This window comes from Notolepis coatsorum (assembly GCF_963971535.1).
Source record: "Notolepis coatsorum genome assembly, chromosome: 16".
NCBI classification, from domain to species: Eukaryota; Metazoa; Chordata; class Actinopteri; order Aulopiformes; family Paralepididae; genus Notolepis; species Notolepis coatsorum.
The window spans coordinates 57,611,513-57,683,601 of record NC_140180.1 but is presented as its reverse complement, the minus strand read 5'-3'; the positions used below and the strand labels follow the sequence as shown (position 1 = coordinate 57,683,601).

General features: G+C 43.9%; 1 protein-coding gene across 1 annotated transcript; it reads left to right on the top strand.

The window, feature by feature from the left end:
• Positions 1-39,091: 39,091 nt before the first annotated feature.
• On the top strand, positions 39,092-63,278 carry LOC311243129 (neuronal acetylcholine receptor subunit non-alpha-2-like; the record flags this gene model as incomplete). The annotated part of the gene is made up of 5 exons (XM_084332238.1): positions 39,092-39,235; positions 50,959-51,003; positions 57,094-57,203; positions 60,825-61,740; positions 63,108-63,278. The coding sequence occupies exons 1-5, from the start codon at positions 39,113-39,115 to the stop codon at positions 63,276-63,278; spliced, it is 1,365 nt and encodes a 454-aa protein (XP_084188364.1). The 5' UTR covers positions 39,092-39,112.
• Between the last annotated feature and the right edge of the window lie 8,811 nt (positions 63,279-72,089).

The window sequence follows — 72,089 nt, the reverse complement described above, 5'->3', positions numbered from 1 at the left end:
GTCCCGCTCACAGCACCGAAACTGCACTGGTAAAGGTCATCAACGACCTCCTCATCTCCGCTGACTCCGGTGCCCTCAACATCCTGATCCTACTCGATCTCAGTGCAGCCTTTGACACAGTGTGTCACTCCATCCTCCTCCAAAGGCTGCACCAACTGGGTGTTGAGGGCACAGCACTTGACTGGTTCTCCTCCTACCTCACTGACAGACACCAATTCATCTCCCTCTCTGGCCACACCTCCTCCCCCTCCCCAGTCACACAGGGGGTCCCCCAAGGCTCAGTCCTTGGCCCCCTGCTCTTCATCTGCTACATTCTCCCCCTTGGTCACATCATCCGCAAATACCACCTCAACTTCCACTGTTACGCTGACGACACCCAAATATACATCAGTACACAATCCCCCCACAGCCCACCCCTCAGTCACATCGAATCATGCATCACCGAACTCCAAACTTGGATGACCCACAACTTCCTCAAACTGAACAGTGACAAGACTGAACTCCTCATCATTGGCACCAAAACCACCCTCACCAGATCCGGACCCATCACACTCACCATCAACGACTCCACCATCACCCCCTCCCCCCTAGTCCGCAACCTTGGTGTCCTCCTTGACCCCACCCTCTCATTTGACCCCCACGTCCGCTCCATCGTGAAAACATCCTACTTTCACCTCCGCAACATCGCAAAAATCCGTCACTGCCTCTCCCCCCCCGCTGCTGAATCCCTCATTCACGCCTTCATCTCCTCCCGCCTGGACTACTGCAACTCCCTCCTCACTGGTATCACCTCCCGCTCCCTCCATAAACTGCAAATGGTCCAAAATTCAGCCGCCCGCCTCCTCACTAACACCCGGTCCCGCGAACACATCACTCCTGTCCTCCACTCCCTCCACTGGCTCCCGATCAAACACCGCATTAACTTTAAAACACTACTCCTCACCTTCAAAGCCCTCCACAGCCTGGCCCCCCCCTACCTGACTGATCTCCTTCTCCCCTACCGCCCAACCCGTTCCCTCCGGTCCTCCTCCACTGCCTCCCTCACTGTCCCGACATCCAAGCTTAAAAACTTCGGAGATCGGGCCTTCTCTCGCACTGCACCCCGACTCTGGAACTCCCTCCCCCAGTCCATCAGAGACTCCCCTACACTCTCCACCTTCAAAGCTCGCCTCAAAACCCACCTGTTCTCCCTTGCCTTCAACCCCCCCCACCCCTAAACCCCCCCCTCCCCTCCAACCTGATTGATATGTCTCTAGTCTTTTTTGTGCCATCAGGCTGTCTCCCCCGTTCCCCCCATGGTCTCATGTTCCTTTGTTTTTGTTTCTTTGTTGTTTTGTTTTGTTTCTTTGCTTTTGTCTCTTTGTTTGTACCCCTGCTCCCGACTACTGTCAGCGACTTCGGGTTATTGAGAAGCGCCATATAAATTAAATGAATTATTATTATTATTATTATGATCTCCAGCACACCTCATTCTGTGAAAAAAAACACAAAAAGCTGAGTATTAGCTAAGCATAGACAGATAATAATAATAGTTCATTTATGGAGCATCTTTCATACATAAAATGCAGCTCAAAGTGGATTTTATTGACAACAAACATAACAACTTTGACAGATCAACATTTGTGTTTGCCTTGTCAGGGATAAAACGAAAAGTCCAGGACTTATTTACTGTTTACATCATTGTCCCTGTTGCATAACATTTCCACTGTTATGCACCTGGCTTGCGGTAACGTTGCTGACGTTATGATGCAGAAAGCTATACAGAAGGCTCACGTTATGATGCAGAAAGCTAACCTTATGATACAGAAGGCTCACGTTATGATGCAGAAATATCTGCGGTATCGTTACATGTTGGCAGCTAACGTTAGCTAGCTGCTAACGTTAGCTAACTGGGCTGGATATACGAGAGCTAGTTCGCAGTCAAAGTCAAACGTTAGCAAACTAATAGTTTGGTCTACGTTTCTAATACATGCCGTCAAATATTATGTATTTATGAATTGACCTTACCTTTGAGCAAACATAAGTGTCCTTGGTAATGGTCTTCACATTCACTTGTGTATGTTGTCGACGACACAACATAATCCATCGCTTGCATTTCTCTAGTTTTCGTTTGGGCTTCGGGAAAGGTATGAAATATACTCCTCCATCCAGAAGAGATAGAAAAAGTCCAGATCACGAAAAAAGAAGTTGAAGAGGCTGTGAAGTCACTGGCCACGGACAGATCGCCCGGCGAGGATGAGATCCCTGCTGAACTGATTAAGAACTCTGGTGACAGATGCATCGAGCTCCTTGTGAAACTGGTAAACAACATCTATAACTCAGGAAATATTCCAAATGATTTCCTAAAATCAATGTTCATTCCGATCCCAAAGACCGGAAGAGCCACAGAATGCAACAATTACAGGACTATCAGTTTGATATCTCATGCATCAAAAGTACTCCTGAAAATCATCAAGAACAGAATAGAACCCATAATTGAACATCAGCTCTCGGATAGCCAAATGGGTTTTCGCAAAGGAAAAGGAACAAGAGATGCAATCTGCCAACTCAGAATCATTGGTGAAAAATCGATAGACCAGCAGAAGAAGCTGTATATTTGCTTCATCGATTTCACGAAGGCCTTCGACAGAGTTGAACATACAACATTGATGAGAACAATGGAAGAATTCAAAATACCAGTTTCTGACCGAAGAATAATTGCCAACTTATACTGGAGGCAGAAGGCTAATGTTAGAATAGGAAAGGAGAAATCAAGAGACTTCCCGGTGGAGAAGGGTGTAAGACAAGGATGCATCTTGTCCCCTGTACTCTTTAATATGTACAGTGAATCACTGATGAAAAAAGGTCTGAGAGGAGGGAAAGGAGTAAAACTTGGCGAAGAGAACATCACCAATATAAGATACGCGGATGACACTGCTATATATAGTCTGTAACTGTCAAGAAGATCTACATGATGAATAAGCTGAATGTCGAATGCAAAAACTATGGAATGTCGCTAAACACAAAGAAAACTAAAGTAATGATCATTGAAAAAACACCAGGAACTGTTTGTAAAATACAGGTGGATGGAGAAAAACTTGAACAAGTGAAGGAGTACATGTACCTTGGAAGCTGGATCAGTGAAGGTGGAAGAGCTAACATGGACATTAAGAGAAGAACCGGAATTGCAAAGGGCACATTCTGGAACCATAAAGAATTATTGAGAAGAAACATAAGTTGGAAAACGAAGACCAGGATTTTGGAAACGTATGTTATGTCAGTCTTTTCATACGGAGCAGAAGCATGGACGCTGAATGAAGAGGCAAAGAGGATGATAGACTCTTTTGAAATGTGGACACTGAGGAAGATGCTGAAGATAACATGGAAGGATAAGATCAAGAATGAGGAGGTACTGAGAAGAGCGGATATGCAAGGAGGACAGCTGCTGGAGAGGTTGAAAAAGAGAAAGATGGAGTTGTGCGGGCATGTTCTGAGAGGATCCAGCGGGGAGATGTTCAAGAAGGTGGTGATGGGGAAGGTGGATGGAAAGAGAGGAAGTGGAAGACCAAGAAGAGGCTGGGTAGACGACGTCTGTGATTGGAGTGGAGTGAGAGGCAGAGTCACGGAGTTGGAGAGAAGAAGTGGGGACAGAATGGGTTGGAGAGTGATAGGCAACCTTCGGAACGAAGAAGCCACCTAATGATGATGATCCAGTCTTTCAGGGTACCTGGTGTCCCGAATTACAGGTACCCCACGCACAGCGTTTCACCATCGGATATTAGGTAGATAATAACATATAAACTGAACTCTTACACAGTGGTTTTGATCACAGTCGTCTGGTTTGATGCAGCCCACAAATGGCTTTTCTGGTGTTGACCGAGTTTTCTGCAGCAAAGTTTTTGCTGTGATATGATTGGACAAATTCTATTTTGGGGCGTGGTTTAGCGACAGGTCTATTGTGTAAAGTTGCCCAAACAGTGAAAGGAATAGCAATGCATGTCCCCTTTAACTAAACATCTTCATCCATAAGATCATCTTCCTTCTCTAGTACAGACTCAGCCACGCTGTCCCTCCCTGCTCATGTCCCTCCTCTCAGTGTCACCCTCCTGACTTTGGGCTTCATCTAGGCCTACCTGTTTGGGATTTGACCCAATTTCCAAACCAGCTTGTGAATTAAGTGCCCCCATTTTATTTCCCTCAGTCATGCTTGTGTTACAATGTCTATCCTCAGACACGGGTAGTGGAAACCCCCACCAAAGCAGGTGGCACTTTGCACACGGTCGAGGTTCACGGCGGCCCAGGCAGCTCTGTGCGCAGCGGGAGTGCACCACCCAGCACCTCGGTCTGCAAACTAGGCCCCACGCCCAGAAGGTGCCCTGGATAACCAATGAATCCCCTACTCTCAACCACCCCATTCACTTTCTCCACGTACCCGACAACCTTAACAGCCAGGCTACACACCTCCACACTACACTTAATCATTGCGTCCATTTTAATTGACGCCACCAAAACTACCAAAACCTCACCCAAACCGTGTGAAATAGACAGTACAAGCATTGGACTGTGACTCCACATAAACAAGAAGAAAGTTGGTCTGGTTGTCTCATCATCTAGTTCTGTCCCAACGTTAAGTTGTATAGACAAGTTGTTCATCTTGCCCTCTCTAGAGAGAGAGAGAGAGAGATCTTGCCCCTCCTACTGCAAGTCCATAAAACTGACTATAGAGGGTCGTGGCCAGAGATACCAATGTATCCCCACACCCACAACAGCTGTTAATCCCATAGTGTGGTCTTAAATATCCCCTCACTGTCTTGGTTCAAGTCATCCTCTGTTCTATAGCAACACAGATGGAACACTCTTTCTTTTATCCACAAGACTTGAGATGCCTTAACATAGGAATTTGTAGATGAAACTGAGTGATGTAGGTAATGCATACTGACACATGTCCCATATGAGATACAATGATGGTTTGAAGAACTATCTAGCTTCCAACTACCTGTACTAGGCATATAGGTTATTTTGCTAGGTTTGTCTAGCCTCCAGAAAGTTTACTGACATGATGTGTGTGCACAAGTGCAGAGTGTGCGGTTCAGAGAGGGGAGAGGGAGGGGGTATCAGATTTTCATATGTCAGTGGTTAAAGTAATGTCGTAATTTTCTAAATGAAAACATGAATAAAGCAACTAAAAGTGTACAACATGATAAAGACAAAATGCTGTTGGTAAACTGTAAGGCCGGGGTGACAGGGGCTCCAGGAGAAATGGTGGCCGTTAGCACCAGGCCTAAAGAGGGTAGAGACAGTTTGACTCCCCAGACCAGATGGCTGACCTTAAGATGATTACTGACCCCTCCAGGCTATCTTGAAGGAAGTCAGGAGAGAGGCTTGTTGATTATAGGTAAAACAGGACTGGGGGGATGGGAATACATTCTGTAGGATGATGAAAACCTAGCATTTGAAGGCTCATCGATTGTGGAGGTCAGAGGTCTTGTAGATAATAGCTGACCAGCCGTGTGACCCAGGAAAAGGACTGGAGGGTATTTCCATGCAACGGCAGCTGCGGCTGACTAGGGTACAGAGGTCAGAAAAGGTGACACCAACGGTGGGAATCTTCCTTTCACATCACAGAGAACTGCCACCAGTTGAAAACAGTGCAAATCAATGATATACTAATAGGTTTAGCAATTTCATAGGTTACATGTAGGCATAACTCTTAGAACTATTAGAATAACAGAAGTCACCATAAGGAATAAAAACTCTTAATGCTAAAAAGATAAACAACTATACAATATTGGTCATATGATTTAATCAGGAAATAAAGTGTTCTATTGATGGACGTATGCTATTATCTGTGAATCAAGAGCTTACAAGTTACACTGTGTAAACATTTTGTCACAAGAAAACATGAAGATATGGCACGCATTAAACTAATCAATGATTAAACAGCCCGGCAAGATTCTATGGTGAACGGTTGTGTCAGCAGAATAAGTGTAACATGTTGATGCAAGACCCAAGAGGATGTGTCACGACAGACAAATTCCGGCTACAAGGAATTTGTCCAAATAAGGAAGCCAGATTGTGGGAGTGACGTGACTAGGCAGGCAGGGAAGGTCTCTCTCTCTCTCTCTCTCTCTCTCTCTCGCTCTCTCATAAAAAGGGCTGATGGCGACGGACAGGGAGACAGACACACCCGGGGACAGACCCGGAGAGGATCCTGGGAGGCGAGCCACACAGAACTCGAGAGCCGAGGAGACGGAGAGGATCCCTGGAGAGCCGAGCCTGAGACAGCGAGAAGGATCCTGGAGCATGGAGACACAGAGCCATGGAGACAGACGATGACAGAGATCGCCTCGCAGCTGGAGCGCTGAAAACCTCCACCGACAGAGGGAGACTCGCCAAGCCGGCTACTGGAGAGCCGAACCGGTGACACAGAGAGCCATTGACACCAGATGACAGAGCCGAGGCTCATAGCAGACTCCGCCGAGACTAAATCAAGCGCTCCCTGCCTGACCGCCGAGGAAACGTCCAGCAAACCACTAAGAGAAGATTTGTGTTGCCATGGACAACCTGAGACAGAGAACAGCACCGGAGAAGAAAGCTCTGATCAGCCCTAGCTGATCGGAGCATGGACCAAACAGCCACATGAAAGAGACAATTAGATATACCAAAGAGACAATGTACTTGTTTTGATTCCTAAGCTGTGGTTTATTAATAAACACCGCAGCCTGTTGATTTGACCACTTCGTCAGCTTCTCTCCTTACTTGAACCGAACATCTGAAAATACCAAACAAATACAGGAGACGGGTAATAGAAAACTATACGATCACTGAACTTAGATATAGGTAAATGAAGATAGGAGTTACTTCAATTGGTGCAGTGACCCGTGCTGCATTCGACCAGAACCGGTTGGAGACGACGGAAAGCTACTTCTGGAAGATGGACCGAGGGTTTCTCGCCTTCATCGTATCATCGAAGCCCTCTGCGACCGAATAACTCTTCGCCGCTTCAGCCAAGGACAACGGGACTAGGTAAGTACTGATGCGTTTAAGATTGGTGGTGGTCGAAGCAGTCTCGCATTTTGGGGTTGCTATTACTTTGGTTAGAAATGAGATGTAAATGGACCAGGATAAAGTTGGTGTTGGAGGAGATCGGGGTCCAGGGTTCACAACCTGGCTCTGGTCTCAGCCACACGCCGGCGCTGCACTTAGGAAGCGTAGGGGATAGGGGATGTTCGGTTAGGATGCCTATGGTTGGTACAATGCCAAGTGAGGAGAGGATATAGATGTCTATATTTAGTTAGCTTAGGAGGATAGGTTAGGGATAGGTAAAATATTTGAAGGGACCGGCGTGGAAGCGGTAGGACGGGGATTAGTCACAGATATGCAGGACGAGGGACTGTGAGTGGCTAAGTGGTTCATTAAAGGGTAATGCGGAGTAGTCAGATCTTAAAGAGAAGATTATAGGGTAAGGTAAAGAGTTTAATGAGAGAACCGTGATTGTAGTACAGGAGATCCTGGTTCCACGGTGAGAACAGAGTACGGAGGACAGGGTGCAGGGAACGGAGTATAGAGTATACTGAGAACAGAGTACAGGGTACAGATAACATAGAAACAGAGAACAGAGTGAAAAGGATAGGATGGATGTTGAATATGGGGATTAATTGGTTGCTTTTTGCCAGACCGTCGAGGCTTCACTCTTAGAATCGGCGCGTATGACAGACGAGTTTAGAAAGACGTTTCATGCAGATCTGTTGTATCGTGGTCCGACATAATCTGCTAAGATTGAGAGGATGGGGAGTTAGAATGACGGGGGGAAGTAACCTTTGGAATAATGCATTTATGGGAGAAAAGCGTGGGGTAACTGCACATGAGATTAGAATTTAAGAGAATATTGTGTGAAATGGACGAGGTAGGAAATGCGTTTAGGATGAATGTGCGCAAATGAAAGGTATGCTTATGAATGGGACATTGTTTTGCTGAGTATATGTGTTTGAATGGGTGAATGTTAGGAGCTCTGAGTGAATGCCAATGTATTTTTTGTATTATTGTATAAACACTGGTGGCCAAGGCGGCAGCGGAGAAACCGCAACCCTGTCCGGAAGAAGAGGCGTTTATTTAGCTGCCGGCGTTAGCTGAGGGCAACGGGACTAACGTGTGGACGCTGTGTTGCGTTGTCGAGTGAATTGAATGAATGGCAGGTGTGATGGAACCTAGATGATGTGTAATGTTCGTTGAAATGTTTCAAAACGGTGGTGTTAATGGTCTAAAGATAATGTAGTAGCGATCAAAAGAAACGGAGATTTTGGAGCTGATGACGTCACTGGGAGCGTCTAAGCTTGGGGAGCGTTGGATGTAAAATACTGTGTATTTCGGTCAGGCGGGGCCAAACGGGCGAGCGTACTAGGATAAAGATAATGATATATGTTCTGTGAACGGGGGCTAAATAGGATTAAAGTTATGTTGCGGGGTATAGCAGGGGTTGTGTAAACGTCGCGATGTGTTGTGCCGCTCGGATCAACAGGATAATGGGCCGTTTAGGAGAAGTGATGTTGGATGCTAAGCTAAGCTAATAGGAGCTAGCAGTACTGAGCTAACGAAGCTAAGATGCTAAGCTATCTGTGCTAACAATGTAGCATGATTGAACTCTCGGGGAATATCGCGTGTTGCTACTCTTGGTGGCTGAGGCGGGACCTTAGAGAGGCGGAGGACAGGGAACTTCCGGTGTAGGGGGTTCTGGGAATTGTGGTTTTGTGGTTGAGGTGGAACGTCAAGTTGACGTCTTGGTGTGGTGTTACGTGATGACGCACTTGCGGGGGAGGGCGTGGGCGCCTCCTGCAGGACGTTGTGAGTACTGTAGTGCGTTGGTGGTGATGGACAAACGTTCCAGCGGAGGGCAGTGTTGCCTCTTTGATTGTTGCACCACTCCACGCATGTGAACGGGGAACAATAGAGAACGGTTTGTGGTTATCATGGGTTTTAAAGCGCGACCATCTGTGGGGATTTGTAAATTCTTTATATTCGGTTTTTTCAGTTGTTGATGATGACTGTGTATACTTGTTTGATTATCAATCTGTATTTGTTGTGGGGCCAGGTGGGATGGCGCTAGTGGGATAGGAGTGAGATGGGTGTGTGAGTTTGTTTGTGACTTTGGTTAGAGTAGTTTATTCGAATTATAGGCTGCTGATGTGAAATGAGTGTTGGGACATGTGGACGGTATGTGTCTGTCTGCGCATGCGCGCCACGGTCGGTCGGCGCTAGGAGGTTGGACTATGGGCTTTTGATGAGGCAGTGGACAGTGAAGGGCTATGGGGGGCGATGTTGGTCAGGAATGGTTGAAGTGAGAGCAGCGGCGTTGTGTGATGGGATTTGCGTGAACCCCCCCCCCCCTTTTTTCCTCTGTCTCTTCCTCCCTCGTTCACACTCTCCCCTTCCTCCTTCCCTCCCTCCCTCCCTGTCTCTCTCTCTCCCTCCTTCCCTCCCTCTCTCTCTCTCTCCCTCCTTCCCTCCCTCCCTCCCTCCCTCCCTCCCCCCCCGCCCCCCTCCGCTCCATCCCTATCTCCCAGCTTGAGATGACAGGTGCGCAAAGGGAGTTTTGTTCAGGATGGATTGCCTTTATGGTGGGCTTGGAGTATTGGTTATGTTAATATAGTGTTACTTGCTAAATTAGGATTACATAAGGATAAATAGAATATTCATGGTCATTTTGGAGCCCTCCCCCCTCCCTCTATGTCTCTCTTCCCTCTATGACTCTCTCTCCCTCTATCTCTCTCTCCCTCCTTTATCTCTAGTTACTGTTGGGCGGCCAGGGTTGATTCAGGTTGTGGTGCCCCGGCAGTAGGTTTTAAAGTGTAGTGTTAGATATTGGGTGCTCCATGCAGACTCTTTTAGTCTGATTAAAGTTAGGTTTGATTTGAGTTAAGGTTAGTAGTGTTTGAAGTCCTGTGGGTTAACTGGACCAGGCAATACGGGGTGGTCTGCTGATTAAATATAGACGGTTTTGGTAAATAGTTAATGTTGCATTGTGATACTAACACATTAGTATAGTGTTGCCCGACATTTCCAATGCATAACGAATAGTGGAAATAACAGGGAAATGCCACTGTATTAAGTCTGGATGTTTTTTGCTTTCTTTCTGCACAGGTGCTCGGCTGGACAGGAGCTCTAACGATTTCCATAACCATCTAGGGAAACGGCTGTAATGAGCCTTGGTATAAGTATGAATGATAAGCCAGTTATCAATCTTTGTCTGCACAGTAAAAATTTTACAGTGTGAGTGTTTTAACTCAAGTAAGTAGAAATAGTGAAAGACGGAGAAACTTGTTTTTTCAAACGGTGATTGCAGGAGTGTTTGAAAGTGGAGTGAATGACAGTAACATAGGAAGTTCACCTTAGTGGAACATTGATAGGAACAACTGAAGCGTTAGATGCAATAACAATAGAATAACAACAACAACAATATGAAAAAGGGCCTTAGTGATCAGGCCATTGGGGGGAGAAGGCCGAGAGCCTCTGCAGACATTTCCCAGATAGACTTTACCAGTGATGATAATCTGATTGATTGGAATAGGGTGGACTTCTCTCATGTGACCAGTACGACAGAAGGACTTGAAATGTTGACTTTGGTTCCAATACAGGGGAGTGAACCAGTGACAACGGTGTTACTCCAACCAGAACCGATCCATGCTGGAGTGTCCATTGCAGGCGACTGCAGTTTAACCAAGGTACAGAAAAAGAGACTGAGGAGAGCGGCGTTGTTACGGCAGTCCCACGAAATCCACTCTGGCCGAATGGCTGGAACTGAGACCGACAGCAGGTATGGAACAATACACAAACAATTTCTACAGCCCACCCGTTTCCCATGTCCAGGCGTCCCTCGAGACCAAAGCGGGGATGAGAGGCGTGGGCCGGTGACGAGGGGCCAGCCAGCGGGGGCCAGGGTGGAGGAAGAGGAGAGGATGACGTGCCTCTCTCCAGAAAGACAGAGAGCGTTTGTAGAAGCGTTCGAACAACATGAGGCGGTTCATCGAGATCTGATGAAGACACAGCTGGAGATCGGTCAAGCCGCACACGAGACTCAGAGATTGGAACGAGAACTGGCAAGAAAGGCATATATGTACAACATATAGCGGGCGTGTGATAGAACGTGTCATCATGTGTCATCTCTAGAGGCATCATCTCTGCGGCTCTGTGGACGAGGAGAAAGGTGCCATTCTGCTCATGACACTCAATGCTCTGTGTTGACTCCCCAGGCAGCATGGCCCTGAGTGGGACCCAGAGGGCTGACTATATACACACACACACACACACACACACACACACACACACACACACACACACACACACACACACACCTAGGGCAGCTGATTCATGTGTGATGACAGCATGTTATGGTGTTTGTGAGGTGCTAGGTTACAACTGTCCACACACAAATAATAAATATGATTTTTTTTTTGATAATGTTTGTAAACATTGGATTAAAAATACCTATATTCTGCTTTATGATGGGTTAAAAAAGTTCCAAAAAGCTTGAATTCTTCCGGAATATATGTGAATGTAACGTACATGTATGTGGTAAAATTAAGTTAAGGACTGGGGCTTATATCTCAGCTAATATCAAAGTTGTGAAATTTGAAGCTTTCATTACCTGAGGTTTTAACTATTTAGGAAAAAAAGGAGCGGTCCTGCACAAATAGGATTTCTTTTTCTTTTTTTACAATAGGATTACATTTGATTTTGAACTGTGTGTGTGTGTGTGTGTGTGTGTGTGTGTGTGTGTGTGTGTGTGTGTGTGTGTGTGTGTGTGTGTGTGTGTGTGTGTGTGTGTGTGTGTGTGTGTGTGTGTGTGTGTGTGTGTGTGTGTGTGTGTGTGTGTGTGTGTGCGTGCGTGCGTGTTTACGCTAACCTAGTCTGACTGCTTGTGAGTGAGATGTCATGGTAAATTGTAAATGGACATTTATTTAGCGCTTTTATCCAAAGTGCTTTACAACTCATGCCTCACATTCACCCATTCACTCACACCGATGGCGGAGGCAGCCATGCAAGATGCCAACCTGCCAAAGTGTCTTCCTCAAGGACACTGCGACACGCTACCAGGAGGAGCCAGGATCGAACCGAGAACCACTCTTTCCAAAATGGCAACTCTGTTACAGACACTGTTGACCTTTGACCCCTAAAGTCCCCCATTCCACAATGTATGGGGCTTGAGCTGAGTGGCCATTTTTCTCATAATCCTTCTCTCTCTCTCTCTCTCTCTCTCTCTCTCTCTCTCTCTCTCTCTCTCTCTCTCTCTCTCTCTCCAATCCTTTCCTCTCATTTATTCTCTCTGTTCTCTCAGTAAGTCATCTCACCAGTCTTTTCATCTCTGTTTTTCCTTTTAGGAGTTCATGGAACTTCAGAAAGATCAGAACTCTTTAGATGAAAAGCTCTTAGTAATTGTAACTTTTTAACTATTTACAAGTGGGAATTTTCTTTCCATCTACGTGCACGTTTTTAAAAACCTACTTTGTGTTTCCAACTGATAGGGTGCATAAGGAGAGCTATAGAACACCCCATCACTTCCGGTATTTTCAGCTCATGGGAGAGTGCGGGGAATTCAATTAATGAATGTTGATGAGAGCCTTGACGTAAGTGGTTGTAGCTATGGCTGTGGGGGTGCTGGAGACATGATCTAATATAGCTTTTTATACGCATGAGTCTCCTGAACATGGAGAGGCCAACCCCAAGTCGATCGGCACTTTCTCTGCCAAGCTATAGTCACTTTTCCACACCTACTCCCCAAACTCTGCATGCACAGATTGATAAACCTAGATCTCTGGACAATTCAGAGAGACTTCCTGGGCAATCTGCGCATGCAGAGTTTGGGGATTAGGTGCAGAAAAGTTACTATAGATACAACAACCACTTACGTCAAGGCTCTAATCAACATTCATTCATTTTATCCCCCCACGCTCATCCATGAGCTCAATGTAACATGGAAGTGCAGTGGTCTATAGGCTTAACTATTTAAAGCACTAATGTGGTAGCATTAGTAACAGTATTAGCTTGAGTGAAACCATCGACTTTGCACTTTCCTTTGAAGCTTGTTTTAGATTTGACGTCGGTCTCTGGGTCCTCTCCTCCTTTTATCCATTTAATACTGCTTTTACTGTTTTTTCCTAAACCTTCAAATAACAAACATATAGCAATTAACCAGCAGGCCTGAGGAGATAAGGCTCCTGGTTTTATGCTATTTTACTGAAAACATGAAATGTTTTGTATGTAAACATGCTGTGACAGATCTCCTCCCCCCTCCTTTGGATATGTGAAGGATGGGAGATACGTCCGTCACGGAATGAGTAGAGTCAATTAGGCAGATGATTAGTACTGATAGAACACACCTGCACATCATTAGTCTAGCCACATCTAACGTGCACACACCCAGTCCCACACACTACATTAACACTAGGTTAGAGAGGAGTAAGTTGAGCGGAGTTGGAGTTGTGTTATTGAGAGAGAGAGAGATTGAGTATTCAGAGTTGTGACGGTGAGAGGTAGTGAGCGGTGAGGAGAAAGCGAGTAGGTGTTCTTTGTGTACTGAACCCTGAACTGGCTGAGATTCCCCCAAATATCAAACTGGATTTTTGCCTTAATTCAATAAATATTCTTATTGATTGATATTGCTCTTGTGTGGACCTTTTGAATTTGTTTGTATTTGAACCGTGGCAAGTCTGGTCCCCACCAGATACATTTAATAAATGCAGACACAGAGACGCACACTTACGTTTGCGCACAAACAAACAAACTAATAACTATAACTAGGCCTATAACTATAACTAACTATGCTAAATAACTAAAGAGGCAGGAAGTTAATACATACAGACATATCCAAGCACATTGGGATGTGATCGCACACACACGTATGTAAACATGCACACACCCATTTAATAAATGCAGACTAATATACGCACACTCTCCCTGCTCGGTCTCACATTCCCTCTCTCTTTTTCTAGGTCTCTTTCATCCTCTCCCCCTCTCTCTCTTTCGATCTCTTTCTTTCTCTCAGTCTCTCCTCCTTTCTCTTTCTCTTGGTCTCTGTGTCTCTGTCTCTCTCTGTTCTCTCTTTCATCTCTCTCAGTCTCTCTCTTTCTCTCAGTTTCTCTTCCTCTCCCTCTCTTTCTCTGTCTCTTGGTCTGTGTGTCTCTGTCTCTCTCTCTGTTCTCTCTTTCTTCTCTCTCTCTCTCAGTCTCTCTCTCTCTCTCTCTCTCTCTCTCTCTCTCTCTCTCTCTCTCTCTCTCTCTCTCTCTCTCTCTTTCGGGAGACTTTCACACCAGGAACCCCGGGCCCATATCTGAGTACACTTGACCCCAAAGTTGTTTGATTAGTGTGAACACTGTGTGCCGGATCAACGGACCATAGTCCACTTGGAATGGTGGTTCTGGAGGGTGGTTCATGTGTGCTCAGGTACGTACTGTACCAAAACACACAAGTGTATATTGTTTTCTTTTTTTGGGGGTGATCCATTGTTTTGTTTTGTTTTTGATTAACAGTCAGATGTTATGTTAAGTGTTTTATGTTGTTGTTGTTGTTGTTGTTGTTGTTGTTGTTGTTGTTGTTGTTGTTGTTGTTGTTGTTGCTGTTGCTGTTGTTCATTGTTGTTTATTTAAAGCGAGATGCTACATCTCAAGGGGTTTATCCTGCAAATTAAATTAAACACTACAAGTGGACAGCTATTTGTCATAACTATTCAACTGTCCCATTGAAACACGGCCATAGCTGATCAAGTAGAAAGGCAGGCAAGAGGGTTGTTCTTAACATTGTCTCCATATTGTCAATAACAGCAGGAATAGTTCACGTTTCTACACTGGATAGTTTATGACACAAATGTTTTTCTTCTTCTTCTTCTTCTTCTTCTTCTTCTTCTTCTTCTTCTTCTTCTTCTTCTTCTTCTTCTTCTTCTTCTTCTTCTTCTTCTTCTTCTTCTTCTTCTTCTTCTTCTTCTTCTTCTTCGTGTTTATTGGTGGGTCGCAACACAGTAGCCCGAGGGTGAAGGGGGAAGGGGGGGGGGGCGTGCAGCTTTCTAGCCTGCGAGAATTCCCCCGTTTCCGAGCGATTAGAGGTGAGGCGGGCGCCCAGCGACCGGGGAGCATCTCGCAGGCAGCAGCTGCATTGCCCCAGGCTCCAAGTGGAGCGGAAAATCAGGATAATTTCATTGTGATAATCAGCCTCCCGTTATCACCGCCACATCCACACAGAGAGAGACAGAGGGGGGAGAGCGGGAGAGAGGTTAGAGAGAGAGAGGTTTGAGAGAGAGAGGGGATGGAGAGACATAGAGGGGGGGAGAGAGAGAAGAGGGGGGGGGGAGAAAGAGGGATAGAGTAGAATAAATATACAAAATATAAAATGTGTGCTTCATGCCTGGCTGGCTTCAGAATTTCTTTGTGTCTGTCTGTACTGTATGTGTGTGTGTGTGTGTGTGTGTGTGTGTGTGCATGTGTATGTGTATGTATATAGTGTGGTTATCCTGTGTCATTCCCTAATGTGATTCCTTCTATTATAGCTCCTAAACTTTTTTTTTATTATAATTTTTTTTCTTGCATGAAATCTGCAAGCTTAGATACACTATAGTTGCCTGGGTAGTGTAGAGGTAAAAGCACTCGCCTACCACCACAGAGACCCAGGTTCAATTCCTGATAGCAGTACTTCTGGCTTGGTTGGACGTTCCTACAAACACAATGGGTAGTGTTCATAGGTGGAAAGCCGGTGAGGGTATGAGTGTATCGTTGCATTAGCGACTCCTATTGCTCAGTTGGGATGCCTGTTCGGCGGGGAGGGGTTTGGGGGAGATGGTGTGAACCTCTGCACATGTTATGCTCTCCCAGTGAAACTCCTATAGTTGTCAGGTGAAAAGAAGCAGCTGGTGACTCCACATGTATCGGAGGAGGCATGTGGTAGTGCTACACCCGCCGCTGAGGATAACACAATGACCAGGGCTGTGACACACACGGGGAATTGGCATAAAGACTAAATTGGGGAGAACATGGGATAAATTGGCACAAATATATGTAAAATAAGAAACAAAAAGGAAAATGGTCATTTACTTTGAAGTTAGAACAAGATTGTGTTAAGATTGTACATGGCTTCTAACAGTATCCAATGTGTGTATATCAATCAAGCATAAACCAACGTGTATTTCTTTAAAACAAGGACACACATTGTCATAGATGCGAAGCATTCTCACATAGAGTGAACTGGTCTTACACAAAGTGCCATCCCTGTGAGCCACCACCAGGGGCAGAGTGGTTAAGTGTGAGTTAGTGCATGAATGAACAAATTAACTAGGGGTGCACGATATTGATATTTTTTTAATGTATATTCCTGTAGTTTTGACCTAACCAGATTTATCATGACATGAGCGTTACTACTATGAACAAAACAAAGCCAAGACAACAGTTTTGACTGATAAAGTGACCATATTTATTTTTCCAAATAAATATAATTTGAATCAGAAAATTCACAATCCGTCAACAACTTATAATACATCCAACCTAACAAGTCACCTGCAACATCACCACCGCTACGATGGTGTGTTAAAAGCCTACAACTGATTGAAAACTTTAACAGATTGCAGAATGGGTACAGTACAGTATAGCTCAAAACATACAATTGTTAAGGGGATGCAGACCAGAGAAAGACTTTCGTCTTGTTTACATCAGGGTCCCCCATTTTCAATTCATCATATCGACGACGCGCGAGCAGCTAAAGCTGCTGTGAATCCAAAGCCAGCTACAAAGGAACCCGCGGCGCTTGTACCTATTGACGAGGCGTTTGCTAAATTAATGAAGTTTGACAGAAATGACCCAAGGGCTCAAGCCGCTAGCTTTTAAGCAGTGCTTGGTGGTGCAAATTAACCTGGCTACTACAAAGCAATAAGCTTTAGCTGCTCGCGCGTCGTCGTAGGCTTTAACACACCATCGTAGCGGTGGTGATGTTGCAGGTGACTTGTTAGGTTGGATGTATTATAAGTTGTTGCCCTTTTCCCTCCTCGTGGAACTTCTGCATTGCATTTGTTACAAATAGCAAGCAAACTTTTTTCCTCTGAAACTATTGCCACACTACTGACGCCATCTTTGTTTACATCCTCGCTGCATCTGAAACTTACGTGGCTACGTCACAGCCAAGAAAGGGAGCGCTGGATTTGTGTAAAACGCCCTCTTCCTAAACCACACGCTATCAGTCGTACCACTGTACTGGCAAAACGGGAGGAGCCTACAGTAAAAACAAACGCCCTTCATCCCAATTCACCCACACCGCATTCTTTTTTACCAAAAAATATATTATATTATCGGAGCTATCAATAACGTTATCGGCTTTATCGGGATGACGTCATAATTGCTGATATCGGCCCGATAATTATCGTGCATCCCTAAAATTAACACATTGGGCGCCATGCATTGTGCCCATCATTATGCCCTCTCTGCCACCGCTGTAAGCCTATGGAGATGTTTACCTTCTTTGCAGGGCTATCACTTTTTAAATATTATAGCTATATCTGCATTACTATGGCCCATTCAACATCGGGTATCTATCGTTCCGGATGTGGGAACGTTATATTTTTTCATTCATACATTGTTGTGTTAATACCGTCAAGAATATAAGTATGTTTTTAAGCTTTTCTGCTGTAATTACAAAAACGCTAGTTATAGGCCCTGAAGCATATGATAGATTATCGATTGGCGTTTATTTCCTATACACGCTATATTAAAAATTTCAAATGTATATGATCGGTAGGCTATACATCATGCTTCATGCGTGAAGGAAAGGGGGGGGTCGTTTATAATTCAAGGTGGCATTTGGCCTCCTTCTTACCTCAATGAACCTGACTCAAACCGAGGACCCCCAAATTAATACACATTAGGCTGCAGACCCCCATTCAATAAGATTTTGTCTCAGGGACCCCCCCCCCCCCCCCCCATCTGTTGACTTATGTTGTTAAATATGATTAAGTCCAGAATACCATAACTATACTAGGTGGAACGATAAACAGTGGAGTGAGTGACAGCTATGATCACAATAGTATTTTCTTTCTCTCTCTCATTGTGTTAACTTCTAGTGAATAAGATATTAGCGAAATTATATTCTGGTGGTCCCCGCAGTGATGTGACCTGATCTGAACCACAACACCACACTGTCCTGTCTGTCGTCTCTTCTTTTCAGTGGCTGCATCTGTGCATCTCTCTCGGCCTCTCTCTCACTAAACCACATCTTTCCCAGCAAAACTCGTTTGTCTTGAGCTGTGACTTAGAAACCACCTTTTCCGTTAGCTGTCAGTGTACATTTGACCAAGAGAATGTCAGCTGAACCTACCCTTTTTCAGTCTCTCTCTCTCTCTCTCTTTCTCACTCACTCACTCACTCACTCACTCACTCACTCACTCACTCACTCACTCACTCACTCACTCACTCACTCACTCACTCACTCACTCACTCACTCACTCACTCACTCACTCCTCACTCACTCACTCACTCACTCACTCACTCACTCACTCACTCACTCACTCACTCACTCACTCACTCACTCACACTCACACACACAATAAATACATCTGTCTAATTCTCTTAAGGAGTCTGCCTGGCCATGTCCCTTGGGGTGCCACCAGTGTTCTTGGATGTTTAGCTGGGCTGCACTCCCAATTATGCAATACTAATCCTGTCATGTGCGCACACACACACACACGCGCACACACACACAAACATATATTCACACACACACATGTGCACATACCACACACACACACACACACTTGTTCCCATGTGGCTGTGCAACCTGCCTCTCAGCTCGTTTGGTCACTCTCAAACACATGTGAACACTCTCAGGTGGTCAGGGAGAGCATTCCACAGACTGGGAGCGGATGAGCAGAAGGCCCGATCTCCCATGGTGCAGAGTTTGGTCCATTGTCCCTAATGACCACCAAAACCCACTGTGTAGATAGAGAGGCAGTGAGAGAGGGATGGAGAGGCCAGGGGATTGAGAGGTTAGAAAGAGTTGAGGAAGGTAGAGTCAAGGAGAGGTGTCTGTTCGGACTAACAAACATACCCATCAACATTGTCGCTATAGAATTCAGGGTGGCTTATTAGCAATTATGCAAAGTTAACACATGCAAACACGCACTGCCACACACACACACACACACACACACACACACACACACACACACACACACACACACACACACACACACACACACACACACCACACACACACACACACTTTATGAATTGAAAATGGGGGACCCTGATGGAAACAAGACAAACGTCTTTCTCAGGTCTGCATCCCCTTAACAATTGTATGTATTGAGCCGTACTGTATTGTACCCATTCTGCAATCTGTTAAATAAAGTTTTCATTCATTCATTCATTCATTCACACACGAAATAGGGAGAAAGGAGAAAGGGTGGGGAGAGAAAGGGGGAAGGGGGAGAGACACAGAGCGAGAATTATAATTATAATCTGTACATTTGTACATGTACCAGTTTGCCTTCTGCGTTTAACCATCCTAACTGTTTAGAGCAGTGGGCATCCATGTTCCAGTGCTCAGGACCAACTCTAGTTCTAATGCCAGTGCCTTGATCAAGGGCAATGGCAAAGAGTATACCTTGGTACACACACACACATACGCACGCACGCACGCACACACACACACACACACACACACACACACACACACACACACACACACACACACACACACACACACACACACACACACACACACACACACACACACACACACACACACACACACACACACACACACACACACACACTCAATCAATCAATCAATCAAATGTATTTGTATAGCACGTTTAAACATGACGCTTGTCAACCAAAGTGCTTCACATGGCTAAGCTAAGTACAAAGAAAAGTATAAAATAAACAGAGAAACAAAATAAAATCAACGGATAGACAAAGGAAAAACAGAACAACACGTCAACAAGTACGGCAAGAGTCAAAGTGAGTCAGGGAAGGCCAGGCGATATAGGTGGGTTTTGAGTTTTGATTTAAAAGACTCGATGGAGGGGGCAGATTTGATGGACATGGGGATGCTGTTCCAGAGGTCAGGGGCTGCGACCGCAAAAGCACGTCACCCCCTAGACTTGAAGTTGGACCTACGAGTGGTTAGGAGACCCTTATCAGCCGATCTGAGGGCCCTGGCGTTGGTATAGGGGGTGAGGAGGTCTGCTAGGTAAGCAGGGGCTTTACAATTTAGGGCTTTGTACACCATTAAGAGGACCTTGAAGTCTATTCTAAAGCGCACCGGGAGCCAGTGGAGGGAGGCAAGTACAGGGGTGATGTGAGCTCTCTTCCGGGTACCTGTGAGCAGTCTAGCGGCAGCGTTTTGGGGGAGTTGTAGACGGGCTATGGTGGATTTATTTAGCCCCAGGTACAGGGAGTTACAGTAGTCTAAGCGTGAGGATATGAAGGCGTGAATTATTCTTTCCAGGTCTGAGGGGGAGAGAATGGCCTTGATCTTGGCTATGGACCGGAGCTGGAAAAAGCATCCCTTCACCACCGAGTTTACCTGCCTATTGAAGGAAAACTCGGGGTCAAAGAGCACGCCCAGGTTTTTAACAAAGGGCTTGACTAGGGGAGACAGGTTACCCAGGCTGCTGGCAATGACATTGGTTTGGTTTGGAGGGCCGAAAAGGAGGATTTCACATTTTGAGTGATTGAGTTGTAGAAAATTGTGTGCCATCCAGCATTTGATGTCGTCTAGGCAGGAATGAAGACTGTCAAGATTGTTTATATTGTTGGGTTTCATGGGGAGATAGACCTGAGTGTCGTCAGCATAAAAATGGAAAGAGATGTTGTGTTTTTTAATTATCAGACCAAGGGGCAGCATGTATAGGGAGAATAGGATAGGGCCAAGGATGGAGCCTTGTGGAACCCCGCAAGAGAGAGAGGCAGAGGGGGAGGAGCAGTTTCCGATGTTAACGGAAAAGCTTCTGTCACTGAGGTAGGAGGTGAACCATGATAGGGCTGTGCCACTGACACCAACTGCTTGGTGGAGACGGTCAATGAGGATAGCATGGTCTATTGTATCGAAAGCTGCACTGAGGTCTAAGAGCATAAGGACAGCGCAGTCCCGGTTGTCTGTAGTGAGGAGCAGGTCATTGGTGACCTTAAGCAGGGCAGATTCTGTGCTGTGGTTGGCTCTGAAACCTGACTGAAATGTGTCCAGGATGTTATTCAAGTGCAGGTAGGGAGACAGCTGAGAGAGAATAGCCTTTTCAAGGACCTTTGATAGGAATGGGAGCTTGGAGATTGGCCTGTAATTATTGAGCTGGGTGGAGTCTAGGTTGGGTTTTTTCAGAAAGGGCTGGACCACTGCTTGTTTGAAGCAGGTTGGAACGGTACCAGTGACTAGTTTATGAAGAATTGTAAGAATTCCTCACATTTGGTTGGAGACACATCCAGGCTAGTTCTAGGGGGGGGGCTAATGAAAGAGTTAATGGTGGCAAATAGGGTCCTGGGGTTTTGAGAGTTACGGATGAGGTCTGAGAAGTATGCGGCTCTCGCTGCTTTAACTGCTAACTGATAACTGATGCGAGTGTCTCTAAGCATCTCGAGAGAGACATGGAGTCTATCATTTTTCCACTTACACTCTGCTCTCCTGTACTCTCTCCTCTGGGCTCTGGTGGTGTCATTTAGCCACGGCTGGCCCTTAGACTTTGTTTGTTTTTTTAGTCTAAGGGGGGCTACTGAGTCCAGAATGGAGAGGCAGGTGGAATTAAACAGGGATGTGAGTTCATCTATGTTAAGGTGCGGGAGGGAGAGGCTTCAATAGTACAGATGTTAGGGGCAGCTAGGAAGGCGGAGGAAAACTTACTGGTTGTTAAGGGGTTAATGCTGCGGGAGAGACGCCCCGGGGAGGGGGATTTGGCTGGGGGGAGAGAGAGAGAGGAGGTGAACATTACGGCATAGTGATCAGAGGAGCATGCATTTTCATCAATATTCATATTTGACACTGATAAATCATGGGTTAAGACTAAATCAAGCGTATGGCCTAGTTTGTGGGTGGCGGTGGTAGTAAGTAAAGTGAGTTCGAATGAGTCGATCAATTCCATGAAATCAGACACCATAGGCTTGGATGGGCAGCACACATGAATATTAAAGTCACCAAGAATCAGGATTCTGTCATGGATGGACATGGTATTTGACAGAAATTCGGAAAATTGGGAGATAAAGTCCTTGCTGCTAGGGGGCCGATAAACGAGGGCGATTAGGAGAGGTTTGTCCAAGTCAACCATGGTCAACTGTACTTCAAAGCTGGAAAATTGCGCACAGACACACACACTCACACTCCCTCTCTCTCTATATCTCTCACATACACTCTCACTCCCGTCCCTCTCTCCCTCACCCCCCTGTATCCCTATTTCTCAGCAGAATATTTATTTCCCAGTGAGCATGTGTGTGTGTGTGTGTGTGTCTTTTGTTTTGTTTTTACTGTCTGTCTATCCATCGTTCTGTTTTTTTTTTTGTGTGAATCTATTTTCTGTAGTTTGGAAATGCATTTCATCACATCTCATCTGAAGACATCCGTGGCATCCTGCAGTTAGCGCTCTCTAGTGGACATTATGTGCTACTGAATATAACGTTCCCCGCCGCAGCAGAGCGAGGAAGGCATGTCAAGGAACCAAGCTGTGCCACTGTGCTGTGTTTTGGAGCTTTCCTCTCTCTATGTACAGTCAGTGGCGTCCTTTCACTAAAATAAAAGGCAAGGTATGGCGAGGAGGGGGGGGGTGAAGGGGGGGCCTGTAATCCCCTTGGTGGATTTTTTTTGTCAAATCAGTTGTGCAATAGTCACTTTTGGTGAGTTGTTTCTATACAATTCAGTTATATGACATTTAGGTATGACACAGGACTACACAAGCATTTTTAGTATAGCAATGTGTCAACAGACTAAAGCAGGGAACCACAATATTTTGCATACGAATTATGCAGAATGTAATATCATAACTGTCTATTACTTTTCTTGCAATTGAGCCAATTTTCCTTAGGTACGGTTTGAGGTGTGTGTTCAACAGAATGTACTGTAGTATCAAAAACACGTTCACAAAAAGTATGGGTTACTGAATGCTGAACTGCACTGTTATAATCACTAAGCCAGACCTTACCTGTGTCCCTGTATCACTTGTCTCTGCTGTCCTTTGATAAAAAAACGTCCCTATGTCCATTTTCCTTCTTTTTTGGGCATATTTGAGTTAGTCACAGTAAAAGTCACCTAGTAAAAGTGAGATAATTGACTATATCAAAACATGCTAGGGCTTCGTTCATAATGTTGACATTCGAATTCTAAATCAACATAACAAATTGTAAAAAAAAAAGTTCAAGTTACAAGAACTAAAGCAAGCAATTTTTCGGGGTAAATGAAGAGATCATACACTATAAGTATCCATTGCTCTAGATCCCATGCGCACACACGACAGTTTGGCGAGTGAATTATATTCAAACTCCACGCCAGCTCCCGTCGTCCTCCCCATAGATATATTTATATGTTTTTTTTACAAACCGCTTGAATCATAGCCACGTTAATAATGCTTGTAATAAACCAAACCGTTTGTAAATCCGTCAATATTTCAGCGAGTTATGAGTATTTTTGTCTGTGCAGCTCACTCACTCTCACTCAAGGCTGACTCGAGCAAGATGGCGGCAGTTCAGTGACGCTGGTGACTCCGCCTTAAGCTATCTAGTGTTCTATACATATCTATGGTCCTCCCCACCTGGCCGCGTGTAACTGTTCCGCAACAGTAAGTGACTTCCGGGGTAGGCCTGATTGGCCCCGACAGGCACGTGACGCGCAACTTTCTCTGCCGCGCGGCAGAGCTTGCGGAATGATGTAACCGTCCAAATCCGCTATGACTTTCATTCAGCGCTTTAGCTCACCTCACAGAGCAGCGGTCCTGCGATCCTGCGGTCTGTTGTTGACGAGTTCGAATCCCATCGAATTTTTTTTTTTTAACGTGATTTCTTTTTTTAACGTGTATTCTTTCGCCGGTTAAGGTTAGGCATGGTTAAGGTTAAGGTTAGGCATTGTTTCGGAGTTGGTTAAGGTTAGAACGGTTAAGTTTAGGCGCTGTTAAGGAGCTGGTTAAGGTTAGAGTTTGTGTTAGAGAATGGCAATATTCTTTCTATGGTTAAGGTTAGGCATGGTTAAGGTTAAGGTTAAGGTTAGGCATTGTTTCGGAGTTGGTTAAGGTTAGAACGGTTAAGTTTAGGCGCTGTTAAGGAGCTGGTTAAGGTTAGAGTTTGTGTTAGAGAATGGCAATAGACAGCCTATTTCCGCGCGACAGCTCTCAGCAGCCTCGTTGCGCGTCCTGAGTTTGCCGCGTCACGTGCCTGTCGGGGCCAATCAGGCCTACCCGGAAGTCACTTACTGTTGTGGAACCGGTACACGCCACCTGGCCAACTCTGGCTCTTTTAGAGAGCCGGTTATATTTTAGGCTCGGCTCACTAAAAAGAACCGACGGCTCCCCCGATTTTTTGTTGCTTAAATTAATTTATTACCAAAATGAATGTAAAACTACCTGTAAATTCAGATGCAGACTCCTCTATTATCACATATTTCTGTACCTTACAGAAAAGAAAGTGTGAAATTCAATGTGTTGTGGTTCTTCGACCATAGCAGCTTCCAATAATATAAATTAAATCAAATTAGCATAGAATAAGAATAAAATAAGATAAAATTTGACTAAAATAAAGATATACTACAGTTCTAAAAGGTGTGCTGTACTTAAGCATTACATCACACGCAGGAGTGGTTTGTGACCAATAAACCATGCCTAGGGGTGGTTGTTAGGCCCGAGGCGCAGCCGAGGGTCGTTAGACCCCCCTAGGCATGGTTTATTGGTCACAAATCACGACTGCACGTGGTGTAAAGCTTTTATACAACTGCCAGATTCATCCAACCTTATTTCTATACAATAAACACACATTAATCGAAGATTTATTGAAAAAACCATCCGCCAGAAAAAGTAGTTCCCACAACTCCATGTGGAAGCAGCTTGAAGTGCATCCAACCAAACTAACACATCCAACTGTGTATTATTGGAATGATTGAGAGAAGTTGCCTCATGTGGAAGCAGCTTGAAGTGCATCCAACCAACTAACACATCCAACTGTGTATTATTGGAATGATTGATTGAAAATTTTATTACCAGATGCAGAATATAAAGTAGGTAAAACAAATTAAAACGTTTTCTTTGCCCTATAGGAAAAAAACGTTTTCTTCGCCCTATTTTTTTATTTATTTCTTTTAGCCTAAACTTAACCAGTTGGAAACCAGAGGTACAGTAATAAAATTAGCAATCAACCAATCAATCAATTCAATAGACCATGCTCACTTAAAACAGCGCTGCTTCTCTCTCAGTCTGACTCCCCCGCTGTTGCAGACAGGAGTGTGTGTGTGTGTGTGTGCGTGTGTGTGTGTGTGTGTGTGTGTCACAGTGTGTGTGTGCGTGTGTGTGTGTATGTGTGTGTGTGTGTGTGTGTGTGTGTGTGTGTGTGTGTGTGTATGTGTGTGTGTGTGTGTGTATGTGTGTGTGTGTGTTTGTGGGTACGCCAGCGTCGGACAGTGTGTGAGAGAGAACGCTGCAGTCAGTAGAAAGTAGGAAGGAAGAAATTTAAATCAATCAATTAATCTATCAATCAATCCGCGATTTTTCTTTTGTTCTAGATTGAGTCAAGACCCATCAATTACATCATCCAACATTGTTTAAAGGACTAACACATTCCCCTTGACAGAATCGCTTCATATTTAGTCGTTATGGTGCTTTCAACATAACCATTTGTTGTCCGCGATCTTGTTTTCTCCCGGAGTGAGCCGGGGAGGGTTATGTGATTCGGTTGTGGGCGGGTCCTGAGCCCAGGACCGTGGATTGTTGCCAATAAAGACGTGTGAATGGCCAATCAGAATCGAGAAATTTGCATGCCGTTGTATAAAGATAACCAATATAGTATGTAGATATTATATAACATTTTATATGTTTAATTGTATAACAAAATGGCTAAGTACAGTTCCAAAAAAAGTATGTTGTGTGATGTGCAATAAGGGGGGGGGCATCAATGGGCTCTGTTGACGAGTCTGGTGGCTTGGGGGAAAAAACTGTTCTTCAGCCGGTTGGTTCTGGCTGTGTGGCTGCGGTAGCGCTTTCCAGACCACATCAGCTGGAACAGCTGGGTGATTAAGGTCCTTGATCATTTCCCGGGCTTTTTTAATGCACCGGCTCTCATAGATATCCTGGATGGAGGGAAGCTGACATCCACATATTTTTTGGGCTGTCCACTCCTCATGACTCTGCCCAGCGCTCTGAGGTTGAGGTCGGTGCAGTTCCCCTTCCAGGCGGTGATGCACCCCGTCAGGACGCTCTCTGTTGTCCCTCTGTAGGACGCCTTCAGGATCTTGGGTGTCATCTTCAGCTCCTGAGGTGGTAGAGGCGTTGTTGGGCCTTCTTTTATTACCACATGATGTGGACGTCCCAGGTGAGTTTGTTGGTGATGTGAACATAGAGGAACTTAAAATAGCTGACTCTCTCCACTGCAGCCCCGTCAATGGTGTTGGGGTCCAGCTTCTCTCCCCCTCTCCTGTAGTCTATGACCAGCTCTTTGGTTTTTTCCACATTGAGGGAGAGGTTGTTCTCCTGGCACCACTTTTCCAGGTCTCTCTCCTGTAGGCTGTTTCGCCGCTCTTGGTGATTCGGCCTATCACTGTGGTGTCATCTGCTCATTTAATCACTGTGTTGGAGCTATGCGTGGCTATGCAGTCATAGGTGTACAGTGAGTAGAGGAGAGGGTTCAGGATGCAGCCCTGGGGGGCTCCAGTGTTGAGAGTCAGGGGGGCGGATGTGAGCCCATCCTCACCCTGGCGTCGATCCGACAGGAAGTCCAGGATCCAGTCACACAGACTGGGGTTGACTCCTATAGTTCCCTGAGCTTGGTTGTCGAGTCTGGCCGGGACTAAGGTGTTGAGCGCTGAGCTGTAGTCCAATGTATGTGCTTCCCCAGTGTTTGTCTTGTTCTCCATTTTGTTTCCTCCCTCCAGCCAGAACCCGTCCTCCACCATTGGTGTCTACTATGCCTGCCCTTCCATTGGTGGACTACATAGCAGCACAGCGCCGATTGGTGGATGGGTTTCAAGACTCTAAGACCCAATCAATAACCATCACCCACCACCCAATCCTGGATCACCACCCCCTGTTAAAACATGGCTGCTCACTTCAGTCAGGCCTCTCTCTGGCATGAGGCTATGGCCTAGTGATATTTTGAGACATTGACTTTGATACTATTGCATTTGTTTATTGACCTTTGTGTTTTGGAAATTGTCCTTGTGTGTGTGTGGCCACAGAGATAGCATAGATAGCTATAGATTGTTTTGTATATATTTTGCCATTCTTGTATATATCTCTAATGTGTGTTATTTTCCTCTTTTTCAGGAAGCACGGATGGGGTGAGCTGCCATTTCCTTTGGACATTGTTTTTCCCTGTTTTTGTTAGGTAAGGGTAGTTTAGATAATGTAATTTCTTTTTACCATAGATTAGGTTGGCTTATTTGGAGAATGGTGGTGTTTGTTTGTTGTTTTGGCCTTGGCTCACCCTTGAGCTACATGTGCTTCCTTTCCATTTACCAATAAATATCATTGTGTTTACAAACTTGGTCCATCATTTCTATCAACCAACATTTATGTTACAGCCCTTTACCCTTAGGCCCACAGGGGTCGTACCATCCACAAACAGCATCCTCACATAGTTCCCTGCCTTCTTCAGGTGGGTGGTGGCCTCATGCAATGTTGTGTCTATTGCAGCTTCTGTGGATCTGTATTGTCTGTAGGCGTATTGGTGTTTGTCCAGGCTGAGTGGTAGGTTGTTGTTGAGCAGTGCTTTGATTTGATTGCATTGCATTTGTGTAAAATGAATTACTAATGTAAAAAACATACATTATATCAAATGTTTATTATTTATATAGCTTTATTCACATACTCAAGATGGAGCAGAGTGCTATACAAAAAAATCTATTCTAAAGTACAAGCTTAGTTTAGCTTTAACATAAAGAAATAGGAGAAAAACGAATCGGCTCCCAATCAGTAGCCGGCTCCCGTCTTCCAACATAACAAGGCCACTGGCCATGACAACATCCCCTCCAAATTCCTCAGAGACTCAGCAGCCGCCATCACCCCAGTCATCACACACATAATAAACCTCTCCATAAAACAGGGACACGTCCCCAAGGACTTCAAAATTGCGAGGGTGACCCCTCTGCACAAAAAGGGCAGCAAATTATACCCAGGCAACTACCGCCCTGTTTCTATTCTTACCTCCATCTCGAAAGTCATGGAAAAAATAGTCTACGAACAGGTCGAAAAGTACCTGGCAGAAAAAAATCTAATCTACGAATTCCAATCTGGCTTCAGAACATCCCACTCCACTGACACATGCCTTCTCTATTTGAACGACCACATCAAACAAGAGGTGGATGCGGGCAAATACTGCGGCATTGGTCATGCTAGACCTACAAAAGGCCTTCGACACTGTCAATCACTCCATTCTGATTGACAAGCTAAAAAGCAATTGGTTTTGATAGTCTATCAGTGAGCTGGATGTAATCCTACCTTGAGGGGAGGGAACAGATGGTGGAGGTAAACGGTACCCTACCCCCCCCTCCCAGTGAGCTGTGGTGTTCCACAAGGAAGCATAGGACCGCTACTGTTCCTAATTTATGCAAATTACATGTCGTCAGCTTGTGACTGCAACTTGTTCCTGTTTGCGGATGACTCAGCCCTGCTGGTCTCCGACAAGAACAAGTTACAGGTTGAATAAACCCTCAGCTCGGAACTAGGCAAAAACTAGGCTCGCTGATAACAAACTATCATTACACATGGGCAAAACAGAGTCCATTCTCTTCGGTTCAAATAACAAACTCAGCAAGACCGACGGCTTCTCAGTTACAGTGGGTGACAATATTGTCACAAGGAAAGAAGATATTACCTACCTGGGTTCCATCCTAGAGGAAAATCTTTCCTGTGACAAAATGGCATCCAATGTAATAAAAAAAAGTCAACCAACGAACTCGATTCTTGTACCGGATCTCCTCACTGGTAAACAAGAATACCCTGAAGACTCTGGCAGGAGCACTCATTCAAGGGTACTACGACTATGCTTGCACCTCATGGTACCAAAGCACCTCAAAGGCGCTAAAAACAAAATTACAAACATCTCAAAACAAACTGGTCAGACTACTGCTTGACCTTACTCCTAGAACCCACCTCACCCCTGCCCACTTTGACAACCTAGGATGGCTTAGAGTAGACGACAGAGTACAGCAACTTGCAATGGGCCTGGTCGACTACAAGATACACTACACGACCAAGGTACCCATGCACATGTCAAAATACTTCCCAAATTGTCAGTGAATACCACGATCACAACACCAGAGGGAGCTCCACAAATCATGTTAAACCCAGATTAGGCTCAAACAAGGGACTAAACACGTTTCGCAATTATGCCACATCAATGTGGAACGCCCTATCCAAAGCTATAAAGGAATGTGAATCACTACCCACTTTCAAAAACACTCAAAAAACACCTACGGGAGACTGCAATTCGAAACTGGCCCCTGTAAATGTCCTAACACAACCCCCTCCAATGTACAGTAAAAATTACCAAAGTATGGTCTTGTCAATATTCCAATGTACAGTTTTGCTTTTACAGTTGTACAGTGTCCCCCACCCACCCCTCCTACCCACCCCCCCCCCCCACCTACCCAACTTCCTCCAATGTACAGTTTCTACGTCAAATATACTTTTTTTTCTGGACTCTGTTCGTATCACAAACAGTACTGTATTTGCAAATCTGGTATGTCATCATAGTACTGCTACATGCCTATACATTTATGACTCATAAATGTATAGATGTAGCAGTACTGTCTATCTGTATGTACGTCATATATGTCCTGATTTACGATTGTGGATTCTGCTTTTGCGTTTGTTTATTTTTGATAGAAATCTACCCCCATATATAGTTCGCGACCGACACATCATACAACTCCCCCTCCCTTCCGCCGCTGCTCCACGCTGCGCGCTGGAACGATGTGGTGACGGCCCGAACTCACTGCTCACGAACGAACACGGACGGACGGACGGGCGGCTGCCTCTTCACTTCCGCTCCCATGTTAACGGACGATAGTAGGCACACTGGCCGCGAGCGGGAGCGCGCCTCCCGAGTGGCTCGCGAGCGGCAAGCTATTTTTTCGCCTCGATCCTATTTGAGGCGGCGCGCCACGCGCATTGTCACAGAAATACAATTGAATATCTGCATTATTACCACAGATATAGATGTTGTTCAACCAGCTGTGTCTGTATCTGCAAATAAACGCCTTGAATGTTTGTCTGTATGTTTGTTTATACCTATAACTATTACAATGTTGCATAATAATAATAATAATAATAATAATAATAATAATAATAATAATAATAATAATAATAATAATAATAAGCTCTTGCTGCTGCTGGGGCTACACGCTGCTCTTTCAGGAGTACAGTCACACTGATCATCATTCTAAAATGACTGACTTCGCATATAGACTAGGCATTTACAGCTGTCCCAATGTAAATATGCCTTCCTCGGTGCGCTTCCGCACGCTCAAGTCGTAGGTCCAGTGTGCCTGACCAGGCGCGCGATCTCAAGAGGGAGCCGCACGTGAAATTCGTTCGTGAGCAGTGAGTTCGGGCCGTGAGCGGCCGCGGCGCGTCGCCTGTGAGCCAGTGCGCCTCCAGAGACAGTTTCTGCCCTTCGGGAAACGGAGGCTGAGGGCTCGTTTCCCCCGTGGCTTTGAATGTCGATTGTTTATTCTGGTTCTATGTGATCAAGAAGTATTACAATCGTCCTCATCTGAGGCCAGCGAAACACTGTTCCCTTTCTGAGCGAAAAGGAGTGTCCGGTGGACGGGAAGCATCACTATGAAGTTGCGTGTCGCCTCCCTCCTGTTGGTTTTGTGTCCGCTCTCCCTCGCTACTATTCCGGGTAAGTAATACTATCCTCTTCATTTGTTTCCTACTTTTGTGCGTCAGTTGCTTTGAAGCTTCAATACCATTTTCACCATATAACAATAATGTTATCAATATTCACCAACTGCTATGGGACACTCTCATCTTGGACCAATTGTTGCCCATGCACATGTCCAGAGTTAATTATATTGTTATAATATTGTTTACACTGCCTTTTTTTTATTCTATTTTAATTTTTTACTGTTCCACTGTACTATAATTCTATGACCTATGTCTTCTACTACCATTACCCCCCCCCCCCCTCCCGCATGCTGCTATGATGCCTGAATTTCCCCAAGGGGATCAATAAAGGAATATCTTATCTTATCATGAATGAAAACTTTATTTAACAGATTGCAGAATGGGTACAATACAGTACGGCTCAATACACACAATTGTTAAGGGGATGCAGACCAGAGAAAGACGTTTGTCTTGTTTACATCAGGGTCCCTGTTATGAGGGTCCCCCCCTCATAACAACTCTCTATAGGCTACATAGCCTTAACGATTTGCCACCACGTTCTCCTCATAACATAATGCACCTTAGAGCAGCAGCCTGATGTGTGTGCTGCTCGTCCTGCTGACACGCACGCGGCTGGGATGAGGAGAGGACAACGGAACTGGTGTCGGATGACTGTTGCTCCTAAGCTTCCCCTTCCTCTCTCCCTGAAATCTATGGCCGTGGTAGACTCAGTTATTCCTTTAGTGACTGTGTGTTGTGTGTCACTCCATCAGAAACAACATGTCGTTTATTTAGAAGGCTTTGTTTGTATTTTACCCAGGGAAGCTTCTGTCTCTCCTGTCCCCTGCTTCGCACTCACACAGTTGTACACATCCACAGCTGGGAGCTGCCCGTTGCCACCACAGCCTTCTACTGACCACTGAGCTCCACTGGAGCAGTACGGGGTTAGTCACCTTGCTCAAGGGCACTTTAGTGTTGGGTGTTGAGGGAGGTGAGAATGTTATTCATTCACTTCCACTGCCATCTGGGAATCGAACTGGCATCCTTCTAGTCACATGTTTCAAGTTTTGTCAGGTCCTGAGTGAATGATTTAGTTTCTCGGCTCCCCGCCCGAACAGCAGCAGCAACACAAGTAGTATGAATATGAATCAATAGGACTTGAAATGTAAAAGAATTTGCAGCATTTAAAAAATTTGCAGCTAAAAAGAATAGCAACAATTTTTTTTTTTTTTAAGATTTTTTTTTTAGCCTTTATCGCTTTTTGCTACTGGGCAGTCCAGTAGAGAGAGAGAGAGAGAGAGAGAGGAAGAGCAGGAGACAGAGTGGGGGGAAGACATTCGGCAAATGACGCCGGGTCCGGGAATCGAACATCGTTACATGGTTCGCCACTTGGGGGCCCCAATAGCAACAATTTACAGTACAAGTGTAGTATGTCTGTGGTGTGCAAGTCAGTATTGTGTGCAAATCAGTAGCAGTGACAGCAATAAGATAGTTTATCTCCGTCACAGGAGCGGTAGATGGCTGTTAGTGATGTTTGCTCATCTGAGTCTGACTGCCTGGGGGGGGGGGGGGGGTGGGGGACTGTTCCGCAGTCTGCTGGTCCGTGCCTGCACTACCGTTTACCAGACGGCATAGGCGGCGCGTATATAAGGCCAGGGGAGGCTATGCCGACCCAGTCTGCGCATTATTATAGGCAGCCTAGGCTACGATATTGTGTGCGTGTGGGCTGCTGCAGCCCGGTGGTGACAATACGCAAAGGGTCGGCCAACCAAGGTGTCAATGGCAGTAGGTGTGGTGGCCGTTTAACATTCCAGACTGCGGGCAGTAACCAATCACGCCGCATCACCAAACTAACCGATGCCAGTCTGGTCTTCAAAACCCTCCAAGGTCTAGCCCCACCCCCACTTTCCGATTGTTCACCTCCAGGTTCGCGTATCGCGTGTAGTCTTTTACCAACAAACTTGCAGTTCCGCGTTCGGGTTCAGAACTGTTGTACCGGGTGGCGTCTATTTTCATTCTAACACTAATTTCCATTAAGAACAAGTACATTTAGCAAATCAGCCCTCTCCGTGAGAGCTGCCAAGACCTGGAACTCCATTCCAAGTTACATGCCGCCTGGGCATAACACTGGATCACCTGAGGCCAAGGGCTTGCTCTGCGAGGGCATGATGAGACTGAGTCAGAGTTAATCAAACCGTGGAAACTTTTTAGAGCTACTATGTACATTGTTTTCAAAGCATGATGAGATCCAAATTATGGAAAACGTTTCCTTCATTGCCGTCGGCACCGCAACTTGTGAATGGCCTTTCCCAATGAGGCGCATCCGAAACGTTTGCTGCATTAAGGTAAGACAATGGTTAATCATATTGGATGCCTTCATTTGAACAATTAATTTGCACTATATGAAATGAGTGGGGCTCGCTGTAGTAGCCTAGATGTGGGTGTGACATCAGAACCTGGACAGCACCGTTTGCGTGCAAGCAAAAAAGAAAAATGTTGCGCGCTACGCGCGAGTTTCATCCGATCTATAGCCTACCCTAATGTCCAGCTCACCCGCCGCCTATGCCAGACGGCAACAGTTTAAACAGTTTGTGGTTGGGATGACTTAATAATCCTTAATAATTCAGGCTTTGCTGACATTCAGTCCACTGTATATATCCTGGATGGAGGAAAGCTCACAACCACAGATGTTCTGGGCCGTTCGCACAACTCTTTTTGGCAGTTTCCATACCAGGCAGTGATGCATCTAGTCTGGAACCTGTAAGGATCTGGGGCCCCATGACGAATTTCTTCAGCCACTGCTGTTGTGCTTTCTTCACCACTTGGCCAGTGTGCACCAACCTCAGTGATATGAACACTGAGGAACTTGAAGCTAGCCTGCTTCTCTAACCTTTAGGTTGTGATCACATTGGATGCCTTCTTCTTTTTAAATGATCTTTATTAGCTTTTTCTGGCCGCGCAGGACCGACAGCTTTTTCTTGGCCACGCAGGACCGACAGAGGAGAGAGGGAGAAACGGGAGGAGAAGAAGGGAAGACAATCAGCATGGTCACCGTCACCGGGTCTGGGAAACGAACCCGGGACGACCGCTTCGCGACTCAGCGCGCTATGTGGTGTGCTACTGGAGCGCCCCAGGATGCCTTCTTCTTACGCTCAAACAAAAGGCGGCGGTGTACACAAATAATCCAAAGTGCACCGAGCACAACAAGAGATAAACTGCCAACTGCCAGTTAACAAGAGATAAACTGTAAACTGCCAAAATGAGCTTCCCCTCCATTATCGATTGGTTTGTTTTATTGTTGATTTCTCTTCAGATACCTCAGATATGTAAATCCCTCCCCTCGGTTGGTTTGATCGGTCCATCAACAAGAACGTTGGTGTGCTCTGTGGCTAAAGTTGTGCTTTGGAGGAGACGCGTGTGCCTGTCGCAACAAAACCATTGAAACAATAGAAAAAAGGCGCATTCAATAAGGCATCCAATGTGATCACAGCCTCAGGCCACTGGTTTACAGCTGGTTGGACTTTGATTACATTGTTATCTGGCTGTTTTTGATCTCTTCCTCAAACCACCACCAATGTTACAACGTTAGGTTTGATTCTTTGAGCAACAATTTGATTAGATTGTGTATGTGGATCCCATCACTGATCCATGGGTCCTGTAAGTGGATAATGTCATTTCAGATGGTTGTCAGAGAGGTCAAAGGTCAACCATTGAACACACACACACACACACACACACACACACACACACACACACACACACACACGCACACACACACACACACAGACAGTCAGTTGACTCATCAGGCTCTCCTTGTCGCCTGTCAGTAATACAGTCTATGTCCTCTGAGTGACCTGAAGGCTTAGTGACTGTCTAGTAGGGCTGTCTTAAATACTTCGAAGCTTCGTTCGATGGGCATGGGATTCGAATATGAAAAAAAAATGCGATTATGTTAAAAAAAAAAAAAAAAATCAACTCTGCCTCTCTTTGTTAACTACAACAAGCAATGCTGTTTGTTATTTAAGATGAGGTTGGACTCGGCACTGACAGATTTGTGTTCATTGTGCTGCTTTTATAAAGCCTCAAATGACGGCTTACAATATTTCATGAAAGCAAAGTGTTTAGTTTGTCTAAGATTTAAAAAGGTTTAAACTTTACAGCACTGACAAAGTTGAACAAAGTGCTGTACAAGTCCCACAACATAAAAAAAAATAAAATAAAAAAAATTATTTCGAAGCTTCGAATTAAAATCGAATCTCGGCCCCCGAAGCTTCGAATTCCAAAAAAGAAATCGAAGGTCAGCCCTACTGTCTAGTATAGTATCTTGTGTGTCTCTCTCCCCTTCTCTCTCCCCCTCCTACCCCCTCATTCGACTCACTCACTCACTCACTCACTCACTCACTCACTCAATCAATCAATTTAATCCAAATTTAATTGGTAACAATTAACAGTACTAACTGATGAAGAGGATAAGAAAAAAAAGAGCGTTGAATATTGAATATTGAATACTTTATTTTGACACAATCGTAGGACAAACATTAAAAAAAATTTAAAATTAAAATAAACACGCTGGTCAAAAATGGATAAAACACAATAAAGCCAAGGCTTGTTTCCATTGTGGTCCATACATGGAACATAAAAAGGCACAAAAACACAAATGGACATGTACACGAGACAGGACATCCTAAAAATAAGTACAATAACACCTAACCTGAAAACTCATACAGTCAACTAATGTTAACACTTTGATCGCCATGGTTAAATTCATAATTTACCATCCCTCGCCATCTCTATTTGTCTATGGAGAAGTTCCCCTTCTTTGCAGGGCTATAACTTTTTAAATTGTATTGCTCAATTGACATTACCATGGCCCATTCAAAGTCCTATATCTATTGTTCAGGGTGTATCAACGTTATACTTTTTCATTCACATATTCATACTAAAATACGGTCTAAAGTATAAGTATGTTTTTATCGTTTTCTGCAGCTTTCTCCAGAACTTGATTTATAGCCCCAAATGCATTATATTGATGATCAAATACAGTTTGGTAGGAATCTGTGCGAGATAAAAAAAAATGTCAACTGGACGTGGTTCTAGGAGTTACTACGTATGATCTGATGTTGACCGGATGGGCGGGGGGTCGTTTATAATTCCGTGGGCAACGTTATATCATTCATCTAGTGTGGGTGATATGATCATCAGAGCAGTTAGTAAAGAACACGTTGGAAAATAACGCTGGATCTTACCGTATCTTCCTCGCGCCGTTGGGCGATGAGCGTGGAGCAGAGATATTCCTATTATGGGATGTATAAATACCCGATCCATTTCCAGGTTGTATAATAGTATATACGTCCAAATCATGTTGTTTGTCGAGTTATTTGCACCGATCAGTGTTCACTGTGTCAAGATGGAGTCCTGCTAATGATAGCGAGTGCCCGGACGAAATATGGGTGAGCACCACTTCATCCACATGACTTCCTGTTGGGCGATCTGCCGATCGGCCACCAGGTGGCGCTCTTGAACCGTTAGAGAGTTGAGTGGAGCTCAGCAGTATATCTCAGGTCCCCGGGGGAGAAATATGATTTCGATCACAGATTTTTGAAATATTGATATCAAAGACGTGTTACGGCGTCTTCGGCAGAATGAGCATGGCGGGCAATGACGAGTTTCGGCGTTTCCGGCGATTAAAGTGTTAAAAGAAAATAAAAAATCCACAAACCCTTAACACATCCACCGCCGGAAACGCTTTAAAGCGTTATTGCCCGCCATGCTTTGACCGCCAGACCTCGCTGTACAGCGTTATTGAGATCAATATTAAATTTTTTCGCCATGGCATTCATAATTCATATATACACCCGCGACGCTCCAGCTGGACCCTAAAGGTGAAGGCAACGACGGCTCAATACCGCCGCCTGGTGGAAGGTCGGGCGAGTTACACTGGCAAACAGGATATGGGGGCTGTGCGTCGATTAAATTCATCCGGCCGTCAGATATTGTTGCATGACTCCCGACAGACACAATGTACATAATGGATCGCTTTATAAACGTAATAATCTATATGATTTCGGCGTTTATTGCGACATACAACAAACCGGAAATGGACCTAGGCGATCAACGTCCTATACTTGGGATCTTTCACCGCCAGTCTCTTTGACGCACGATAAGAGGACACTAACGTTATTTTCAGCCCAATTGTACATTTCTTTATTTACAAACCATCTGATCAATAAATCAACCCAACCTACATAAAGCATTTACTGATGATCGGGGAATTATAAACGACCCCCCCCCCTTTCCTCCACGCATGCTGAAGCATAACTATACGGATCATATACATTTGAATTTTTTAATATAGCGTGTCTAGGGAAGAAACGGCAATCGATAATCTATATATTCCCACATCCTGAACGATAGATAATCGATGTTGAATGGGCCATAGTAATGTCAATATAGCAATACAATTTAAAAAGTTATAGCCCTGCAAAGAAGGTGAGCCACTCCATAGACTTATAGCGCTGGCAGAGAGGGTACAATGATGGGTACAATGCCCGGCGGGCAAAGTGTTAAAAGCAACTCATGATAAAAATAGATAAAAACCAACTTATGATAAAAGAGATAAAAACCATATTAAGACCAATTTGAGTTACTGCTGAGCCATGTTTTTAGGGGCGGATTTAAATCCGAGAGGGGAGTTCAGGAGTTTTATGAATGTTGGCAGGGCATTCCACATTACAGTAGCAGAGTAAAAAAAAATGCATCTTTCCCCATGCATGTCCTGACTCTCGGTGGGACCAGGTCTGTGGGGCTTCCTCTTGTGGCATGTTTGTGGACATCTCCTACTTTATTAAAATAATTTACTGGGTACTTAGGGGCCGTTTCTTTCAGTACTTTCATGAATGAATGAATGAATGAATGAATGAATGAATGAATGAATGAATGAATGAATGAAAACTTTATTTAACAGATTGCAGAATGGTACAATACAGTACGGCTCAATACACACAATTGTTAAGGGGATGCAGACCAGAGAAATATGTTTGTCTTGTTTACATCAGGGTCCCCCATTTTCAATTCATAGTGAAGTGAAAGTGGGCTGGCGTTAGGTGAGTCCTAAAGTGAAGGTTGTGCAGGAGTCTCACTAGTTTGTTTTGGGAGGTCTGGAGCTTTGTCTTCATTTGTTTGGATATGTTGCTGTACCATGAAGTGCAAGCATAGTCAAAGTGACATTGGATGAGGGCTCCAGCTAGGGTCCTCAGAGCGTTCCTATTTTATGAAAGAGGAAATTCTAAATAAAAATTAGTTTTTTTGATTGACCTTAGTAATAACTTTTTGTGCAATTTCTTTTATTAGAAAGTTTGTTATTTAGGCGGCTAGGTGGTGCAGTGGGCAAGGCGCTCACCACCAATGCAGGAGACGCTGGGTTCGAGCCCAGCTCTCCGCATTGCTATTAGCTTGGCTGGTCGTTCATACTAATACAATTGGCAGTATTAGGGGGTGGGAAGCTGATGGGTGGGGATCGGACGTTGTGGACAGCGACTCCTACAGGTCGGTTGGTGCGCCTGCGCAGCAGAATCAGGAAGCGACGGGGGCGGCGTGCCCTCCAAAAACGCAGACCCCCGACACTGAGAGATCGCGCTGTGCAGGTGAAAAGATGCGACTGCTGCTTCCTCGAGGGGACACGTGATGTAAGGCTTAGTCCACATTGCAGCCGGCTTGTAGGAGGCATGGCCTAACAGCGTTCGAGACAGGGGAGGGTAGAATTGGACGATACGAAATTGGGGATGGGAGAAAAATAGAAAATGGGAGAAAAAGTAGATACATTTTTTTTTTGTTATTTAAAGCCCAGGTAGGTGACCTCCTCTTTATCCTCAATAATGTTTTCACCTACTCTAATTTTAAAACCCTAATAAAAAAAAGGGTGGTGTCACCAATACTAAGAATCAGAACAATGAACAGTAATAAAATAAATAAATCTCTCTCTCTCTCTCTCTCTCTCTCTCTCTCTCTCTCTCTCTGCCTCTTACTGTCTCTGCCCCCCCTCTCTCCCTCTCCATCTCTCTCCTTCTCCCTCTTTATACTCCAGAGTTTGTGTCCTTGGCGCAGATGGAGGATGCCCTGCTGGGGAACCTGTTCCAGGGGTACCAGCGCTGGGTCAGGCCCATCCAGAGGGCCAACGACACCATCAGGGTCCGCTTCGGACTCAAGATCTCACAGCTGGTTGATGTGGTGAGTACGGAACACAAACAGTGTATGATAAAACACAAGATACTTAATGATAATGATAACAATAAACACCCCAATGAAGAAACCCACTCCCATTGCCAAAAGAAAGTTGAATATGCCTATAAATACGTATACTGTGTAACTACACACTATGAATGTATTACATGACCCATAATGGCCTCCAAACAGCATTGCCAACTTCAACAGACCCGTGCCCTGTTGTGTGAGCTCATTGACAATGCCAATGCAATGTCCTGAATTTCTCCAAGGGGATCAATAAAGGAATACATATCGTATCTTATCTACATATCCTACCACATACTACTAATAATAATAATAATAATAATAATAATAATAATAATAATAATAATAATAATAATAATAATAATAATAATAATAATAATAATAATAATAATAATAATAATAATAATAATAATAATAATATATTTGATTTGTAGGGCACTTTATAATTGTGGAACAAATCTCAAAGCGCTACATTGTAAAATAACATAAAAGCTAGCGAGAGAGTAAAACAAAGAATATAAAATAAGCAAGACTAAAACTAGTAAGGAGTCAAAAGAACACTAAAACTAGTAAAAGAGTAAAAAATAAATAAAAGAAAAATAAGAAGGGCTAAAACTGGTAAAAGAACATAAAATATGTGGAGCTAAAACTAGATAAAAATCAACAAACTCTATTAACACATTCCCTGCCACGCACTTGAGCATCATATACCATTCTCTGCCAGCACTGTAAGTCTATGGAGATGTTCACCTTCTTTGCAGGGCTATAACTTTTTAAATTGTATTGCTAAATTGACATTACTATGGCCCATTCAACATCGATTATCTATCGTTCAGGATGTAGGAACGTTTTACTTTTTCATTCATACGAAAATACCGTCTAGAATATAAATATGTTTTTATCGTTTTCTGCAGTAATTCCTAGAACGTGAAATATAGGCATAAACTCAGATAGATTATCAAATGCTGTTTGTTGCCGATCCACGCTATATTAAAAACTTCATGCGCGGATGAACGGAGGGGGGGGGGGGGGGTTGTTTATAATTCCGTGATCGTCGTTAAATGCTTTATGTAGTATGGGTGATATATTGATCAAAGCAGTTTGCATGGATAATAATAAACAAACAGGCTGAAAGTAATGTCAGCGTCCTCTTACCATTGGGCGATGAGACTGGAGCAAAAAGATCCCACTTATTTGACGCGATCGAGTCGATCCATTTCCCGTTTGTATAATAATAATACACACCCAAATCATGTCGATTATTGAGTTATGGCAGCGATCCATATCCACGGTGTGTGGCTAGAGTCCCGCAACAATATGCGAGTGCCGGGAGATGCTTCCAGCTGCAGCTCCGGAGACCAGCGCTTACAAGCCCCGCACATACAAGCACCGCACATAGCAACCCCTCGCTTCCATTGGCTGATTTTGGTGACGTGATTTGGGTCCCACCCAATGGCTGAAGTTCTGCAGACGCCTCTCTGATTGGTTGGGCTCCATTTCTGCAGCCCCCTCTTTGATTGGTTGAGCGAAGCCCCTCTCTGATTGGTTTAGCTCGCCATGCGGTAAAATGCGGATGTTAATGTTATCATCTCAAGAAGATACAAATAAATATACTACCAGATTCGCGTTTATAACGTTATTTCGCGTGACTTCGCGGTTTATTCATAACGTTATGCACATTTCACAACACAGCCAGCTGTCAGAAACTGTACATTGTAACGTTATATGTTTATTCACGTAACGTTATTTCACGTGACGCGTTCAACTTGTTTACACTCCCCACTTACTGAAACTGTACCATGACGCACTCCCCACTTAACCCAGTTAATGCCTTAACTAGACAGTTAACAATATAACATTTAGATTAATTAACCCAGTTAATGCCTTAACTAGACAGTTAACAATATAACATTTAGATTAACACAGTTAATGCCTAACTAGACAGTTAACAATATAACATTTAGATAGAGAGGCTGGTGGTCAAGTCAAGAGTTTTATTTGTCACAAGTTGTTTATTTGCATACACGTTTATGGGACAGTTTTCTACACCTGACTGAACGGTCTGGGGACAAATGATTAAGGTGGGGTTACAATGATATCAAGGATGAATATGAAAAAGGGGATCTGATCTGATGGTACTTGTACTTTATAATGTGTTATATATGTATGTACATGGATTTTATGTCCGGATGGTATATCTATGGAATGGTCACTGTCTCTATCACACTCTCATATGTGCATGTTTAGCCGCATACAAGTATCTAGGATACACATATTCGTATGTGTACATAATAGGTTTACACACACTCATATGCACAAGGCTAAGTTATACATGTCAGGGGCACACATACATGCACATACTCACTTATAGGAAATAGGCATACACACACCTACATATACACATAGTTGAGGTATAGGCTCTCACTGACACATATGGGGGATATACATGTACATAGGAGACACACACATACGTAGCTGAGACGCACATATATATGCACACCTGAGATATACACTCACATAGGGGGCGGAGGCACACATGGATACGAGACACACACAAGAGATAGGAGTACAGTCGCATACCTGGAAGATGCACACACACACACATGTGAGGCATGTACACATGCTTACGTACACAGCCCTCACCCAACCCACCCAACCCCACCCCACCAACCTCCTCCAATGTACAGTTTCTACGCCAAATGTATATACACTCCTTTTCTGGACACTTTTGTATCACAAACAGTACTGTATTTGCAAATCTGATATGTCATAAATGTATAGATGTAGCAGTACTGTCTATCTGTATGTCATGTATGTCATATATGTTATGATGAATTGAAAATGGGGGACCCTGATGTAAACAAGATGAAAGTCTTTCTCTGGTCTGCATCCCCTTAACAATTGTATGTATTGAGATGTACTGTACTGTACCCATTCTGCAATCTGTTAATAAACTTTTCAATCAATCAATCAATCAATTCAATCAATCAATCAATACACGTACCCACATACATATGTTGGAGACACACATGCATGCATGCTATCATGCACACCTACATGTGTCTGGGACGCTTTCTCTCACATGCAATATGGAGAAGGGTGGCATCCCGATAGAGGATGCAGCACATACCTGCTCGCAGGTAGATCGGTCTACATGCAAAGTATATATATCAGGGATGTATACGCACAATGTATAGTATAGTATTTTTCTTTTTTTCGTAAGTCTTTTTTATTTTCCATGTCAGTTGTACCCATTCTGCAATCTGTTAATAAACTTTTCAATCAATCAATCAATCAATTCAATCAATCAATCAATCAATCAATACACGTACCCACATACATATGTTGGAGACACACATGCATGCATGCTATCATGCACACCTACATGTGTCTGGGACGCTTACCGAACACTGTGACCTCATTTTCTTCTTCTAAATTCATGCTATATTATGTTATTATGTTATTTGATACTATCTTGTCTAGCACAGTCTCTGGAGCGTAACAGTAAGAAGCATTTTGTATGAAAGTATTCTGTACTTCTGTATGACAACTATTAAAGAACTTGAACTTGAACTTGAGTTGTTAATGTATTTGTATGAGTCCTTTACATGTTTTGTATGTTCTTACAAAAAAGAAAAAGGCAAATCTTGGAAGTTGCATATGGTGATGTGGAAAGAGATGTTTTGAATATTGGAGAGATTTGTGCAAAAAATATCAAAAAAAAAAAAAAAAATTAAATGCGGGTGGTCGTGCCCGCAAAGATGTGCATAATACAATAGTAATAACATATAATAGAATCCAATAGAACGACATTGTGCAATAAAACAAGTAAACAGAGTAGGGCATATCGGTATATGTACATAAGTTATTTACAGAGCATGGTAGGACATGCTAGGTCCTGTGGTAGTGCAATATTAGCTACGGATGAGGCACTGGGTCTTTATGTACATGCTATATTGGTGGTCAATGTCACTTCGGATTGCTACGACACATCTCTACTGCTTGTGACAGGCTGTGGTGCGTTCCAGACTTTACTCCTGTTGGGAAACTATAGCGATGGTCTGTCCTCACCACACTTTTCTTCGGCCTCCCCGCAGCGAGCCGTCGTCGACCCCCGAGCTTCATTTTACGACGGGCAACAGAGGTGGGTTGAGCCGCTATACTTGGCCCAGCACGGTTAGCGACTCGCCTGAGTGCGTGTGCACGTTTTGATGCATGGCTGATACCAGAGCGGCCGAAGGTGTGTAGCGCTGACAGCAGCTTGGAGGGATTCCCCTTCAGCTGATTGAAGGTCTTTATCATGGCTTTATCATCACCACCCTCTGTAGAGCCTCTTGCTCTGCCTTTGTGCAGCTGGATAACCACACAGACTTCACACAGACTGTCTGTACAATACTGCTGTAGGCCTATAATACTTATGTAAATAAGTAAGGCAATTGAAATATATCTGCAGTACAGCTCAATACACACAATTGTTAAGGGGATGCAGACCAGAGAAAGACTTCCGTCTTGTTTACATCAGGGTCCCCCATTTTCAATTCATCATAAATGTACAGTTCCCTCCCCCTTGTATATATTTACTGTATGTCACAAATGTAACAGTACTGCATGGTCTGCATCCCCTTAACAATTGTGTGTATTGAGCTGTACTGCATTCTGCAATCTGTTAATAAAGTTTTCAATCAATCAATCAATCAATCAATCAATCAATCAATCAATCAATCAATCGGTCACTGTACCCATTCTGCAATCTGTTAATAAAGTTTTCAATCAATCAATCAATCAATCAATCAATCAATCAATCAATCGGTCAGGTCACGTGTACCCATTCTACAATCTGTTAATAAAGTTTTCAATCAATCAATCAGGGCCTGTGGTCACGTGTACCCATTCGGCAATCTGTTAATAAAGTTTTCAATCAATCAATCAATCTGTTAATAAAGTTTTCAATCAATCAATCAATCTGTTAATAAAGTTTTCAATCAATCAATCAATGAATCAATGAATCAATGAATCAATCAATCAATCAATCAATCCCGCAGTGCAACGTGACCCAAATCATACGGCAATCTGTTAATAAAGTTTTCAATCAATCAATCAATCAATCCCGCAGTGCAACGTGCAACGTGACCCAAAATCACGTGACCAAAATCAGCCAATGGAAGCGAGGGGTTGCTATGTGCGGGCTTGTATGTGCGGGGCTTGTAAGCGCTGGTCTCCGGAGCTGCAGCTGGGTACTATTGAGTGCCGGACGCATTTCGGAGACGCACCGAGGTCGACTCTGCCATTTCCGGTTTGGCAACTCGCCGATCATCCACCAGGGGGCAGTATTGAAGCGTTGCAGAGTTGTGCAGAGTCCCACTGCATCAGACCAGGCTCCGTGAGGGAAATATGAATAACATGTCGAAAAATTTAAATATGATAGCATGAACTTGAAACACGTCGTACAGCGGTATTGGCGCAGGATGTGTTAAAAAGATTAGTTTTGAGGCCCTTTTTAAAAGCATCCACAGTCTGTGCTGCTCTCAGGTGGTCAGGGAGAGCATTCCACAGACTGGGAGCGGATGAGCAGAAGGCCCGATCTCCCATGGTGCAGAGTTTGGTCCATTGACCCTAATGACCACCAAAACCCACTGTGTAGATAGAGAGGCAGTGAGAGAGGGATGGAGAGGCCAGGGGATTGAGAGGTTAGAAAGAGTTGAGGAAGGTAGAGTCAAAAGGAGAGGTGTCTGTTCGGACTAACAAACATACCCATCAACATTGTCACTAGAATTCAGGGAGGCTTATTAGCAATTATGCAAACATGCAAACACGCACTGCCACACACACACACACACACACACACGCACGCACGCACGCAAGCACGCACGCACGCACGCACACACACAGAAGATTAAAGGTAGGTAATAAAAGATAGGCCAGGTACCACAAATGGAACATTATGCCTTTACCCTGATTTGTCTTTTTAACATGTATATTTTGAACATGTAGATTATGTTTACATGTTTAGGGAAATAACCACTGTGTAACTTTCTTATACAAACTGTTCTTCTTGTAAACAACTCACATTTGTTCATATTCATACTTCTATCCAAATAGACCGTTTTATATTGTTCTGTAATCTACAAGCTTCCTACCTCACATAAGCTTTGCAAAGTCCATTTTCACCATTGTTGTTGCTCTTGCATTGCTTACATCCCATCCGTGTTAAGTTTCACTTGTAGTTTGATGAAGTTATGAGTCCGACCTCCTTTGATTGACAGGCAGTTAGCTTGATATAATTGGAGGGAGATCATATGTGACCGGGACCAGTGCTTGATGCCACATGTCTCCATTTTAATTTTCCAGGTTGTGAAAGTACAGAATGTAAGCTTTCAAATGATGTGTCATATGTTGAATATGTCTTTTTTCTAGAAGATTAAACCTGAGAAAACGGCACTCAAAGGCAGAGAGGGCAAAAGGGTATCTCAAAGGGTAACAGGGAAAGGGGATGAAAAAATACATTAAAAAAAGAGACACACAATACATACTGTACATCACAGAGGTGAGGGAAATAAAACACCAAACACATAACCAAATACAATCACAAGATACAGTATGTAATGTAATACATGGAGTAGAACAGACACATTACAGTTAACATGCTGGGTGACAGTTAACATGCTGGGTGACAGTTAACATGCTGGGTGACAGTTAACATGCTGGGTGACAGTTAGCATGCTGGGTGACAGTTAACATGCTGGGTGACAGTTAACATGCTGGGTGACAGTTAACATTAACATGCTGGGTGACAGTTAACATTAACATGCTGGGTGACAGTTAGCATGCTGGGTGACAGTTAACATGCTGGGTGACAGTTAACATGCTGGGTGACAGTTAACATTAACATGCTGGGTGACAGTTAACATTAACATGCTGGGTGACAGTTAACATGCTGGGTGACAGTTAACATACTGGGTGACAGTTAACATGCTGGGTGACAGTTGCAGGTGTGTGTAAACAACTCTGTAATAGAGTCCTTAAAGGTAGTGAGGGGGATCAATCTGTCCATTTTCAAAGGCTTTTGCATCTCGTTCCAACTGCTGGGAGCAGCAAATTGGAAGGAGGGATGACCAAAGGAAGTGTTAACCTTCTCAGATACAACAAGTGTTTATTATTATATAATGAAGGTCATTACATTAGTATGTAAGTACACTTAATATTAAGTGGCGCTTCTTAAAGGTCCTTCCCATCACCATACTAATGTTACTAATGCCATGGTCTATATGTAACGGTAGTCATATTGTCACCTCAAACTTCGATGCCCCGAGGGAGTTTCAAACCCACGGTCTGCCGCACCGCGGGCTACAGCACAGACATCTATACCAAGAGGTGAACTCACTGCTTTGCAATGTGTCTTTTAAGGGCTCGCGTCCACCTGCCTCATATTTATGACCGCACGCGTCTTTTTTCAATGTATTCCAATGGGGAGGGGCCGTATGCGGCCGCCTATAGGAAGTGCGCTGCAGTCGGCTTCTTTTTTCAGCGCCTTTCAGCTTTATTGTGCGGCCGCACCAGCCTTTAAAGTTTAAACTTGCTGAACTTTTTTTCTCACCGCATGCGCCCGCCCCAGTACTACCGGGCGCACTGCCAGCGTTTTTCAGGTGAAAATGTGAGATAGGTGGACCCGGGCCCTAAGGGTGAGAGTGAGTTTAACCCATAGTACCGCTACTCGCCCCAGTCACTTCACAAAATCTGAAGTCCATCGTGACTGCGCTTCGCGGTACCATCCGTTACATATATCCATGGTTATGCATATATATAACTTAGACCACCTTAGGAGTATGTATAAATATTTAGTAGTTACTAAGCTCTACGTACTAAGTAGTAATAATTAGTGGGAGTGGTGCAACCCATTCAAATTTAGTAGTGACAAAATATTATTTAGACGATTTTCGAACTCGATCAGAGTCTACGGGGCTGGGGATCAAGAAAACAGATAATCTTGTCTGCCATCTACAAGCTCTGGGTCTTACTATACACCAGGAGAAGAGCTCCTCAGTCTTGAAACAAGAGACCGTTTTCTCTGGGTCTAAAAATAAACTGTGTCTATTACAGATGCTCTGGGTCAGAGCAGAGGGCGGAGGCGGTTCACAGATGTCTGGCTCAGTTCAGCTCAGCATCAGAGTGAAATTCATATTGTGCCGGAGACTGTTGGGAATAATGGCCTCATTTGGAGTAATTTTCAGCGCTGGGTTTTTCCAGATGTATAATTATGGTATTTGCTATGTACGATTGGTTTTGCCCTCTGTACGCCTATTTGTTCTATTGTTTATGACCTGCAAACTATAAGCTTCCTAAAAAAAGCCTCTGGGACAAGGATCTATAATTTCCCATCTGGCAACACTAAATTGAAGGAACCCCTTCTTTAATCTAAAGTGGTTATGGGAGTGGTTTTGTCCCACAGAACCCTGACCATGGATGCTTCCCACACGGGCAGAGGGGCAGTTTTCCAGGGGCAGGCAGTCAATGGTGTGTGGACAGCCTCTCGGAGCCTATCCCGTATAAATTGTCTCAAACTGTACACAGTATCCCTAGCACTAAGGCATTTTATTCCCTGGCTTTTGCGTCAGCATGTGGATATACACCGTCTTGTTTATAAACAGGCAGGGTGGCACTATAGACCACCGCAACACTTCCTGTATTTTCAGCTCATGGGAGAGCGAGATAAAATGAATGAATGTTGATGAGAGCCTTGATGTAAGTGGTTGTAGCTACGGCTGTGGGGGTGCTGGATACATGATCCAATAGACTTTCTGATACGCCTGAGTCCGAGTCTCATGTGGCGGTTGTGGAGTCGGTGTGGAAAAGTGAGTATAGCTTAGACAGAGAAAGTGCCGATCGACTTGGGGTTGGTCTCTCCGTATTTAGGAGACTCAGGCATATATAAAAGTCTATTGGATCTGTCAATGTTCTATGGGATATACTGTATGTTGTCTTTTCCCCCTTGCTGCTTGTTTCGGTTAAGTGTGTGGGTGAGTTCCACAAGTTGATATAGTTTTGCTGTCCATTAACTTAAATGCATCAAGTATTTCTACCGTGTTTTGGATTCTACGTTCACCATGGAGACATGCAAGAAGAAAATCTCACGAATCCAAGGCATCACAGGGTGAATTGACAAATTCAATAAATTTTTTTATTGACAAACATCACATGTGTAATTCATGGCACAATTCAAACAGGCTACCAAAAAAACGTTGTTGTTGTCACCGTTGACTACATCAATATTTTTCCAGAAATAAGGTGGTCCAGCAAAAGGGGAGGGACTTGGCCTCTCTATACAGACAGACAGACCAACACTGTTCTAGATGGCTTCAAGCTCTTTGTGCCTACACTGTAAAATGCATCAAATAGATGTCAAAGCAACAGATGTCAAAAGATGTATTTTGCGTTGGAAAAACAATCCTCTCAAATAATATTTTACCATAAAAAATTTCCTGATATCATATTTTTACCATTTTGATCTCCCAGCCACATGTCCACATTCCATTTATTCCTGTTGTCAGTGGTGGGGGCCTCTTTTTTTAATTCAGGCTACGTTTGCTGTCCATGGTGCTGAAAGCATTACAACCAACTCTCAGGCCCATGCAGCAACAGTCCACCAAACTAAAGAGAGCCACAGGCCTCACAGCATGGAGCTGTCTAGGGTCCTGAAATAGATCCTCTGGAACATTTAGAGCGTCCTCAACCTTTCCAAGCATTCTCACCTCTCACGTGTGCTCTGTATTCATTTTTGAAGAGCTGGCGGTGATAGGTTGAGATGGTTTTGTTGTTCGAGAGGAGAGAACACTTAAAGCTAATGGAACAGCCTCCCTTATGTGTTTAAAATATTAATCCCAGTCAGATTTAACTCGTATATCCCTGCCTAGCTAATGCGTGTGTGATGTGCATACAAAGATGATCGCTGATGAATAAAAGAAAGTGGACTTCACCTTTTATAGCTCTGCTAGGGTAGAGATGTCTGGTTGGATCAGTTTGATGGTGCACTGTGATGTGGACATTGGAATGTGTTAACCAGTCTAAAACCAGTCTCAGAGCTTTAAATCCAAGTGTGCAACCATCAATTATAGGATACAGTGCTCTTGCCCTACATTCTATGTAAAGGATTTACGTTTTTCCCCCATATGCCATTATGTGCAATTCCTGCAATGTATAGACAGTTTTATAATACGCTTCCAATACGCTAATATATGCTTTCAACAACATAATGATTTTGTGAATAGTTTTATGTCAAACATCTTTGACAAAGCGATAGTGAGAGAGACAGAGAAGGAAATAGACTGAGAGAGAGGTAAATAGAGAGACAGAGAAGGAGATAGAATGAGAGAGAGAGGATATACTGTATACTATCTCCCCAGGCTGTTGCTAGGCTATATATTAGATCATGGTCCACCTCTGGTCAATGTGATCAACAGGACATCCAACTCAGTCTTACAGCAGAGCCCTGGTCTGGATCACACTGTACAACTCTGTTTTTCTATGCCCCCCCCCCCCCCCACACACACACCCTCTCTCCTTGAAAACTACATGTTAGAAAAGTGCTATATAAATAAACATATTGTTATTATTATTAGTAGTAGTAGTAGTAGTAGTAGTAGTAGTAGCTTTGCACAGAAACAAGCACAATATAGTTTTCACTGTACTGTATATAAACAAAACCTACCAAATACCATCATTTAATCACAGAAACACAAACAAATGTAAATGTATGAACATATACTGGATAAATAGCCAGTTCTCATTTATGATCAATATCAGTGATATACTTGTTTCATATGAGTGAAAAGGTGAATATTTGGGAAATGCTTAACACTTATGTAGCAATATTTTCTATATACCGGTATGTAGAAATATATGTCAAAGAGCTTCTCATGAGTAATTTAAGCCAAACAGATTACACTCTCTTTGCAAATGCTCCATGCAAAACCAGAGGTGACAAGCAATATGCCCATGCCATGACTTTCATTAATATGCAAAGAGCTTAAGCTTTAAAGGCCCTATCCCCCATCCAAATGTAAACCAATGGGTAGCCCCACCAACAAACATTTTTCTCTTTCCTTAATTGGTTGATTAAGCTCTTCACTAAACCAGGACTATCACTATCATCAAGTATTAAGCAACAAGTCAATTATGTATTTCATGTGCATTCTTTTGTGGTGTTTGATTCCATTAGTTGTGTTTTTCAACACTGCAGTAAAGCAGAACTACATTCTGTTTACAATGGGTTAAGAGAGAGAGAGTTTCAACAAGCTTATTCTACACCTATAAGTCAAAGTGTCCCAGAATGTATTTGAATAAAACCCACACATTTATATGGTTGAATATGTTCTGCAGGTTTTAGTGTTTATGAAACCCAAGCATATAAATAATTTCTAAACTACAAACTTTCCCATCTCAGCTTCTATCCAAGTCCAGCTTGAACGCTGTGTTGCCCTGGCTGTATCTGTCTTTATTCCATCCCTTGTTTGCACAGGATGTTCCGTTGTGATCATTCAACAGGAAGAGATGGTGTGGACTGCGGACAAAGCAAATGAGATTTCACCCATATGTGGAAATGATGTGCTGTGTGTTGCTCTCAGCCTAATCTCATTTACTTTTATTTGTCCTCTTACCTTGCCTCCTCTCCTCTGATGTAATGCTCCTTTTTCCACCTTGTCTTTCAGGATGAGAAGAACCAGTTGATGACAACTAATGTTTGGCTGTGGCAGGTAAGGAGCAGACCAAATCAGGTGTTATATTATTTTAGTGTACACAATATGGTTGTTTACTGCTGCATCTATAGATGGTTTCAATTTCACAACAATGCTGTAGCAAAGGCAAACCTTGACCTCTACATCTGGCTGTAGCTGCTCTCTGGTCAGTTGTACTACAGCCTAAGTTATGTATTTTAGATGATATAAATGACAATAAATGTATGAGAATAAAAAATAAAATAAATAAATCAAATATGACCCAACATTTTTATTAAATAAATAAAAATATAGGTGAGGGTCTGATCTGAATTAATAATAACACAATGTGTGTATGTGAAGCCTGTAATAATAATAAAACAATGTGTGTATGTAAAGCCTGTAATAATAATAACACAACGTGTGTATGTAAAGCCTGTAATAATAATAACACAATGTGTGTACAGTATGTAAAGCCTGTAATAATAATAACACAACGTGTGTATGTAAAGCCCCCCCCCCCCATTATATCGTAAATCAACCCCATGTACAAATATATAGCTAACTCTGTGTAATACTCCATGCTGAGTCTTAATCTACCCTGATAAACTAAACGGATTAAGCATAGTCAAAGTCAAAGTCAGCTTTATTGTCGCTTCTCATAATTTGCAAGATATACAGATAAATTAAATTACGTTTCCCCCTTCCCACGGTGTATATAAAAAAATATCTAATATAAACATAAAGTAACATATAGGACACTATAAACATAAGTAACATATGGGACACGATGTACATACACTATACAGGACTATACAGTATAAACAATGGCTAACAAATGAATGTATGATTGAAATAAATATAGGAGGTAAAAGAGAACTTAGTGCAAATCTTGTTTGTTTTTTTCAGCAGTGGTACATAGTAAGTATAACTGATAAATAATGGCAGTAGAATACAATAATGGCAGTGAGATGATACATATGGCAGTAAACTAATATAATGTAAACTAAAATAAATAATGGCAGTAAAGTAAAGTGGCAGTGAGTTTGTGAAGTGGCAGTGTGTGTCTGTGTGTGTGTCAGGGGGGGGGGGTTTAGTCCAGGTTCTGAGGTGGCAGAGTGAGAGCGGGGGGGAGCTGGGAGAGAGTTCAGCTTCCTGACAGCCTGGTGTATGAAGCTGTCTTTCAGTCTGCTGGTCCTGCAGCTCGGAGGCTCCTCATTCTCCTCCCGGAGGGCAGGAGAGTGAAAAAGCGCTGTGAGGGGTGGGTGATGCTTAGTGCTTTGCGGGGCAGGCGTGTATTGTAGATGCCCTGGAGGGAGGGGAGGGGGGCGCCAACGATCTTCTCAGCTGTTCTGACTGTGCGCTGCAGGGTCTTGCGACAGGATGCTGTCTAGCCGCCGTACCACGCGGCTATGCAGCTGGTCAGGAGGCTCTCGATGGTGCCCCGGTAGAAGGAGCACAGGATGGGCACTGAGGCTCCAGTTCTTCTCAGTTGCGGATGAAGTAGAGGTGCTGTTGAGCTTTCTTCGCCAGTGATGCAGTGTTGGTGTTCCAGGAGAGGTCCTCTGTGATGTGAACACCCAGGACTTTGGTGCGGCTCACTCTCTCCACCACGCACCGTTGATGGTCAGTGGAGGGTGCTGGGTGTGCGCTCTCCGGAAGTTGACAACAACCTCCTTTGTTTTCTCCACATTGAGAATGAGGTTGTCATTGTTTTTAATGAGCCCCACCACAGTTGTGTCGTCCACAAACTTGACGAAGAGGTTGGTGTTGTGTATTGGTGTGCAGTCGTGGGTCAGTAGTGTGAAGAGTAGGGGGCTGAGCACGCATCCTTGGGGGGCCCCAGTGTTCAGGATGATGGTGCTGGATGTGTTGTTGCCAACCCGAACTGCCGGTGGTCTCCCGGTCAGGAAGTCCAGCAGCCAGTTGCACATCGAGGTGCTCAGCCCCAGCAGGTCCAGTTTCACTATCAGCTCTTGAGGGATGATAGTGTTGAATGCTGAACTAAAGTCTATGAACAGCATCTTGGCGTATTAGTCCTTAGTGTCCAGATGGGTGAGAGTTGAGTGGAGGGCAGTGGAGATTGCATCATCGGTGGACCGGTTGGCCCGATATGCAAACTGGAAGGGGTCCAGGGAGGAAGGGAGGGTGGATTTAATGTGTTGCATGACTAGCCGTTCAAAGCACTTCATGATGATTGGTGTCAGAGCAACGGGGTGGTAGTCATTGTAGAAGGCTGGAGAAGCCTTCTTTGGGACCGGGATGATGATAGTGTCTTTGAAGCATGTGGGGACAGCGGCTTGGCTCAGGGAGGTGTTAAAAATGTCTGTGAAGACATCAGTGAGCTCCGCTGCACAGTCTTTCAGCACCCGCCCGGGTATGTTGTCTGGGCCCCCAGCTTTGCAAGCATTGATCCTGGAGAGGGATTGTTTCACGCTGGGGACAGGGACAGCACCTGGTCGCCTGGGAGGGGTGTTGTCTTCTGTGCAGGAGTGCTGTTGAGGGCTTCAAAGCGAGCATAGAAGTCATTCAGGTTGTTCAGCAGAGTGGTGTCACTGTCGCAGATCTGTGGTCGGGGCTTATAGTCTGTGATGGTCTGTATCCCCTGCCACAGGCTCCTGGTGTCTCTGCTGTCACTGAATCTGTGCTCTATCCTCTTTGTGTATTGCCTTTTGCCATTTTTGATGCCACGGTCCAAGTTGGCCCTGGTTGTTCTCAGGCCAGCCTCGTCGCCTGCCCCTTTGGGAACCGGTTCCTAATTGTCCGATTCCTGGAATTGCATGCCTCCGTGACTATCGATTCCTCTTATCGATGCCATGTTTTTCCGACAGTTGCGCATTTTAAAACAATAACATTAGTGCCACGCATGCAGCCATAGCAGACTATTTGATTCCTTGACTAGGAAAACCTAAATGAAAAACGAATGCTTTCACTGTATAACTATTCTCCCATTTCATCAATTTTAGATGATGACAATAGACTGAGGCTGCAGCTAGTGGTTCTCACACACCTCAGGAAAATCCTTTCATGCTAGCACAGCAGGGTAAAATGACTCAGGAAAAGGTGAACAAGTGTCACTGAGCAGTCACTAAATTTGTAAGGGCTCGAAATTGCGACCGCATATGCTCCCGAAATGCTCCCGCTGTTTCTATGTGCAGTGAAAACTCCAATGCTTTGCATCCTAGTCATTAATTTACATCGGGGTAAACTAACGTTAGCCACTAACGCTAGCTAAATAACCATGCTCATTGCTCAGACAGAGAACACAGCTGAGCTGAGCTGGAAAGGGTGGGGGCGAGCGGGGCTCGGGAGGGAGCCGTCTCTCTCCCCCTCCATCTCTCTACTGGTTCAATTAATGTAGCAAAACTTTGCACAAGGAGCCCTTTCTGTGTATGCGTGTGTGTGTGTGCGCTGTTCTTCTGAAAGACTAGATGACATCAGAGGAGTTTGATTTACTGTATTTACTGAGGATTGCCAGATAATGTTGATATCTAACCCTAACCCTAAACAAAATCTATTACAATATATATTGTTGGTGCTCCTTACATTTTGGTGGGTGCTCCTATACATTTTTTGGCTGGTGCTCCAAACTTTTTGAAGTTGGGAGCACCAGTGCTACCAAGTAAAAAAGTAAATTTCGAGCCCGAAGGATGGAAGACGGTGTGTTGAAAGTAGGGATGTCCGATATTATCGGCCGACCGATATTATCGGCCGATATCGGCAGTAAAATGTGATATCGGAAAATATCGGTATCGAGAATTTTTTTTTTTTTTTTTTTTTTTACATTTATTTAACCTTTATTTACCCAGGCAAGCAAGTAAGAACCAATTCTTATTTTATTTATTGTCAAAAGTATGCATGTTGGTTTAATTCAACAACAAGAGATATGTAATGTTAATTTTAACTTTTTTAATTATCATATTTTGCACAGATAATGCTTACATTTAGAAAGCCTTTTGAATGCATCCAGTGAAATTATTAATTATCTGAAATTATTCAGTTTTATCCCTAGTTGAAAGAGAAGCGTTGTGTGTTGAAAGAGAACTCTGAACGTTTATTCAGCATGAGAAAACACAACAACAGTCCATCACGTTAGTAGCTAAAACAGTCTACCTGCCGACAGGAAAGCAACACTCTATAGCAGTGGTCACCAACCCGTCGATCGCGATCGACTGGTCGATCTTTGAGACCTTCCCTGTAGATCTTTCCCTGAAAAAAAAATGTAAAAGAAATAAAAATTTAAATATATATATTTTTTTTATCTTTCCCTGAGAGTCCACATTACAGTTCTACTTTTGTTTTGATGTGAAAAGTGATGCTGCATAAGATTACTGCACTTAGCACTGACTGAGAAAGTACACATTACAGTTCTACTTTGACAAACATATTTACAATTAGCATTTTCTAATGTTAATAATATGAGAGTCCACATTACAGTTCTACTTTTGTTTTGATGTGAAAAGTGATGCTGCATAAGATGACTGCACTTAGCACTGATTGAGAAAGTACACATTACAGTTCTACTTTATAAAATGCTAATTGTAAATATGTTTGTCAATGTTAATAATATGAGAAAGTCCACATTACAGTTCTACTTTTGTTTTGATGTGAAAAGTGATGCTGCATAAGATGACTGCACTTAGCACTGACTGAGAAAGTACATATTACAGTTCTACTTTGACGTTTTAATGTTGGACCAAAGCATTGCATGTAATTAGAATACAGGCAAATAAAAGTCATTTAGTTTAAAGTACAATCTTGGCTGACTTTTTCTCTCAACGCTTCAATAGGTAGATCTTGCCTTCACCAAAAAAAAAAAGTGATCTTGGGCTTAAAAAGGTTGGTGACCACTGCTCTATAGCATCCGTGCGGAACCAATATTCCCAACAACAGTTCCGTATGTGAATTGTGTCTAATCACCACAGGTGAAAGGTTTGCACCCTTACGCCATGGTAGAAGCCTCGGAATTTTGGTAGGTGAATTGCTTTCCTAGATGTTACTTATGTGTCAGTTATGTTTTTACTTTTAACCTTATTTATACAGGTAGGTTATTGATAACGTATTCTCTTTTGCAATAACGACCTGTTGAATGCAATTACAGTTCAATAGATTAAATTAGTTTAAGAGAATCTCAAATACATTATTTTATTTAAGTGTATAGTTAATTTTTTTTTTACAGTTTTTGTATTTTTCTGACATAAATGACAATCAGAAATGTCAAGTTGCATGATGTTATTCTAACCAGCTTAGTTCTGTTGCATTTCCAATTTATTTATTTTAATTATAAATGTATCAGGAATCGATAAGGGAATCGATAAAGAATCAGATCGATAAGCAGAATCAATAATGGAATCGTATCGATAAAATCTTATCAATTCCCATCACTAGTGATGATTGTAGGTGGCTGCCTGTCTAAACATATCCCAGTCTGTGGTGTCAAAGCAGTCTTGAAGTGTTGAGGAGGCATCCTCTGGCCACACCCGTACTTGCTTCTGAACTGGTCTGGTGACTTTGGCCCAGTGGTCTGTATGCTGACAGCATGACAGTGGAGTGATCAGAAGCACCCAGGTGGGGAAGGGGTGTCGTTTTGTATGCTCCTCTCAGGGTTGTGTACAATACAATAAATATAAATGTTCATTTATAAATAAGATCTACGTATGGAGTTATCAGGTTCTCCAACCATCTCCATCCAGAGGATTAATATGCCACCGGTTCGGCTGAACTGAATCTCCTGAAACATAACGCAGAGTGGTAGCGAGGGACCATCGGCAGGGATCGGCCTAGAACGTTTACATGTGCAATAATGTTATGTTAGTTGAAGTGAGCTCAGTACTGGCTCAGTTTCTGACTGACAAAAAGGTCTGTAAAGATCTGTTGAATAGGTCTAGGACTGTTAGTGCTGTATAATACCATAGTATTTGGCATTTTGTATTTTTGTATGGGTATTTTATTCCGAATGACATTGCCCTATTGAATTATTAACTCTGTCCATCTTTACCTCTTTTCCAGAAATGGCACATTTCATGAATATGGAAGCTCTGTTATGCTGTGTTGCTTTGTATTGTGTGGCTGCTCATGCATTTATTTATTTATAAAGCTATTCTATTCCATTTAATTTTTCTCCATCAGGAGTGGATTGATTACAAGCTGCGATGGAATCCTGAGGACTATGGAGGCATCACCTCCATCAGAGTTCCCTCTGAGACCATCTGGTTACCAGACATAGTCCTCTATGAGAAGTAAGAGTTCCCTCTGAGACAACCTGGCTACTAGACATAGTCCTCTATGAGAAGTTAGAGTCCCCTCTGAGACCACCTGACTACTATACATAATTCTCTATGAGAAGTTATAGCATTCTATTATCGGTTGATAATGGTTATACATGTATTATCTACAACTTTAGATAAACAATTCAAATAAATCATTAATTGTCACAAACTAGACATTTGGGTATACCTAAATGGCCAGAATTCTCAAACCACCTTTTGACCACACCCCTAATCTGAGCCATTGAGGAGTAGTTCATGTTTTTAGTTTCATGAGAATACAGTAGCACCACCATGAGGCCAGATGACTCAACTTCACAGACCTCTAAGTAAGGGAAACATTTGTCAAGTTTGTTGGAAATCGGACAGTGTGTTCACAAGTAATGAATCACAATCTCTGTTTTATCATGTGTTTTTCCGAGATTTGATTGGATCTGGAGGTCATATGGTTTGGCCCATCAATTATCTAAATAACACATTTAAAGATGATAGTCCCCAGATTCCACATGGCAAGTTTGGTGAGAATCAGGTAAACAGGAATTTTTCCAGGAATTCATAGTTCCTCATGTCAAGTCAAGTCAAGAGTCAAGAGTTTTATTTGTCACAGCATACAAGCATACAGTGAAATGCGGGTGGTCATGCCCGCAGCGATTGTGCAATAATACAAGTAATAAGAATAAGACATTTGTGCAATAATACAAGTAATAAGAATAAGACATACTGTAACAGGTATAATGTACATAACGTTTACAAAAAGCATGGTAAAGACATGCTAAGGTCCTGCGATAGTGCAATACAATGTTAGCTACGGATTAGGCACTGGGTCTTATGTCTACTATACAATACTATACTATACAATCTACAGTTATACTATATATCCTTATGCTATCTTGCTATATCCATCTATTTACTATACAAAAACCACTCCTGTTCTTTTTTTTTTTTTTACATGACCTTTTCATTGTGTAAAGTGACCGTTGAGTGTGAGTGGGTGCAGCATGTGTGTGTGTTCATGCTAAAGTGACTGTTAGTGTGTGAGCGTATACAGTATGTTTGTTGTGTGTGTGCTCATGTGTGCTTGTGTGTGGAGAGTCCAGTGTTCAAGACTCTGATGGCCTGGGGGAAGAAGCTGAGCCGAAGTCTCTCTGTCCTAGTTGCTGGTGTGCGCAGGCGTTTGCTTGAACAGGCTGTTGTTGGGGTGGTGAGGGTCTTTCATTATTCTGCAGGCTCTGGATTTGCACCTCTTGTTATATAAGACCTGCAGGGGTGGTAGTGCAATACCCGTAGTACGCTCAGCTGAGCGCACAACTCTCTGTAGGGCCTTCTTGTCCTGTGCCTTACTGTTTCCATACCAGACAGTGATGTTTCCAGTCAAGATGCTCTCTACAGCTCCGGAGTAGAAGGACTGTAGTATCATCCCCGATACTCTGAACTTCCTTAACTGTCTCAGGTGGTAGAGGCGCTGCTTCGCCTTCTTTACGACTACTACGAGTCTATGTGTGTTGTCCATGTCAGGTCTTCTGAGATGTGGACCCCCAGGTACTTGAAGCTGCTCACCCTGTCCATGGTAGCCCCGTTTATTCTCAGTGGTGTGTGTGTCCCCTGCTGTGTTCTCCTAAAATCCACGATCAGCTCCTTTGTTTTACCAATGTTCAGGAGCAGGCTGTTGTCCTAACACCAGCATTACAGTAGTCTGTAGTCTGTAGTCATTAACTAATTCAGAGCCACGCCCATATGACCAAATTAGGTCTAGCGTGCCAGCACTGAAGTCAATGGGAGGACAGGGATATTTGCGAACGCTTAAACTATATCTTAAATTATGGCTATGGGTCTAATACACCCGTCGCTTATCAATGACTTGCTTGCAGTCAACATGTATGAAGCGGATTGTTTTTTCATCTGTACATTTCCGTTTTATACCGTTTTGAATAAGAGTATAGTTTTGGAGATTTCTAGTAATTCCAGAGAAATCCGCGATAATAGACCTTTAGTGGAATACACAAAACACATTTTTCGACTGATTTATGAATAGTTTTCAAATAAACGCTAGATTATCGATAGTATATGTGTCATTATGCACGCTAGAGAAGCGGGCTGAAAAATCGATTATCCGTGCCTTGGTCAGCGCTAACGGCATGCACACACACGCGCGCGCGCTCCGATGGCGGAGAAAGGAACATCTGATTAACCCAAGACTGGTAAAATAGAGTCCTTACCTCACATCAGATGTTCTGCAAAAAGATTAATCCAATTCCTGATCGCCATTCCAAATATTGATCGCGTTTATTGATCCAACGTTATAGTCCAAAACACATAATCAACGCTGCTCCCAGCCTCCCCAGTGAATGTGGTAACACGATACTGCTTGCCCGAGAAGGGAAACCCCACAGATGCACAGTCCCAGCCAATGCAATCCAATGATGTGCAATACCATCCGGGAGACGATAGGCGGCGGTATTTTCCCTTTGCGAGCTCAGACCTATTCCCAATGATAACGTCAGGCTGGATTGATGAAAAATGAATGGATATCGCTAATAAAAGAAATAACGATTAAAACCCGACTATACTCATGATTGGCACGGAACACATGGCGAGTTAACCCGACTATACTCGTGGTTGGCACGGAATTAGTTAAAACATGCTGGGGAGGATTATTTTGGTACCAGGATTATAGTGGACACCTTGAAGCAGGCATGGACCACGGACTCAGCCAGGGATAGATTAAATATGGTGGTGAACACTGGGGCTAGCTGGTTAGCACAGGACTTAAGTATCCGTCCTGTTATCCCAACTGGGCCAGCTGCTTTTCTGGTGTTCACCCGCATAAATGCTCTTCTCACACTGTGTTCCGTCAATGAGAGAGTGCCCCCCCCCAACATGAAATGGATATCCGTTTCATGACTGTATGACTAACGGATCAGGAGATACACTAATCTTGACCTGATGGTCGCGCTACAGGAGTCCACCGTAAATGTGAAAAGATTTGAATGAAGGCTATTTGAGTTATCAGATTCACACATAGGATCTGCTGTGCAGTAGTCAGGGTGAAGCTCAGATACTGTCATTCAGGGATATAATTATTACTAATGACAACCGTATGTATACACCAATCCAGTCCATTAACTTTAAAATCCAAGTATTATTGTCTCTATTGACGTATTCATTCCACAATTCATTCAACAATTATTTACATTTACATTTAGTCATTTAGCTGATGCTTTTATCCAAAGTGACTTACAAGTTATGTACGACAAGTCAGCAGGAAGGGTGCAACTCTTACAGCTGAGTAACAATGCTCATCAAACAGTGTTGAAACGTGGGTGCTGCAGTGTTGAGTGCATAGTAGAGACAGATTAGTATAGTAGGCAGTAATATAGACAAGGAAGATCAATTTGTGGAAGAGTGCATGATAGTAGAAGACAGTACGAAGGTCTTTTTTGTTTTAGTTTTTTCTCCTTCATTTCAGATATTGATTGATTTTGATTGATTGATTATTGATTATTGATCAATTAAAAATGTAATAAAATAAGTGATCCTTAATGTAACTGAGAGTGATCGACGTTCCCTCACAGCTTCTGTCCTGCCTCTACACAGCGCCGACGGTCGTTTCGAGGGCTCACTGATGACCAAAGCCATCGTCAAGTACAACGGGGTCATCACCTGGACGCCGCCCGCCAGCTACAAATCCGCCTGCACCATGGACGTCACCTTCTTCCCCTTCGACCGACAGAACTGCTCCATGAAGTTCGGCTCCTGGACCTATGACGGCAACATGGTGGACCTGGTTCTGATGGACCACCAGGTGGACCGGAAGGACTTCTTCGACAATGGAGAGTGGGAGATCCTGAATGCCACAGGGAACCGGGGGAACCGGCAGGACGGGTTGTATTCCTACCCGTTCCTCACCTACTCCTTCATCCTGAAGAGACTGCCGTTGTTCTACACCCTCTTCCTCATCTTCCCGTGCCTCGGCCTGTCCTTCCTCACCGTCCTGGTGTTCTACCTGCCCTCCGACGAGGGGGAGAAGCTGTCGCTCTCCACCTCCGTCCTGGTGTCGCTCACCGTGTTCCTCCTGGTCATCGAGGAGATCATCCCTTCCTCCTCCAAGGTCATCCCCCTCATCGGGGAGTACCTGCTCTTCATCATGATCTTCGTCACGCTCTCCATCATCGTCACCGTGTTCGTCATCAACGTGCACCACCGCTCCTCCGCCACGTACCACCCCATGTCTCCCTGGGTCCGCAGCCTCTTCCTCCAGAAGCTGCCCAGGATGCTATGCATGCGCGGGCACACCGACCACTACCACTACCCGGAGTTGGCCCCCGAGAGCCCCGAGGTGAAGCCCCGCTCGGGAGGTCGGAGAGCGGGCCAGAGAGGGAGCAGCGGGGCCCATGGACAGACCACCTCAGAGGGGAAGGAGGAGGAGGCCTGGGTTACCATGTTGGAGAAGGCGACCTACTCAGTTCGCTACATCAGCAGACACATCCGCAAGGAGCACTTCATACGTGAGGTGGGTTGACCTGTACTGGGACTGACCTGTCGTTTTTGTATTGTTACAGTTATGATTGTATGGTAAAGAAGGATGAAATGCATGAATTAGAGAGTTTAGTTTCTCTCCTCTCTTCTCCCATGAAAATGGGTGAGTAGGGGGAGGTAGAGTGTACAGCCTTATCTTAGGGGGCTTTCTCACTGCCATTCGGGGTCGAACCAGCTCCCCTCCGTCCTCGCTCCGTCCTTGGGTGCGAACTTCCCCCCTCCCTCTCCCCCCTCTAGTTTGCGTACACACTGCAGTCTTGGTGCGCTCCCGGTTTTGTTTACGGTTTGCGTTTTGAGCGTGTAAGCTTGCCGTAGGCGATGATGTCACGCTCGAACGTCAACGCAGGAAGAGTTTTAACACACGGCGGTGGAAACTGGATGCTGATATAAAGAAACAAATAACCAATCAATATGAAGTTATATTTGAACCTCTGTTGTCAAGCCTTGTCAATATAACCCACCCCCTTTTCTCACGAATGGAACTGGTGTCGTGGAGTCCGCTTTGAGCGTTTTCCAGGGTTAACGCTAGCTTAGCCTATTTATTACTAGTTAGCAGCTAACATTAGCCCATTGCTCGCATCAATTATATATCCGACTGGTTGGGCACCACTGGTCTATAGAAATAAATGCATTCAAACAAGAAACCAATGTATAGTAGACATAGCAATGGCAAAAAAAGTTGCCAGGCCTAATGCGAGCCAGGGAAGTCTTTAGCCCCTTCTGTGACTGCGATGTGCAAGCCAGGGGCTTTATATCTGATATATTTCGGACCCACCCCGAGCTTTTAAGCAGTGTTTGGTGGTCCAAATTAGCCTGGCTACTATGGAGCTGCGAGTGACTGCGTATTCAAAAGCCCCTGGCTTGCACATCAGTCACGGAAGGGGCTAGGAAGTCTTGTGCTTGTAACGTGGCTTCATGTTTTCATCCACTGAGCCGTGAGGCTCAACATGCTTGTTTGGTTGAGGTCTGAACTCGCCAAATTGCCCATAAATATAGTTTTTGTGGGTATTGTCCAGTTGTTGCTATATGTTTTTATCTGCCCAAAATTCAAGCAAGCATGAAAGCATTACAGTAATGACGTTGTGTGTCTAGTTGATACAGCAAGCCTCTCCTGTGTTTTGGTACAAGCTCGTACACCACGCCCCCCGCTCCCACTGGCGCGCACCCGGAACCACCTATTTCAGCGGTCCAGGTTTGGAGTGAATCAGCGTCCCCGGGGACAGGGGGGAGCGTTCTCAGTAGGATGGACACACCCTTTTCTGGTGCAATCGGGCTGTGATTTGACCCCGAATGGTTAGTGAGAAAGCCCCCTTATCTTATCTTATCTTATCTGTCTTCCAGGTGGTGCAGGATTGGAAGTTTGTGGCCCAGGTGTTGGACAGGATCTTCCTCTGGGCTTTCCTCACTGTCTCAGTACTTGGCACCATCCTCATCTTCACTCCAGCCCTGCAGATTTTCCTCACAAGCCCTCCTCCAATTGCAAGCGAGGGTGAAGGTCCACCTTCAAACTGATGCACATCCCCTCCACCACCAAATGGAAATACACCTCCAGACTGGTTACATAGCACATCCTCACCAAGGCCAAACTGTACCAGACAACAATGTTAGGAATACCACTAAATAATATCTCCACTAACTAAGGTAATATCAGGTAAGGTAAGCTTAGTTAAAGTAATTTAAGTTAAGCGAAGGTAAGGTAAGGTACTGTAAGGTAAATAGAATAAGATAAGATAAGATAAGGGAAACCTTATTGTGCCCAGGGGTAATTGCATTGTTGTCAACAACACTAAACGATGAAGTAAACTATGATAAGCGAACTATGTAAAAGAAGATACTGATGACAAAGTAGAGGGTTGTTTTGCAGAAGGGTTAAATTGGTTATCACATTAGAAGCACAATTTGGACTAAACTAGTGTTGGTAGTGTAGCTTGTCTTGCATTGTAGAATCCCCCCCCATGCATTGAGCAGTAGCCACTGTAGCATATTCTGAATACACTCCATGTTAACAAGTCGTTTCACCTTGTATTGATTCTTGAAATCATATTGACATAAAATGTCAAAAATATGCTTCTAATGGCGTGAGATAATTCCACATGCAACTGAACTGTAAGTGAATTTCCAATACATTTGAAAAGAAAAGTGTGATCATCTTGAAATTAGCCAGATTATACTCCTTTTGGTTCAAGATAATGTTGTTTTGAGAAAATCATTGAAACAAGCGTATTTGTATATTCATCTTGTGCTATTGGCTGTAATGTTGCATTACACAACAGGGTTCTTGTCTGTCAAACTACTCATTGCTAGATATCTGGCATCTGATTACCTGAACATAACTTGAATTCCAAATAATGTCTCCTACAGTGAAGCTACATCAATGCATATGATTGTATGCTATGCATTACTGTAGTGCTACACTTCCTTTGTTTTCACTCAAATACAAATTATAAATCACATGTAAAACACAAATTGCATCATTTAGCACACTTTGTTCACCTGGAAAACACTGGCCTTCAAAACGACACAACCTAATTACCAAGTAGTTTCACTCACGTCTCACCTGTGCCAAACTCAACCGGAAAAACACTTCAATCACGTGTCGCAGCATAAAAGAGGCCCCAGGTGACCTCTACTGTGTTGGGGGAAATGTTGTGTTTTGATTTGTATTTTTTGTGGGCCTACAAATTTTTTTTGTATTACAGTAACATAAATATTTGCTTTGTTACCTTTTTTGTATTTGGGTTTTTCATTTGACAGTTTGATTTCATCAGTGCAATTACTGCAGGTTTTGGAAAAATAGGTAACCTTATAGGTATCCACGTACACTGATTTGGTGATCTATTTAAAGACCTCCCCATTCACACACACTGCATGTTGATGGCGTTGCTTTGCTGCTGCTGCTACCTGCAAGTAAGCTTTTCACCCACCACCACATTCTCCACCTGCTTTGGTTCTGCTCTCTAATGGTGTGTACTATCTGTCACTATGAGGTCACTGAACACCACTCAGCCTGCCTTTAGATAGTTGTCACTGACCAGCTCAAGTCCTGCTTGATTGTTTTTAGAGTCTGTTCTATAGTATAAATCATCATGTGAAAGATGCATAATTTATATGCTTTATTTAGGTGCTATGTATAGATAACATTCAGCCACTAGAGAGCGCACTAAAGCACCGGCATGCCGTTTATCCAATCAGGTGCATTCCACGTGGGGAAATTGTAATAGGGAGGGGATACATGCACGCAACAAATGTAAACGACAACATTAATTTTGGACCTGCAAAAGATTTTTAAATGATAAATACATTTTTCAATAGTTTGTTTTGGGGGAAAAGCAATACTTTTATTATGTACCTTTCTTTTTTTTATCAACTTTTTCTCCTATTTAAAAAAATATATTTTATCCACTTTTTCTCCTCTTTTTCAATTTTTCTCCCATCCCAATTACCTGCTGTGCCAATTCTCCCCTCCCCTGTCTTGAACGTTGCTCGCATATGCCCCCCACTGGCCGGTTGTACGGAGGATAGAAGCCTTGCATCACGTGTCCCCTCCGATACACGAGGAGGCAGCCTGTCACATCTTTTCACCTGCCAGCGCGGACTCATTGGCGAGGTGTAACGTGTGGGAGGCTCACACTACCCCCGCCATTTCCTGTCTCTGCTGTGCAGGCGTCCCTTGTCTCCCCGGTGTCTCTTGCGTTTGTGACGAGCGCAATGTCAGCTGCGCCACCCAGCCGCCTTCTCCTATTTTCTGTATTTTTCCTCCCATCCCAATTTTTGTCGTTATGCCAATTCCCCCCTCCCCTTCCTGGTCATTGCGCGCATGTGCCCCCCACTGGTCGATCTAGGGAGCCCTGAAGTCTATCATATGCTTCCTCCGATACATAGGAGACAGCCAGCAGCGTCTTTTCACCTGGCAGCAAGGACTCTCATTGGTGAAGTGTAACGCGTGGGAGGATCACACTACCTTCACCATTTCCCTCCCCCGCGGTGCAGGCGCCCTGACCGACCTTTAGGAGTCGCTGTTTACAACGACCAGATTACCACCCACCGGCTTCCCTCCCGCTGACACTGCCAATTGAGCCAGTATGACGACCGGCCAAGCCGGAGGCAACGCTGACAGCCGGATTTGATACCAGTGTCTCTGCAGTGGTAGACAGCCGTACCTTTCTGAAAGCGGTGGATGTATTATTAAAACACATTACTCTACATAGAAATGTTATCTATATAGCACCTTAATCTGACTCCATTATGGGGTCACTGGCCAGAAAGGATGTAACCAATCTAGCTGATGGTCTGCCAGGTGAGCAAGGATGTGTTCTATACTTTGAATAGCTCCACCTATGGGCTCCCTCTAATAGTGCACAATGCATTTCAGGCTTTCTTGTGTGTGTGTGTGTGTGTGTGTGTGTGTGTGTGTGTGTGTGTGTGTGTGTGTGTGTGCTTGAAATGACTATACTTGGGACCAATTTGAGTTCTAGACATATGATTTGAGGACATGTGCATGTTTGTTTGATTCTATGAGCTACTCCGGATTGAAGTATAATGACACAAACTGTGTCAAAGAAGTCGTCCACTCTGCAGTGTATCTGACAAACAAACAATACCGTAGGTACCCATACAGTTATTCACTGGAGCTGCAACTGCAGTAAAACCACCATGATAATTAAACACATGGAATATCTTTACGGTATTTCTTCTTCTACTACGTCATATACAGAAGAGAGGAGAGGACAGTAAGGATAGGAGAAAGAGAAGCGCAAGACTAATTTAGCTATACGCTAAATTACAACCCACAACCCTGCAAGTGGAGGCCTATGGTAAGCTGAGCCTGAAGAGCCGCCACACCAAAAGAAAATAATCTTTGGTTACATTATAATCTTTGTCCACTAGATGGAACCCTTGGAAGATTGATGGTTGTTGGGCACAATCTCCTGAATCTGAGTGCATTTCAGAGTCAGAGAGTAGCCGTGATGTGGAGGCTCTCCACAGTCTGAGCGCTTCACCTCCCTTTTCTTCTTAAACTCCAAACGTTAATAATATAATAATAATAATAATAAGCATTAACTGTTTCTCTGCCACGCAATAGCCTCACCTTGTTTGGAGGGCTATAACTATTTAAATATTATAGCTATATATGCAATACTATGGCCCATTTGACATCGAGTATCTATCGTTCAAGATCGTTCAAATCTTTTTTCCATCCATACATTGACGTTTTATACCGTGGTGAATATAAGTATAGTTTTAGAGTGGTCTAGGATAATTCCTGGAAGGCTAGTAATAGGCAGCGACGCATATTATACTTAATCCATTGGCATTTCGTCCCTATAGGCTACACGCTACAATAAAAAATTCAAATGCATATGATCGGTATATTATGTTCCATCATGCATGCATGCATGCATGAAAGGGGGGTGGGGTCGTTTATGATTAATTGATTGTCAATAACAGCATTCGTTAGTACAACAGCATACGTTGATCAGAGTGATGGCTATGAGAACAATGGACAACCAAGCTGAAATTAACGTTAGATTGCTCTTACCTGTGGCCGATGAGACTCCAAAAAGAATATTCCAATTATTTGATTGCCATCTGCTAGATCGTATGTCCATTTGGCCCACGTCATAGCCCCCAAAAGCATAATGATTCTGGCGTCCCGAAGGCAATTCAATGCGATCGGGTGTATATCTTGATCTACGTTACAAGATAACTCCGCCCGGAGGAATTTCAATGGCGCACAGAGTCATACTTCCTTCAGAAAGTAAGTGCAACATCAGCCGCATACCACCAGGCGGCGGTATCGGACCGATCGTAGACACATTGCCACCCTGTTCCACAGCAAACCAGGATGAATTATGAATGGAAATAGCTAATAAAAGAAATAACGATCATAATAACGTATATATACGTGGTTGGCGCTCAACGATTGGTGGGCTAACAAGTCGTTGTTGGCGGCCATTGAGTTAACAAGAGGTTGGACATGCTTGACCATACCAAGAGCCCAGAGAGCCCCAGATTAGTGTGTAGATTAATTGCATCATCTCACTAATTTCACTAATTTGGGGTACGTTTGTTGCCACAAGGCCACGTTGTTTTTATTTGGATGTTTGTTGATGCAGCATAAAAAAGTTATTAACCTAACACAACAAAAGAGCATAAGGGAGACTTACTTACCAAATTTACTCAGGCAATGAAAACTTAAAGACCCAATATGTACATTTGGTTAAGTAGGAAGAGGGCGGGGGATCAAATGCACATGTCCTTTTTACCGTTGAAGCACTCACAGTCTTGTCGTAGGCTACATGACTGAGAATATATTGCATTCAAAGAAATAAAAATAAGGGTTTCTCTTACAGTTATACCTTATTGTTGCCGTTCTGCATTGTTTTCATCTGCCACGTTTCTCTGCTCTTGCCACTCGCATGCGTTTGACAACCATAGTGGTCAATGAGGCACAGTATGGGCCTTTCCTTAAGAGTTGGAAGCCGGAGCCAAGCTGTGGATTTCAGGAGGGAATCACATAGTATTGGGGTTATGGTGTTTAATATAACACTTTATCCTACTTAGTGACAATCTTTTATGATTTTCTTGTGGCAGAATTCAAACAAAATACCAATTAGAAGAAGAAGTGAGCTGCTTTAACTACAGAGAGTACAACCCACCTGGGGACCTGGCCTTGGAGACACCCCACCTGGGGACCTGGCCTTGGAGAGACCCCACCTGGGGACCTGGCCTTGGAGACACCCCACCTGAGGACCTGGCCTTGGAGAGACCCCACCTGGGGACCTGGCCTTGGAGACACCCCACCTGGGGACCTGGCCTTGGAGACACCCCACCTGAGGACCTGGCCTTGGAGACACCCCACCTGGGGACCTGGCCTTGGAGACACCCCACCTGGGGACCTGGCCTTGGAGAGACCCTGGGGACCTGGCCTTCTTGCTGTGAGGCGACCACACAAACAAACATCACGTAGAAGGCAGACTTTCACAATATCAAATACTTTTCTACATTTACTTAAGTTAAATTTTTTATGGAGGGCTTTTACTTTACCAGAGTACGATTTTATCTGGGTATTTCGACCTTTACTTATGTAAAGGAATTGTGTACTTCTTCCACCACACTGGATGCACACACAAAGGCACGTACACACACTTGCAGATAAATACTGAATGTGCACGTACACACACACACACACTTCATCTTCTTCATCACCATCATCTTCATCTTCATCAGCATCATCTTCAACACTCAACTTAAACCTTCTTTTCTTTTTTCCCATCAGTGACAGTCCTGGGTCAAAATACACAACAATACTATCTCTCATGCGCGCGCACGCACACACACACACACTCACGACTTGGTCCTCTCTCTATTTCACTCAATCTGTCCTCTTCTGTACTTACTGTACCACTGGCCATCCGTACAAGTTATCTCCACCGTTCACATAAACTTCACTTACCAACTCTCCCCCATGAATTCCTGCACACACACACACACACACACACACACACATGCACGCACGCACGCACACACACACACACACACACACACACACACACACACACACACACACACACACACACACACACACACACACACACACACACACACACACACACACACACACACACACACACACACACACATGGCCGTAGTCAGCTATGAGGTAACTATTTGTAACTATAAAAAAAAAAATTATTACAATATATATATATTTTTTTTTATACAGTAGTTTGGTCAACGACCGGCCCACTACTAGGCTGGGACAGCAGCCCATTGGTACTGACTGACACTGGGCTGGCCCAATCACATCTCTTACTAAGCACCCCCCCCCCCGCCAGTCGTGCAGGTACATGACTGAGAGGGGGGCTGGTACATGACTGAGATGGGGCTGTGGTACATGACTGAGATGGGGCTGTGGTACATGACTGAGAGGGGGGCTGGTACATGACTGAGATGGGGCTGTGGTACATGACTGAGATGGGGCTGTGGTACATGACTGAGAGGGGGCTGGTACATGACTGAGAGGGGGCTGTGGTACATGACTGAGAGGGGGCTGTGGTACATGACTGAGAGGGGGCTGGTATACAGGACTGAGAGGGGGCTGGTATACATGACTGAGAGGAGGCTGGTACATGACTGAGAGGGGGCTGGCTGGTACATGACTGAGAGGGGGCTGGTACATGACTGAGAGGGGCTGGTATACATGACTGAGAGGGGGGCTGGTACATGACTGCGATGGGGCTGTGGTACATGACTGAGATGGAGCTGTGGTACATAACTGAGAGGGGGCTGTCGTACATGACAGAGGGGGCTGGTACATGACTGAGAAGGGGCTGGTACATGACTGAGAGGGGGCTGGTACATGACTGAGAGGGGGCTGGTATACATGACTGAGAGGAGGCTGGTACATGACTGAGAGGGGGCTGGTACATGACTGAGAGGGGGCTGGTACATGACTCAGATGGGGCTGTGGTACATGACTGAGAGGGGGCTGGTAGATGACTGAGGGGGGGCTGGTATGACTGAGAGGGGGCTGGCTGGTACATGACTGAGAGGGGGCTGGTACATGACTGAGAGGGGGCTGGTACCATGTATTGTGCATCATTGTAGGTCAAACCATTAAAAAGTTAATTTCCACAGCAGCCATTTTGGATTTTGGTCTCTCACAAATGTTCCCCGCCTTTTAAAAAAAATACACCCCGGCTAAATTAGTTTATTAACCCTCCTAGATGACAAATCCATTGAGAAACGAAGTGCTACAGATGACCCAACTACTAGGTCCATATTGTATCATCATAATATTTTTGTTTTAAATCATTAGGATAAGGGTTCCCTTGATAAAGATGCAGCAACTAGGCCAGAGAGACTTCGGCTCAGCTTCTTCCCCCAGGCCATCAGAGCCTTGAACACTGAACTCTCCACACACAAGCACACATGAGCACACACACTGTACACGCTCACACACTAGCAGCCACTTTAACATGAGCACACACACACTCATGCTGCACACGCTCACACTTATGGTCACTTTACAAAAGGAAAGGTCACTTTAAGAATAGTATAACTTGAGATTGTATAATATAGCATTGTATAGCAGTGTACATAAAGACCCAGTGCCTCATCCGTAGCTAACAGTGTATTGCACTACCACAGGACCTAGCATGTCCTACCATGCTCTGTAAATAACTCATGTACATATACCGATATGCCCTACTTTGATTACTTGTATTATTGCACAATGTCGTTCTATTGGATTCTTATTATATTATTATATATTACTATTGTATTATGCACAATCGTTGCGGGCAAGACCCCCCGCATTTCATTGTATACTTGTTGTATGCCGTGACAAATAAAACTCTTGACTCTTGACTGACTTGATGAAAAGGCTGTATAACAACACCTGTAGCTCAACTGCAAAAACTGCTTTTTTTATTTGATTAGATTTATTTGGAAATTAAAAACACATCATCAAAACAAATTATCTTGACCAATTTGTATTCCTGATGATATCACCTAAAAACATTCATTAAAACACTTATTTCCAAGGTGGTCCTCGATGGAAGACATAAAAACACAGCAAATGTTTGCTCAACTTAAAAATGTATGCCTACTTATGTATTAGCCTACAGGGAAAAACACATTCACAACAGGCAGCAACGTTTATTTTCAGCCAAGTATGGTAATAAGGTAACTATTAGGATATATATGGTATGGATTACTTACTCTTAATAACTTATTACTATCTGTGGTAGCTCTAGTCTCCACCTACACAAATAGTTTTTGTGCTGTCCATTGATCATGCACCTTCACGTGGTAGGCACATTAACTGTAGGTCAAACTCCCCAAACAAACACACCATTGATTTAATTGCCATATAAATCACATACAAAGATCTAACTATTACTCCTCTCTGAACATGAATATAAAACAAGAAGGTGATCTATTAACTGTGTAAACCTTATGCAATATTCATCATTGATATTTGAATACTTGAAATCTGTATGAACTGAGTAGTTAGTATCAAATGAAATAAGATGGAACAGCTCCATGCATTCATTGAATAAACAACTATTTGCTCATTACCAGTATGGTATTGTTTAAATTGTACAGCTTTTTGCACATCTTTGTCAGGGAATTCCAACAATTCTGGACCTGCATGTACCAGTTAATTGTAATCATCTCTCTCTCCTTATGTCTAGTCAAGCCAGGTTGTGGAGGAGAGAGACAGGGATGAACAGGCTATAGACTACTTTGCCCATCCTGAGCCTGCTATGATGCGGGTGTTTTTACATCACCACCCAAAACAAGATTCAGCCAAGA